The sequence below is a fragment of the Benincasa hispida genome, chromosome 5 (genome assembly GCF_009727055.1).
Source record: "Benincasa hispida cultivar B227 chromosome 5, ASM972705v1, whole genome shotgun sequence".
In the NCBI taxonomy this organism is placed as follows: domain Eukaryota; kingdom Viridiplantae; phylum Streptophyta; class Magnoliopsida; order Cucurbitales; family Cucurbitaceae; genus Benincasa; species Benincasa hispida.
In genome coordinates, this window is record NC_052353.1 from 53701891 (window position 1) to 53773979 (window position 72089).

The window sequence follows — 72089 nt, forward strand, 5'->3', positions numbered from 1 at the left end:
CCAAAAGCCATGTGTCACCCTTCATATTGTCCATGTGCCTTATAATTATTCATGCTTGGTTTCCACGTAAGTCCACATCCTACTTGTCACTTTGCCTATAAATAATGGCGTTTGGTGGATCTTAAAATCACTCATCCATTGGTAAGAAATCCACTTCAAATTCTACTAAATTTTCTATTATCCAATTTTATAATTTTAGTTATTTTTATCTTTTTTATTATATTATATTTATTATTATTATTATATTATATTTTCTCCATATCTATCTTCTCGTTTGCTTCTCAATTTCACAACCGTATGTTAATTATTTACTTTTTTTTTTAAGAAACAAATTTAATTTATTAACACAAATGATAACTTGTAAAAATACAAGTTATTATATCTCTTTCATTTAAAATAATAAGGAAAAGGCATTCAATTTAGATAATTTTGACCAATAAATCTATACAAAAAGCAAAGCACGTGATCATATACTTCTAACGCATAACATATTTAAATTCCAAACTAATTTCGCTACTTCTGTGCAGTATATCCTTCAACAATTTGATGATCACGTGATCGCATGCCCATTAATGCATTCAAAGCAAGAAGTGGCCTGAGAAGAAAATAAAAGACGATCGCATAAGCTGCAAGCGTTGAGGCATGACATGACATAGGCGATGGATGCCACATCACAAGTTACGTTGGTGGCCGATAGGAAAACTGTTTTTAAAGATTCAATGAATCACTGACTTGTTGCAGACAGCGTGACAGGATATGGAATTTAATGCACCCCATCAATGCAATCATGAACTTAAGAAAAGAAGTGCTTGCGAATGCCTATAAATACCTATGGAAATGCCATGCAGACAGGATATACGTCGTGATATATATTGGGGAATACATTGTGGGAGACTAGAAGAACACCCCGAGAAGTGATTCTTCTAGAAACCTCTATTAGTTTTTCATAGAAACTCCTTGGTGAGAGCTTAAGCCTCTAGGGAAAGAAGAAGATAATATTGTTCGATTATCTAAGGAAACAACTGTAAAACAAGTCGGACGAAGTAAGACATTTCCAACCACGACTTAACTCTCTGACCCTTTCACTTTGTTTGTATATTTGTATTGTATTCCTTGTATTGACAAATTTGGAATTACAGTATTGAATACATGTTTACTATACATCTTGTCTATCTTTTTCACCAATATCATGCATAGTTAAATCGCTTCATGGGTTGAGAAGATTGTAGCTAACACGACTAAATAACTAGAGGAATCATGCGATCAACTTGTTTTATGCATGCTTATATTTGTTGCTTGAATCAATTGAGAAATTGTTCTAAGTAAAGCTAATCTAAGTTTGAAAGAATTTAGATTAAAACCTCATAAAACGAGAGAAAATGCTCCTTAGAAATAAGTACATTCTCTGCATATTACACCTATCACATGCATCTTAGAGATAAGATAATGTGGTAAAGAACACTGAGAAGTGCTGGTCGTAACATTGAGTGTATAGCTTGATCGCATATTTCATCTAGTTGTTTAGAAAATGTTAGTAAAAATTCTTCTCAACCTTCATATCACATAACCGTTATCCAACTTGCACTGCTTCATTTTAAACACAATCCTCATTGCGTATTTAGGTTTAAGTTTTCTTATTCGATCACTTCTTTGAGCATTTTAAACTCACGCTAAGATCATATTTTTAGTTTCATCGTATACTGACAAGCAATCCCTATGTTTGACCATGGACTCATCAGGAACTTTGGTCAAATTTGCACTTGGGTTTGACTAAAGAAAACTTAGCATTAAATCTCATAAGCATTATTATTTCATCGTAGTTATAGAACGCATCAACAAACTGTAGGGAATAAACTCAAGGGACGCAAGAACCATGCATTTTAGATTTATGTATTTTTTTTAAAAAAAAAATTAATGATTTTTGTTTTCTCCATACATAAATCACATCATAATTATTTAAGTACAATAAGTTAATTTATTTTTAACAATATGTGAAATGAAGGAATCAAACATCTGACTTCGAATTTTGGTAGTATACATTTTAGGGTAATTGCTATTAGTAGTATTTTTTGGGATAATAACCAAGCATATAACTGTTGGGGTTGATACTCTAAATCTCATAGGTTCCTATAGTTTTGTAAACATTATTGAAAAAACTCATTTTGTATTTAATAAAATATATGATATTTTATTCATTGTCTATAAAATATATGATATTTTAGTTGCATTAACCACAAACCAATAAACTAGCATCCAATGTTATTTTTGTAATTTAAATTGTATGTAGAAACATATGGGTAGATCATGTTTAAGTGATAACCTAAATGGTCTGTAGTAGATGGATAAGACAGGGTACCTTATCCTAGTGATACTACGAGTATGACCCGCTTTGTAGGTGTTACAATTGTTGTAAAGTGCTACAAACGATCTGATCCTAATCATTCATGTATAGACATGCGAGCGGGGATATTCTGTACAAAGAGACATGCGAGCGGGGATATTCTGTACAAAGGAGTTTGTATAAGACCAGACCACGAAATTTTTCTCATTAAATAACGTCGTTCATAATAGAGACTTACATTTCACCAGGATGACCATAGGTAACATGATCTGAATCCTCAGTGAGTTGTGAACTCCTGCCTATAAGGGCGAACCTTTGATTTGTATGGGTGAGAGTGGCCAGATCAACGACTCAACAAGCCTACCATTTTGAGGATTCATCTGATTGGGGAGCTGAGAACACAGCTACACAAGATGGAATTCACTTCTTTCCCAAGGCAAGGGTAAGTAGATAAATTGCTCCCTTAAGTTTTGATTCCAAGTCTTTAACAGTGTGGCGCCACATCCTTGCCTGGCCCGAGAGGGGTTTAGTCATAGTTGGACTATGATCTACTGTTCATTAAAGGGATCAATGGTACTTACGGAGTTAGATGTAATTACAGGGGCAAAACGGTAATTTGGTCTTGCTATACTTACGAGCAATTTATGAAGGGTGATCATAATATTGATTGGTTATATCAAATGGACATAGAAATATATCTGTAGTACGAAGAGTGTAGTTGTTGGTCTTTAGTGGAGTGTCCGACAGTTAACGGATGATGAATAATGTAATTAAAGAGTTTAATTAATTATTCATGTACCGTTGGAACTTCAAGCTAGGTCCCCTTGGTAGCTCAATATGATTAGTTGATAATCAGTTTTTGGATTAATTTGAAGTTTTAAAATTAATAGAAGGATTTAATTATATATGGTATAATTGAGTTGTCTCAATTATATGTGATATAATTGTCATAATGTATTTAATACATTATAGCTTAATGGGAGGAAATAAATATTTGAATTAGATTCAAATATAGTTTCTATGAATTGGGTTCATAGTTGTTAAATTTAATATAAATATGATTTACATTAAATGTCATATAATAGAGAAAAGAAACGATAACTTATATTGTATGTGATACAATATTAAAACTATAGGTTATGTGTTATATTTGATATAATATATATATATATATATATATATATATATATAATATGATAAGTTAGTTATCTTATTTATATTATTATTATTTTATTAATAAGAAATGGAGTTATCGTTCATTTCCCCTTCTTTTCTTTCCACCCATGTAAGTGGGTGGTGATTATTTTTAGCATGTAGAAAAGAAAAAGTTTCTTCTTCTTCTTGTTAAGGCTTGTTGGACGAATTTGACAGTTAGAGAAAACAACAAAAGAGTTCTATGTTTTTGTGTTGTTTGAGAAAATTCTCAATCCTTTCTCTCCACAAAATTCCTTCATATCCAAAATAGCTAAAGCTCATCACTCCTGGGTTCTCACCCTGAGAATACCAAGGAAACATTCGTAGTAGTGTTCAATCTTGTTCGAGTTTAATCTTGAAGAAATTCTTCAAGTTGTTCGTGAACTGTTAAAAAAAAAACATAAAAAAAGGTCTTCAAAGGTGAGGTTTCTCGAAACCTTTTTCATTAGCATGCTATAAATTAAAGTTAAATGCATATCTTGTTTATTATTTACTGTAAAATTTATATTCAATGAAAATGGAATTTGGTCAATCCGCTTCCGCTCAAGATTCTCTTCTCGTTAGAGTTCCTTCAATTGGTATCAGAGTCAGGTTGTAGGTTTCTGATTCCAAATTCCATTCTTTTATTGAATCATTTTTATAGTAATGGTAGGTTTATCTGCTTTCTATTTCATGCGATGAATGGTTGTGGATGTAATTTATTGATGGATGTTTCAGGATAGAACGCTCTGTTTAAGGCTTTCTTTATTTACGTTTTTTGTTTGTAAAGGCCCTTGCATTTTTTAACATAAATCTTACAATTGAGTCTATAATTTATAAGTTTGAGTCGCTCGTGCATTTTTTAGCATAAACCTTACGATCGTGTGGATCTCGCTATACGATCTTGTAGCTTTTGCTACACGATCGTGTAGCATTTGCTTAATGATCGTGTAGCTAATGCTACAAGATCGTGTAGCATTTGTTACAAGATCGCACAGATGTTTGTTGCATGATCGTGTAGCATTTCCTACAAGATCGTTCAACTGCTTGCTACACGATCGGCTATAAGGTGGTTCACTGAAGGGCGGTTCAATTCGAGCAGTTCAAGGCCCGGTTCACCTGTATTGGACTGGTTGACTCAAGTTTATGTAATATATGGCCTTTTATTTTCTCTTTTTTGAGGTCCTATCCCGGTCCATCAACCGTTAGTGTAAATATACATGCGATGTATGTTTTATATTATATGTCATAATGTATGTCATATAGTTTTAAAACCCACTATAGATTATCCATTTATATTCATGCATCATTTTATATTATAAGTATTATAATATATGAATATGCATGGTTTAAATTACACAAAGCATGCTCATGCATCATATAGTATAAATGTTATAGTATATGTATGCACACATTCTAGCATATCCATGCATCATTTATATTATAATTGTTATAATATATGGTTGAATAAATGTGTGGAAAGTATGCTATAGCCTGATTCATTACTTAGTTATATAATTGTTATATATTAGTAATGAAGGAATATGGCATGAAGCATGACATTTGAAGGAGTAATCTAACATGTAACGGAATAAATAGAATCAATAAGCACTCTAACTACTCTTCATTTGAGTTTTAAACATGTTATTCAAAAGAAGTTCAAAGAGCGTTTGAAGCAAAACTTACCTTTGAAGACTTAATCCACGAATTCAGCAAAATCACTTCAAGATTGAGCTTGAACCTTCAACAGAACCACCACCAAAATCTTCTCTACAAAGCTCAAGAAGGAATATGTGGTGGAAACACAAAAATCAAGCTGAGTTTGGGATAATTTTTTATGGTTTGAGATGGTTTTCAATTTTGCACTAGTTCAGTATCAAAAATCTCAGAATCCCACTCACCTCTCTGCATGGCGGTTCAATTTAAACTCTGAAATCATGTAGCAAAGTAATGTTGCATGGAAGGTAGCTCCTACTTGGAGAATTGATGAAGAAGATGGTAGAATTAGGTGATAAACCACCATAGGTTTGGTTAGTGGATTTTTCCTCCTAAATTGGAAAAATCCACTAACTTGAAAAACAATTTTAAAATAAAATTGTTTTTAAATAAAACCATTTTATTTTAAAAAATAGCTCTAATAAAATTAATTCAAAACAATTAATTTAAATAAAACGTTTTAATTAAACCTTTTAATTAAAAGAAAATTAATTTAATATCTTAATATTAAATTAATAAAACACCAATTCCACCAATATGATTCAATTTCATATTTATGAGTCAGTAGAGGAACCTAATGGACCTACAGATCATGAACTCCAATGATATGTAATTAATTTGTTAAACTCTTTAATCTAATTACTTACTATTCGTTAACTATCAAGACACACCACTATAACTCGATAGTTGCATTCTCCTCACTATAGATATATTTTTGTCCATTTCGACCATAATCAGTAAGTCGATCCTTCACAGGTTATTAGTATTTATAGCTGGGTCAAAATTACCGTTTTAACTCTGTAAATACATCTTGCACCTTAAGCTCCCACTGACCCTCTACTGAACAACCGATTTATAATACCATTTATAAATCATATCCCTCCCTACTGGGAGAGAGCAGGGCTCTGTTGTTCAAGACTAGGCATCAACGCTTAAGAGTACAACCTATCTGTTAACTCTAAGTCTGGTAGGAGTGAATTCTATCTTGCATAACTATGTCCCCAACTATTTACCAGGTCTTATCCCCAAAATAGAAGGCTTCAGTGCTGTTGGACTACTCTCACCTATGCAGATCAAAGGATAATCCCAAAATAAACAGGAGTTCATAGTTAGATCAGGATTAAGATCGTGTTATCCTAGGTCATTCTAGTTTTGAAATAGTCAATTTTAACAGTAAATGGTGGTTATAAAGAAAAGTGACTACTTCAAAGTCCGGTCTTATGCAAACTCATTGCCTAGGATACCCTCATTCACATGAATGATTTATGGATATGTTTATTGGATTTTCATAATAGAATACAAAATCAACAACTTTATTGAAGAAGATACTCGATAATATTTTATTGATAAATGGAATGCTTAACACAAAATTTACGAACTACGAGTTCTAGAACATTCCCAACAACGTTACCTTAGGTTAATTTATAAATATTATAATTAATTAAAGTATGTTAAGTATGCAATGGTTGTTTTTAATTGTTTTATTTATTTATAATTGTTATAACAAAAAGAACCAATAATTAAGAGTTGCATGCTAACCTTAGGCTATAATAATTTTTTAAAATTGTTTAAAAATATGATTGAGATAGACCTAAGATCACATTTTTAATGAGATTAGAAATCTAAGTTTAATCTTTTAATCGGTTTAATAGAATTAAATTGATTCTTAATAAAAGATTAAATATGTAACAAATGTATCTATAAGGGACCTTTTGTCTAAGGCAGGTTCTAGCTAGGCTAGGGTACTTAAGTCGATGGAAACATCACACCCCTACCTAGGAACCTACTTGGAAAGATGAATTAGATAGATTTGTTACATGCATGCAAGTTTGATCAAAGTCTATTAAAGATTTTAATGAGATTTCAATCAAAATTGTTTAACCATCAAAGACAAGAGTTGTTTTTTAGCAAATTAACCTTAAGTAGAATCAGTAACCAGATTTTTTCTTAGGTTAATTAACCCTAAGTAGAACACTCAGTGGAAGGAAAATGGGGTATATGATACTTCATTTTATCCTCTACACATTTCTCCTTAAAAGTTCGCAACGTGAGATCTACTATCGACCTCAAGGCACCATGGGTGTCCCCCCTATGGGTGGCATTTGGGTAGGTTAATAACAAGGTGAATGGAGAGAGTGTTTATAGTAAGTGGGAGTGGGACGTGTGACAGCACATTCCTCGGTCTCTCTCATTAGGTTAAATAAAGTTTCATACATCGCCTCGTGGCATCGTGGGTGTCCCCCTAAAGGATGGTTGTATTGCATGACGCTTTATTTGATCTCCAGAAATGGATAGGGTTGCTTTAGTTTCATGTTCCAATCAGTTTTTTTCCTACGTTTTGCTCATTGGGGCGGAACTCTATAACCTAAAATGAGGGGTTACACTTATACATAATTGTTAAGGATAACATTCTAGACTGAACAATGGTGACTGTTAGTTATAGTGACAAGGTGTTGTTTCTGTCTAATGGTTGAGAATGTCACATTTCAGTGAAGGGGCACTTGATCACCCTATGGTGACTTTTGTCCTGCCTCACTGAAACATCATTACAAAATAAATGTCACTTAGGGTACACTATACTATTTTGCTAAAAATTGATTGGTTTTCTTAAGTGGTTTAATGAAAATAGACTAAAATAGTTTGTTCTTTTTCAGAAAATTCATATATTGGCTACCGCTACTTTAAGTTTACTAGCTGCCAATAAGTTAACGAGAGAAAACTATGCTAGTTGGAAAAATACAATCAATACTATTCTGATCATCTATGATCTTCAATTTGTCCTGATGGAGGAACGTCCTCCCATTCCACCTGCCAATTCTCCTCGAAATATTCGGGAAGCATATGAGGATTGGACACGGGAAAACGAAAAGGCCCAAGCGTACATCTTGGCAAGCCTTAATGAAGTCTTGACCAAGAAGCATGAGCCCATGCTCACAGCACGTGAGATCATGGAGTCCCTAAGGGGAATGCTTGGATAACCGTCTGCACGGCTCAGGCAGGACTCTCTTAAATACATCTTCAATGCCCGTATGCAAGAAGGGAAATCTGTTCAAGAACATGTTCTCAACATGATGATCCACTTCAACCTGGTGGAGATGAACGAGTCAAGCATTAATGAAGCTAGCCAAGTTAGCATAATACTGGAATCTTTACTAAAAGTTTCCTGTATTTTCGTAACAATGTTGTTTTGAACAAGATTGACTACAATCTGACCAACCTACTCAACGATCTATAGATCTTCCAATCCTTGTTAAAAAACAAGGGGAAGAAGGGTGAAGAAAATTTTGTTCCATCTTTCAAAAAGTTCCATAAAGGATCAACCTTTGGAACTAAGTCTGTACCTTCTTCCTCCGACACCAAAAAGTGGAAGAAGAAAAAGGGTGAAAAGGGGAAAGTTAACCCCGTAATTGTTGCAAATTGGTGCAGACAACCCATAAAGGCTGACAAAGGAAAATGTTTCCTCTGCAACCAGGATGGGCATTGGAAGAGAAATTGCCCCAAATATTTGGCAGAAAAGAAGAAGGCCAAACAAGGTAAATATGATTTGCTTGTATTGAAATCTTGTTTAGTGGAGAATGACAATTCTGCCTAGATTATTGACTCTAGGGCCACTAACCATGTTTGTTCTTCATTTCAAGGAATTAGTTCCTGGCGGCAACTAAATGCTGGTGAGATGATGATGTGAGTTGGAACCGAGCACGTCGTCTCGACTGTGGTAGTGGGAGGTCTCTGGTTGACTTTACAGAATAGATTTCTTATTTTAAAAGATGTATTTTTAGTTTCTGACTTAAAAAGAAACTTAGTTTCTGTAAAGTGTTTGTTAGACATTTTTATAATATCAACTTTCTTTTCAATAAAGTGTTTATTTCTAAGAATGGTGTTGATATTTGTTTTGCAAAACTAGAAAATAATCTTTATGTGTTAAAGCCGTTAGCAACTAATGCCTTCCATAACTCTGAGTTGTTTAAAACTGCTGTAACTCAACATAAAAGACTTAAAATTTCTCCTAAAGAAAATCCTAAATTTTGGCACCTAAGACTAGGACATATAAATCTCAATAGGATTGAGAAGTTGGTGAAGAATAGATTTATAAGCGAGTTAGAAGAATTTTTTTTACCTGTGTATGAGTCATGCCTTGAAGGCAAGATGACTTAGAGACCTTTTACTGGAAAAGATCACAGGGCCAAAGAACCTTTAGAGCTAATACATTCAGACCTTTGTGGTCCAATAAATGTAAAAGCTAGGGGAGGTTATGAATATTTCATCATTTTTACTGATAATTATTCAAGATATGGGTACATTTATTTAATGCAACATAAGTCTGAATCTTTTGAAAAGTTCAAAGAATTCAAGGCTGAAGTTGAAAATGCATTAACTAGAACGATTAAAATATTTTGATCTGATCAAGGTGGAGAGTTTATAGATTTAACATTCTAGAACTATATGATAGATCATGGAATTGTATCCCAACTCTCAGCACCTAGTACATCTCAGGAAAATGGTGTATCAAAAAAGAGAAATTGAACCCTGTTAGACATGGTTCAATCTATGATGAGTTACGCTTCCTTATCTGACTCGTTTTGGAGTTATGCAGTAGAGACTGCAACGTACATCCTAAACTACATCCCTTTCAAAAGTGTTGCCAGAATACCTTTGGAGTTATGGAATGGTCGTAAAGCTAGTTTACGTCATTTCATAATATGGGGTTTCCCAGCAGATGTGCTTGAGGCTAATTCTAAGAAATTGAAACCAAGTTCAAGGCTGTGCCTATTTGTAGGCTACCCCAAAGGAACGATAGGTGGTTACTTCTTTGATCCTAAAGAAAATAAAGTATTTGTATCGACAAATCTACTTTTCTTGAAGAAAACCAAGGGAGCACAGGCCCAGAAGTAAGATTGTGTTGAATGAGATTTTCAAAAAAACTACTGAATCTTTAACAAGAGTTGTTGAAGAACCTAGTACCTCAACAAGATTTGTAGAAGTAGGTTCATCTAGTAGGTCAAATCCACCTCAAGTGTTGAGGGAACCTCGACGTAGTGGGAGGGTTGCAAACCCATTTATTCATTATATGAGTTTAACTGAAATCCTGGTTGTGGTAGCTGATGATGAAGTTGAGGATTCATTGTCTTACAAGACGGCAATGAAGGATATTGACAAAGATGAATGGATCAAAGTGATGGATCTCGAAATAAAGTCTATATACTTCAATTCCGTATGGGATCTTGTAGATCAACCTGATGGGGTTAAACCTATAGGTTGTAAATGGATCTATAAGAGGAAATGAGGTGCTGATGGGAAGGTGCAAACCTTCAAGACTAGATTAGTGGCAAAGGATTATACTCAGGTTGAGGGAGTTGACTATGAGGAAACTTTCTCACTTGTTTCTATGCTTAAATCTATCTAGATCCTCCAATCCATTGCCTCATATTATGACTATGAGATTTGGCAAATGGATGTCAAGACTACTTTTCTAAATGACAATCTTGAGGAGACCATTTACATGGTGCAGCCCGAGGGAATCATAACCTAAGGTCAAGAGCAAAAGGTTTGCAAGCTTAATCGATCCATTTATGGACTGAAACAAGCTTCTCGATCTTGGAACATAAGGTTTTGTTGGGTCGTATGTCCAACTCGCAATTTGTAAAGTTAAACATATTTTATTATCAATAAAGATGTTATTTAACAGTTCTTTAATAAAATTGTTATTGAATCTATAAATTGCATTTGTAAAGTCTAAATCCAATAAACTAAGATCCATGACTATTATATGAATATTTGAACCTTATGTAGGGACATAAAGATGGATCAAGTTCGAGTTTACTATTTAAGACTAATTTTTTCGCTTTGATGACTTAGGTAACTCGATCTTAATCCTGAGCTAACTATGAACTCCTGTTTATTCGGGATTATGCTTAGATGCATAGGTGAGGGTTGGCTCAACAACGTTGGCTTAATAAACCTCCCATTTCAAGGCTAAGACCAGGTAGATAGTTGGGGATATAGGGTGCAATAAGGAATTCACGTTTACCCAGTTTAGGGATAGAAGAAAGGTTGTTCTCTTAAGTACTGAATCCAAGTCTTGAACAAGGGGCCCACCCTCTCATTGGCTCGAGAGGAATCTGGTTTAGTGATTGGATCACAAACCAATTGTTCATTAGAGGATCAATGGAACTTAAGGAGTAAGACGTAATATCAGAGGTAAAAAAACATATTGACCCAACCGTTATTACGAATAACTTGTGAATGGTCGACTTACTAATTATGGTTAAAATCAAGTGGACACAAATATATCTACAATGAGGAGAGTGCAACTATCGAGCTATAATGGTGTGACTTGATAATTAACGAATACTGATTAATTTGATCTAAAGAGTTTTAGCCAATTAATCTTAAATTGTTGGAGCTCATGATCTGTAGGTCCATAAGGTCTCTCTACTAGCTCGTAAAATATGAACACCTTGAATTAATAAATTGAGTAAATTTGAAATTATATCGATTTGAATTGTTCAAATTGAATTTCAATTTGAAAATGTTCAAATTGAAATTAGAGTTTGATTTTGAATAAGTTCAAATTCAAATTAGGGTTTGTATAATTATATTTGATATAATTAACGTTTAATTTATTGAAATTAAATAAAATTGGAGAATTTATAATATTTAAATATTGATTTAAATATTAATTATATGACTAGGATTCATGTTTTAAATTGGGTGTATGATTAATTTAATATTTGATATTAAATTATTTAATGAATTAAAAATCAAATTAATTTTCAATTTCAATTCAATTTGAGAAATTGAATTTTGGTGTTTTAAATTTAATTAATTATGAATTGATTAAATCAAATTTTAGTTAATTTTGGAATTGACTAAAATTTGAAATTGAAAAATAAAAACTTGGTTTGAGTGGATTTTTCCCACATTTTACACCAAGTAGGAGGTGTTCCTCCCAAATTTACACACAAATCCCACTTTTTCATCAAGTTGCTGCTGGCATTGAGCTGAGTTTGAGTACTTGCATGCACTTTGTGTATTAAAAGCTCTAAAATTGAAGATTGGAATGGTGAATTTCTGAGTTCTTTAGAAGATTGTTGCAAAAATTCGTCTTGACCAAAAACCCTCACAAATACCCTTCACAAATTCACTCTAATTAAAGTTCCACCACTCAAATTCAAGGCTAAGAATAGTATAGAAGACCTCTTGGTGGTTCACTGGAGAATTGAAGTTGAAATCACGTGAAAAGCAGCTTGGATTTGAGAAAATTGATCAAAGGTATGTTCATAAGAAACCCTCTTCTGATTTTCTGTCAAAGCATATTTTTAGAACTCAAATTAAATGTAATTAGAGTACTTATTGGTTTTGTTTTCTTCCGTTGCATGCTAGTATATCCTATCAGGTTTGATACTACGATCAAATCTTATGGCTTTGATCAAAACGTTAATGAGTCTTGTGTATACAAGAAGATCATCAACAATTCAGTAGTTTTTCTAATGTTATATGTAAATGATATCCTACTCATTGGGAATGATGTAGGTTTACTGACTATAATTAAGATCTGTCTAGTGACCCAAGTCCAAATGAAATATTTGGGAGATACTTAGTTTGTTCTAGGTATTCAGATCTTTAGAGATTGAAAGAACAAAATGCTAACTTTGTCTCAGGCGTCATATATTGACAAGATGCTTGTCAAATATTTGATGCAGAACTCTAAGAGTGGCTTATTGCCTTTCAGGCACGGAGTTACATTGTGTAAGGAACAATGTCCTAAGACACCTCAAGAGGTTGAGAAGATGAGATAGATCCCTTATGCATCTGCTATGGGCAGTTTGATGTATGCGATGTTATGTACTAGACCTGACATCTGCTATGCAGTGGGGATAGTCAGTAGATATAAATCTAATCCAGGATCAGATCACTGGACCTATGTTAAAAACATCCTTAAGTATCTATGGAGAATGAGGGATTACATGCTTGTGTATGGTTTTAAGGATTTGATCCTTACGGGATACATATACTCTGATTTTTAGACTGATAAGGATTTTAAGAAATCCACATCAGGATCGGTGTTCACTCTTAATGGAGAAGTAATAGTATGGCGAAGCACCATGCAAGGGTGCATCGCTGACTCCACCATGGAGGTTAAGTATGTAGCGGCTTGTGAAGCTGCTAAGGAAGTTATTTGACTCAAGAAATTCTTGACTGGAAGTCGTTTCAGACATGTCAAATCCCATCACACTTTATTGTGATAATAGCGGTACTGTGGCTAATTTCTGAGAGTCTAGAAGTCATAAGCACGGCAAGCATATAGAGCGAAAGTATCATTTCATCCGAGAGATTGTGCATCGAGGGGATGATTGTCACGCAGATAGCTTTAAAGCAAAACATTGCTAATCCGTTTAGAAAGGCCTTCACGGCTATGGTGTTTGAGGGTCACCTGCGGAGTATGGATATGGGACAGACCACGTATAGACTAGGGCAAGTGGGAGATTTGTACTGAGCGCGTTTTGTTTATATTTGTGTACTTTGTATTTTTATATATTGTACCACCCCACTAGCTTTAGGTCAAGTGGAAGATTGTTGGAGTTGATGCTCTAAATCACGTAGGCGTCTATAGTTTTTGTAAACATTACTGAACAAACTCATTTTGTATTTAATAAAATATATGATATTTTATTCATTATCTGTAAAATATCTGATATTTTAGTTGCATTACCACAAAAACCAATAACTAACATCCAAGGTTTATCTTTATAACTTAAACATGTATGTAGAGACATACGAGTGGATCATGTTTAACTGATAACCTAAAATTATCTGTAGTAGATGGATAAGGCTGGGTACTTTATCCTTGTGACACTACGAGTATGGCTCACTTTTGTAAGTGTTACAATTGTTGTAAAGTGCACAAATGATCTGATCCTGATTATTCATGGTATAGACATGCGAGCAGTTACAAAAGGAGTTTGTATAAGACCGGACCATGAAATGTTTAGTCTCATGATATTAACGTCGTTCATTAATATGAGGACTTACATTTCACTGGATGACCATTAGGTAACATGACCTAAATCCTGAGTGAGTTGTGAACTCCTATCTTATGAGGGTGGTCCTTTGATTTGTATGGGTGAGAGGCTAGATCACCGACTTAACAAGATTACCATTTTTGGGGATTCGTTTGATTGGGGAGATAGAAACATATGCTACACAAGATTGGAATTCACTTCTTTCCCCGAAAATAGGGTAAGTAGATAAATTTGCTTCCTTAAGGACTGATCTAGGTCTTGAACAGTGTGGCGCCACCACCCTTTCCTGGCCCGAAGGGGTTTAATCGTAGTTAGACTATGAATCTATTGTTCACTAGAGGGACCAGTGGTACTTACGGAGTTAGAGGTAACTACATGGGCAAAAATGGTAATTTGGCCTAGCTGTACTTACGAGCAATTTGTGAAGGGTCATCCGTACTGTTGATGGTTATACCCAATGGACACAAAAAATATATCTGTAGTGCGAAGAATGTAGTTGTCGGTCTTTAGTGAGTGCCGCACAGTTAACGGATGGTGAATAATGTAATTAAAGAGTTTTAATTTAATTATTCATGTACTGTTAGAGCTTCAAGCTACAGGTCCATGAAGTCCCCTTGGTAGCTCAAATAGGATTAGTTGATAATTCAGTTTTTTGGATTAATTTGAATTGTTTCAAACTTAATATAATGATGTAATTATAATATATGATATAATTAAGATTGTTTCAATTATATGTGATATAATTGTCATAATGTATTTGATAACATTATAGCTTTAATGCAGAGAAAATAAATATTTGAAATGAAGATTTCAAAAATAGTTTCTATGAATTGGGATTCATAGTCGTTAAATTTGATAAAATATGATTTATATTAAATGTTCATATAATAGAGAAAAAAAATATAGCTGTATATTGGTATGTTGAATACAATATTAAAAACTATACGTTATATTTATATTTGATATAATATATTAATTTATATATATATATAATATAATAAGTTAGTTATCATATTTATATATATTATTATTATTTTAATAATAAGGAAGGGAGTTACTTCTTTTCTCTCCACCTACGCAAGTGGGTGGTGATTATTTTTTGTAAATAGAAAAGAAAAAGTTCCTTTTTCTTGGATGAATTTGATATTAAGAGAAAACTTAACAGAAGAGTTCTCTGTTCTTGTGTTGTTTGAGAAAATTCTCAATCCTTCCTCCCCGCCAAATTCCCTCATATCCAAAATAGCCAGGGTCCACCACTTCTGGGTCCTCACCCTGAGAATACCAAGGAAACATTCGTAATAGTGTTCAATCTTGTTCGAGTTTAATCTTCAAGAAAGTTTTCAAGTTGTTCGTGAACTGTTTGAGGGAAAATGTGAAGATAGATCTTCAAATGTAAGGTTTCCTGAAACTTTTTTCATTAGCATGCTGTAATTTAGAATTAAATGCATATCTTATTTATTGTTTACTGTAAAATTTATATTCAATGAAAATGGAATTTGGTCGATCCGCTTCCGCTCAATGTTCTCTTCCCATTAGAATCCCTTCAATAATATCATTTAAAAAAAATTGCAAATATAGCAAAGTCTATCAACGATAGACTTCTATCGTTGATAGACTATTATCAACGATATGGTCTATCACTAATAGACTCTTACAACCAATATAGTCTATCACTGATAGACTATATAAATTTTGTCACATTTGTAATTTTTTTTTTTTACATTATGTTATATTTACTAATACTTTGCGCCTGATTGCTTTATTTGCAATTGTTCCTAAATTTTATGAGTCATTTTGATAAGTATAAAAGAGCTAATGACGAGAGTTATGATAAAATAATTTTATAATTAATAATGTGTTGTACACATGGATGAACTTGACTAAATTGGACAATATTTTGGATTTCTACTCAATATTCGAAGCTAGCAAAGCTCATTAATTTGAGATTCATTCAATGTCTCTCTCCCAAGAAAGCAATTCCTTAAAGAATAAGAGAGAAAAATAGAAGAAATTTGGTTACCACTCTTCAATAAAATCCAACTCAATAGTTCCATTAGTGAGTCGAAAATGTGGTGCAACCTAATCGATTCACTTGGTTTCAAATGAAAATTTAACATGTCAAGGTGATCTACCAAATAAATTAAATTCCACTCTTTTTTATCGAAAAGTTAGCTTCAATCTTTTTCAATGGACGTTAAATAAGCTAAGTTGATTTTTTTTAGTTTATCTCGGATTCAAATTTCTTACATCTTTATTAAAAATATATTATACATGGAACGATAAGGAATAACACATTGAAGTTTTCATTTTATAAAACTAGCACATTTTTTGAAAACTCGTTCAAATAATTTTTTTATTTGTTTTTTAAAATAAAGAATTAGTAGAAAACTATATATATACATATATATTTACAATATTCGTAAACACATGTGGTTCCAAATTAAAATTTTGAAATTTGAATTATAAAATGAAAATCTTTGTTTTGTTGTAAATTTGAAAATGAAAGAGAAGATTAACTTGTGTTTGATAAAATTCACTATTCTAGATAATTAAAAATAATAATTTAAATTAGTATTTTGTTATTATAATAAATTTTTATTGTTAATAAGGGAAAGAATAATAGAGGAGAGAGATTACATGATGGAGAAAAGTTTTTTTTAATTGTCGAATTACAAGTGATAAAATGTGTAGGAGAATAAAAAATTATTTATGAGAAAATAATACAAATAATTTTCATCAAGATAAAGTAAAAAAAAATCTTTTATCGAAAAGCAAGATCCTACAAATTTATATGATTAACATTGATGAGATGATGAACCATTCAAATTCGTGGTATATTCATATTGCTTCATATATTTAACAATAAAAAAACTTTTTACTAAAAATTGATAAGAGATACAATTTGTAAATATAAGCCGGCTTCTTGACTCTCAATAAAAAGTTTATAATATTCAATTTGTAATTTGTGTAGTCTGGCATAAATATTTTAAGTTTATTTTGTGTTCATAAATTTTTAAAACAAACAAAATGATAATTTATTGTTTTTGAAAATGGGTTATTTTAAGAGTTTTTTTAATCGTTTTTTAAAATAAGTGTACCAAAACATGTTTTTATTGTTTTCCTTGTTTTTTTTTTTTGTTTTTGTTTTTGAAACATAAAAACGAAAATGTATCACGAACCAAACAAGGCCCAACTTTTTCTAACTTATTATTGTTTTGGTCCTTTGCCACCATATCTTACTGGATTAAACACCGATATTCTATTAATTTTTTCAAATATGTAATCTACCAAAATCTTATACCAAATCTTATATATTTTCATATTTTTCCCAAATTCAATTATCTATACCAAATATTATATTCAATTCTTAAGTAATTTTTTAAAATTTTAGGTCAATTCTATTTCCACAATTATATGAATTTCTACATTTCCAAATGAATTTACCCATTAGATTTTTTCAGATGAATGATTGCATTTTGATTTTTAAATTTTGGAAAAGTTTAATTTTGCAAAAAAAAAAAAAAAAATGATAAGATAGGGAAAATATATAAAATCTCAGTATTAATCTTCCCGAGAATTCACTGATCTCTATGTTATCTGCGACATTAATATTGAGATTTTATATATTTTCCATATCTTACCTAATTCTTTTGAAAATTTTAATCTTTCCCAAAATTTAAAAATAAAAATTAATCACCTGAAATCTATTTAAAAAATTCATTTGGATAATTGATAAATTGATTTAGGAATTAGAAATTGGGCTAGAGATTTAAAAAAATTATGTAACATTTTGATATAATATCTGGTAAAGATAATCAAATTTGGTTAAATTTTGAAAATATATAAAATTTTGTATAAGATTTGGGTAGATTATGATAAAATTAGTAGAATCTTGGTGTTTATATGTAGATGTACTGAGACCAAAAGGGCCAAAACAATAGATAAGTTACAAAATTGTTTGAACCAATTTTCAACAAGGGTGCTAATTTGTGAGATGAAAACATCAACGTACTATTTCTGACAATTTTCCACTATAGGTCTTAACCAAATGAGTAATTTTATGAGATTATGATCATATTATTGTACGCTTATGGATTTTATGGTTATCGCTATGAATTAACACATAACTCGTGACACTTGATTGTATGTTGATTTCAGGAAGCAATAGATTAGGTTAGCTTGCAAATCGATTAGGATTAGTATTGATCTAATCAACCTAGAATTGAATCTAATGATAGTGTAATTATTATGCTATATTATCCAATTCTAATAATAATAATAATAATAACCCAACTCCTTGGCTTGGAGAGCTTGTTTAGGTTTTACGAGTTGCCAACCTGATAACTCGAGTTTTGGATTGGTCCAGAAAAAACTCATAACTCAACTCAATCAAATACAACTCATGTACCTTCCCATTTGTAAGACATAAAATTGGAAGTTTAACGACCTATTAGATACATCATCTTTAGAATAATCAGGTACATAACAGTCATTACATTATCATTGAGAAAAATAGCAAAAGGCGGAATGCTTTTGAATTATAGCAAAACGCATGAACATCATGTGAGTCCAACTTTTTGAAATCCTAAAATATCTTTATTGTCTCTTTTAATTGGAGTGTAATTAATTCGACATCTGTATTAATGAGACTGATTAATTACTCAACTATATATCCTAGCAAGCTTTCAACACCAACTTACATAATTACTTATTTTCCATAAATCTCGCGATTTAACTGTTTTGAATTTATGTATAAATTTAATAGTTAATTTGAATATTTGAATTTTCTACCACAACTAATTTTCAAATCTTGGTTTGAAGTTCAAAATATCATATTATCTTATTTTTAAATTGTTTATATGATTATCTTATTTTAGATTTTCAAATCTTATATTATATTAGTTTTCCTAATTGACTTTTTATTTATGGTAGATTTTCTCTTAATCATAATTAAATCATATGTTTTTTTAAAATTATTTTTATTATTATCTTTATTATAAATTTGTTTTAAACGTAGAGTATCAAAGAACATATCATTTTTATTAATGAGTCTTTTTTTAATCATATTATTTTTTATTTTAAAGATTCAGTCAGAAAGAATAGCAAAATAAAAATTTCATCAAATTTATAGCAAATACACTCTCACACGTATTCCCATTTTCTTTTAACCTTAAAATATTCTCATATGTAATTTTCAGTTACATTGTAACTATTTTTTCACTTTGTAGACTTTTTAGTTTGAATATTGATTTTCTACTCAATTATCTCCATATATGTAATCTTTTTTCAAAATCAAATGTATTTTTTTTTCAATTACTATATTTGATATCTTCAATTTCAAATTTTTTTTTATCTAATTTTTCAATTTTCATCTTTTTCTTACCGGTTTTATTTTTTTTTGTTCTCAATCGACGACAAATCTACTTTGGAGGCTTGAACTTAACTAATCAAATTCACTAGTAGAAAGACTCGACTTAATCCACCATGACCAATAGTTCAAGTCGAGTGTCTCTTCTTTCCAAAGTGATTTCTATTGGCCATTGTGAAAAAGTAGGCAAGCATGTTGTATTAACTTGTTTGTCTTGAGGTCTTATACTTATCTTGATTGATTCGATCAAGGAAGGATGTAACATCCATCAATATTGTTTGTTTCTTTTCTATTAATGAGATCTCCACGATTGATATTAACATCACATCATAATTGGTTAGTAGTTTTAATTGACGATTTTTAATTGGATTTTTATACTTCAATCTAAATCGGTTTCTTTCTTCATGAATGTAATTATTTAGATAAAGTTTTTATCAGCCCCCACTCTCTAAAATAATATTTTGGTCTATAACCATTAAAAGCAATGTAGATGATCTGGTTGAGAAATTTTTAATTGCAGTGTATTTGTTTTAGTTTGGAAACTAATTACACTATATTGGTAGGTGATACAAATATCTCATTGGAAGTATCGCAAAAAAATTTCAAAAGATCTTTGATGACTATAAAACTCTCCTTCCAATTGTGCAATTAATTTTTCTTTAACCTTAAAATGTTCTCATTTGGATTTTCAATTACGCTGGAACTAATTTTGTCATTTGCAGATTTTTTAACATGAATTCGAAGATACACTAGATATGCATACTTTCTAAAGTTGAGATCAAATAAACACAAGTGTAGAAATTTAGAAATTAAACATGTAATTTAACCTTTTTACTTCTTTAATTACAACCTATAGAAGTTACACATTCTTTAATTAAATAGATGAATATTAGAGGGATGAATATTGTTATGTTAATTGAAATAATAGGAACAACGAGTGGTTTCTTAAAAAAATTAGTGGAAACGAGGCATTTTTTTTTTTTTTTTATCTTTTATGGAATATGTACCTTAGGAAACACATTCACTAATATTTTTCCAATTATTATTATTAATTTATATTTCGGCCATTACGAAAGTTTACATGAGATATCAACCTGTCTTTTAAAGATTCATTATGTCACATCCAAACGACGGATATGAATGTTTCCTAATGAGACGCATTTCATAAAAGACAAAAAAAAAAAAAAAAAAGGCCTCATTTCGTTTAATATTATTTGAAACCACTTGTTTTTTTTAAAAAAATATAAAATTAAAATAACAATATTCATCAATTTAATCTCTTTTTTCTTGCCATCGCGAAGTAAAATTATCAAATCATTCTTGTTGCATATACATGTTGATATTCGACTTTTTTTATTTGCTACTCGCTCATTTTTTCAAGTATTATGTTTTTTTTTAATTCATTAATATAATTTTGTTCCTCTTTTTTCGCTAACTCAATACATTTAAGGGAACGAAAACTCGAAAAAATGTAAAGAAAATCGATGAGTAATGAAAACAAGTAACAAGAAAATTAAGAAGTGAATATATCACACTATATATATAACGAGGCAATTCTATAATTTTGCGTAAGTCAAATTTGTTCACTTCAATCTCATCAAATAGATCATCGATACAATTAAATCGAATCAATAATTCAATTCATTGATTAAAGGTTTTTTTTTTCCTTTTTAGATTTAGATCCCATCCTACCACTTTCATTATCCACTTGTCAAAGAAATAAAAAAAAAAAAAAAAAAAACCAACTCAGTTTTATATTGAGTTGATTTCCATGTTTCAACACTCCATCCAACTTTCTTTCCAAAATACATACATGTATATAGAATATATATTCCTTTACATCTCATCGTGGGACCAAAACGACGTAGTATTCAACGCAATAATCACAGGAACACGATAAACTCTTCTGTCTTCTCTACACTCGATCACAGCCTTCCGCGTAAATGAAATTACACACTCTCTACGTCTCTCCTTCCATCTTGACCGTTCATCAATCTCCGACCCCACATCCCAAAAACAGTCACGACCGTCCGATCGTTCAAACGACAATTGAGCCCAGCTGGAAAGAAGGCGTGTTTGGTTGTGAGTTTTCCAGCACATGGGAATTCCGTGTGTCGCGTCACAATTCACGGGGATTTCCACCGTTATCATCTACCATTTTGACGGCCCAACCAAACGCGCCTTTACAATTTATTTTCCCACTTTCTTTCCTCTTTTTTTTAATACCAAAAATACATCTTTTTGTCATATGTCATTTTTCTCTAATTTCCCTTTGTTTCTTAAATTTCTAATTATTAATTTCTTTTATTAATTTCTTACCTTTCTAAATATTAAATTTTTATTCTTAAATTTTAAGATTAATATTCATTTAATATTTTATAACGTTACTCTTCATTTTTACTTATGCTCACGTTCATCTTTGACATTGATTATTGGACGATGATTTTCTATAGGTTGCATCTAATTCCGTATTTCCCTTGTCTTTACAAAATAAAAATAAAATTTTAAAAAATTATTTTTAAAAAAATTGACATGTGGTAGCTTTTCATTAGGTAATATATGGACTACACCCTTCAGATTACATTCAAGTTTTTTCTTAACTTTTTAATTAATTAATTTAAAATAATTTATGAAGTGAAATGTTATACTTAGTTTTAATATTGGTGAAAAATTAGTGAAAACTATTTAATTGTAATGATTTCGATCATTTTAATTAATTAATATAAATTAATATTAAAATTCATAATTGTATTTAAAATAAAGTTGAGTTTATGAATCTATATCTTGAAACTGAAAGACTGAATTAAAAAAAAAAATCAAAGATTAAAATGTAACAATATGAAATCTAAGGATCAAAATAAAATTAAACTCAAAATTCATTAGTAAAAAATTTAACATTTTAAAACTTAGGGGTGGTTTGAGCCTTTAACTTTGGATACAATAATTATTATTTCAAGTCTCTTTTTTTACTGCTTGCATTTTTTTTTTTGTTTTTTATAGTGTTTTCTATTTTATATTTAAATTAAAATAGTCTGCACAAATTATTATAATCGAAATTAAAATAATTTGTATATCAAATACAGAGTATCGCAACCAATATATGACAATAATTACGAACTATAATAACTAATTCAATGTGTTAAACTTTCATTATAAATCAAATGAAAATGAATTTTTTTTCTCTTTTTTGAAAAAAGAAAAATAAAAAGGGAAAGGAAAAAAAAAAAGTAGCCTACCATTTGCACGGTCGTTTTATTTTGGGAATTAAATTCACATTCTCTTCTTCATCAATTAATGTTAATATGCTTACGTGGCGTATTCTTATTGGCTTTATATTTTCCTATTTGGCGCCTTAGACTGACCACCGTTTCGGCTTCCTCTTCCACTAATCACTCTTCATTTTGATTCTCATTTTAAATGATTTTTTTTTTTTGGCAAAAATACCATTTTGTTGCTGCTGTTTGTCAATAATATGCTTTTGTTAAATTTAAACATCCAAAATTAGTTAAACAATAATAATAATTATTATTATTTTTAGACAAGAAAATACAACATATAAATATATTTTAAAAAATAAAGTATAAATGTTAGACTATAAACTTCTTTTTCTTTCTTTCTTTTTTTTTTTTTTGAAAAAATCAATAATAAACAATTATATAGACACTAAATTTAAAATTTATTGAAGATATAGACTAAATTGAACATTTAATGCTATTGTAAGGAAAAATTCAAATTTGAATTCTAAGACCCCTTTAGTAACCATTTGATTTTTAATTTTTGTATTTGAAAATTAAATACATAGACACGACTTTCACCTTAACTTATTTTTTATCAATGGTTTAGAAAAAGCAAACCAATTTTTGAAAAAAAAAAACTTTTAAATATTTGTTTTTGTTTTTGAAATTTGGCTAAGAATTCAATCATTATGCCTAAAAAAGATGCAAATCATTGTAAAAAATGAGAAAAAAATATACTTGATTTTAAAAAATCATTAACAATCGGGGCTCAAGTTTATCACGTTGTATCAATTTTAATACTTAACTTTTTAGTTTCATCAAATTGTACCTTAAACTTATAGCAATCTTAACCAACTTTAAAATACATTACAAATTTTACCATGCGGTAAATTCTCATTCCAAATATTGTTGAGGAAAGTTCTTTCATATATTCAATAAATTATAAAACATACCTAAAATTTTAAATAACAAGTGATATTAAAGTTAACTTTGGTCAAATTATATGAATTTTAACAAAAGTTTTTCTAGTCTAACAAAGTTATTCATTGATCAATTCGTACATTGGTAAACTTATTTTCGTTGCACAATTTTATCTTATTAGAATGAATAAATTAATGAAGATTTATACAAAAATTAGTGGGTAAATTATTAAAAATTAAACCAAAAATAAAACTTGAACATTTATTTAAGTTTAGAATTCAATTTGATAAATAAAAGTTTTAAAGTTTAAATTGATATAACCTCGTAAATTTTGAATCAAATTTGTTCTTTTTCCACCGAAAAATCAATGAATAAACAAATTACATTAAAATTTTAGATAAAAATAATATTTTTATAATGCATGAGCACATGAAGTTAACTAATTATTAACAATAATACGATGTTACCTTGATGATTTAAATATCATTTAGTTGACCTTAAAATCTATTCAAAATGTTGATAGCAGATCTAATCTATAATTAAAAACAAGAAAAAAATCGGAACTATAATATAAAATTGTTAGCATGTGATAGTCAAAATCAAAATAAGATTAAATAAATTCCATGCACAGTATAGAATACGACTTATAAATTCGTTTAAAACTCAATTGTTTGAATTTAAAATTTCAGTAAGTTTTTTTATATTGTTATTTTCACAGGTATTAAGAAAATTATGCTTTTAAATCTGATTGTTGACTGATGATCAATTTTTTTAATTTTATTTTTTAACTTTGAATTTCTTTAATAAAATTTTGAAGTTCAATAATGATGCAACAAAATACATACCCAAATTTAAACTAAAAAGTCAAGTATAGTTCCCCAAAACTGGACGAACAAATGTATTAGTAATCTAAAGGTGTGGTTCAAATCATTCTATCTTAATTGTACTAGAAAATAACAAAGGAAAAATATCGTTTTAGTTCCTACGTTTTAAGTTTAGTTTCTATTTAGTTCATATGTTTTAAAATGTTACATATTTAGTTATTAAGTTTTGAGTTTGGCTTCAATTTAGTCTTTAAGTTTCAAAATACTACAATTTTACTTTTGACATTTGAGTTTTGCTTCAGTATGGTCCTTATGTTTTAAGATTTATATTTTTAACATCGATTTTCACTAAATATTCACTCTCCTTTTTTAGAGTTAGTTTATGTTAAAATTCCACTTCTTTAAAATTCTACTTCATAATCTTTTTTAATTAATTAATAGAAAGTGACATCAACGATTGAAAGTGGGTATTTAATGAAAAATTAGGTTAAAAATGTTAAATTTTGAAACCCAGATACTAAATTAAAACAAAACTCAACATTATAAAATGTATGGACTAAATTGAAACAGAACTTAAAATTTAAGAACTAAATGTATAATATGTTAAAATCTAAAGACTAAATAGAAATTAGAGTCAAAATCTAGGGACCAAAACAACATTATCCAAAATTTTTTTAGTGTATTTCAGTTATATATAAAATAAAAATTTAGTATAATTGAATTGGTTAAAGTATTATATACATGCGAACATGAATATAACTCAACTAATATGAATTATCGATCAAGAAGTTAGATCTTCGAATCTCCACCACACCGTTGTTTTAATTAAAAAAAATTGTTGCATATTTAATTTAACTATCAAATCTCACTCTAACATGGTTGAATTAAAACAAAATTAAATTTGAAAATTACTAATTACATAACCATTATATTTAATAATATATTTTTTTTTGTCAAAACGAGCATAGCTAGTTAATATATAAATATGTTAACGACTAAGATATCTGTAATTCGAATCTCCTTACCTTTATTTCAAGACTATGAAAATACTAAAAAAAAACTAATACTCAAAATTAAGGAAACAAACCTGTAGGCGCTCAAACTCAACAACAAAATGGTAATTTTTGGTTTAAAAAAACACAAATCTTGGGAAAAAAAAATAGATGTAAATTTAACTGATCGATGATTTTAATTGAACCACGGATTAAGTTTAAAAGATTATGACAAACTGGATCAAATATACAGGGAAAACTTCCCTAAATAATTGTAAGAAACACTATACACTACAATAAGAATTATTGAATTAATAAATATTAAATTTACAAGTCTAGTCTATAAATTGTCCTAAATTTTTACAATTATATCTAAAGAATAAAAATGTCAATGTCGATGTCGATATCGATATCCATATTTCGATTCTACGAATATATCGCCGGATATTTCTATAAATTATAGATTTTATAAAATTTATTTAGATTAATAATTAAATTGTTTCTATTCCTAAACTAAATTATGGATATTGTTATTAGTATTTTTGTTTACCTTGGACTAAATAGGTTGCATTTCTTATGTTTTACAAGCATTAATAAAATATACTCGAGATATCCATGGATATTTAATATCAATATCGAATCTTTTACAGATATATATATATCGACATATTAATAGATATTTTCATTCTTGATTTTATACCTAATAACTCTCAAAACTTTCAGTTTTGTGTTTAATAGATTCATCTTATTTATAAATAGTTTTTAAAATTCATTAATTTTCAAAACACATAATTAAAAATTAAGTTTTAATAGACACAAAATGGACTATATCAATATAAAAAACGTACTAAGATTTATTGAAATCTTTCAGTATAACAAGCGATTAAGATTGATAGTTGGAAAACTTACACACCCTTGGAGATATTCAACACAAAATTATTAACTTACGAATTGATTAAAAACTTTTAAAAGTTTATCTACTAAATTTATAGTTTAACTTTTTTTTTTCTTCTTTTTCTAAAAAAGTTAAATTGAAAATGACTTCCAAATTATACTCTTTTTTATTGCTAATTATAAAAAAATACATCTATACTTTTCATTTATTTAAAAATTTTTCTTTTATTCTCTCAAAAGTTGCAATATTAATTTCATTTTCAAAGCTACATTTGGAGCTTAAAAATATGTTAGAATGTTGGACAAGAATTGAGACAATGATTTGAAAGGAAAACATTGAGAATCCTATATGGGTTTTTTGTATGGATGACTCTTTTTGGGGGACCAAATGAAAAATGGATATCTTTTTGAAATTGAATGAAAAATGGCTTTTTGCTTATATCAACATCTTGTGAATTTACTCATTCGACCTTAAAACCCATCCGTGCGTTGTAATTTATAAGTTTTTTCGACTTAACATTTGATACTCGATACTTGATACTAGATATTCGATCCTCGATACTTGATACTTGATCCTTGATACTTGATGCTCTAGCTATATGCCTTTATGTTATATGATCTATGCTATATACTAGCTACATGCTACTCGATCCTCGATACTAGATACCCGATGCTTCATGCATTACACTCTATGTTCTATGTTATATGCTCTATGCCATATACTAGCTACATGCTGGATATTCGATCCTCGATACTTGATACTTGATCCTTGATACTTGATGCTCTAACTATGTTATATGATCTATGCTATATACTAGCTACATGCTACTCAATCCTCGATACTCAATACCCGATGCTTCATGCATTACACTCTATGTTCTATGTTATATGCTCTATGCCATATACTAGCTACATGCTACTCGATTCTCGATACTCTAGGCCCTATTTTATATGCTCTATGCTCAATTTAGAAGTTCACTTGATGCTTGATACTCTAATGTTATGTTTGATGCTTGATGCAAAAAAATGCAAAAAAAAAAAAAAAAAGAAAAAGAAAAAAGAAAAAAAAAAGAAGAAATGTAGAAAAAAAGGAAGAAGAAATGCATAAAGAAAAACACAAAAAAAAAAGCGCAAAAAAAAAAAAAAAGAAGAAGAAGGAAGAAGAAGAAACTCAGAAAAAACGAAAAAAAAAGAAAAAAGAACGCTACAAAACGAAGAAAATAGAAGAAGAATGCATTTAGGTCTAAAGTGGTAATTTTACACAGTGATGACATAAGCAGAAAACTAAATTTCATTGATTTTCAAAATGGTACTCATTTTTCATTTGTGTCTTTTATTTTGGGCCATCTATGCCATTTTTTTCATCATATACAATGCCACTCTATTTCAAAGAATACTAAACACTTTTAAACACATAATCGAAAGTTCAAAGTCCTAATAGTTAGAAATTTCATCTAGTCTAAATAAGATTGTAAATTTAAAGAAATGAAAAAAAAAAGAGTTTGAAACTTGTAAAAATTTTGCAAATTTAACCATCTATTACATATGTTGGTGCTTGGAACTCATTCGCCTTGGATTACTCAGGTGCTCAATAGCCTTGACCTTTGGCCCGTTTCCATCTGGTCTCGATATTGTTTGAGCTGACATGCATAAGAGATCCTCGCATTGGTGTGGTACAGAGAGCCAAATACACTTGATGCCTAGTTAGTACAAGAAATGAATAATTCAGCTAAACACTAAAAGAAGTAAAGTCAAGTCTCTCCTTTAGAAATTATTTATAAGCCCTCATCTGATACACTGTCGTAGTTACGTATGATGATAAGGGGTGTTGCAAACATTCCGATGCTTGAAATTGTAGGGTGCTAGTCCAGTCTTAGCTCGTTTATTTCCCAATGTGTATATATATACATACTCAATTGGTCGGCCCAAACCTAAGGCATTGAGACTTTTCCTTTCGGAATGCATACTTCCATATGCTCCTTTTATGGTACCCTTTGGACTTGAGCCTACCTGTAGACTTTGAACCTTGCTTTGGGCAACCCTCTACAATATACCATATTGAGTCAATGTGAGCAACAATAATTATAGCGGAAATTCAAATATTTACCTCTTACTTGTATTAAAAAAAGTAGTTACAAGATTTTCTAAATAAAAAAAAACAGTGAAAATTAAAAAGAAAAACTTACTAAACACTCATGTACTTTTAGATAAATAAATAAATAAATAAATAAATAAAGTTAGGAATCTATTTGACACTTAAAAGTAGAAAGAATAAATTTAAAACTCAGGAATCAAAACACAACTATTATTCAAAACTGGAAGTCTTAGAAGGTAATTTTTTTTTTAATAAACAATTAACAAAAAGGATAGAAAATGACTTATAAATCAAATATAAGTCTTCTTATGCTATCTGGCGATGGTGTGGAAAACAGTTGAATCTTTGCTGTAATGTAATAACCGCGGCTACTCCACGCCACAATACTAATCTTCCTCTCTCTTTCTCATTTCCATTTTTATATATTTTCAAAAACCAAACCCCATTTATTTAATTTAATTTTATCAATACCAATTAAAATATGCATATAAATTATTCCTCTTCTTCTTCTTCTTCTTCCTTTAAATACACCACTTCGTTTCTTCAGCAGTTACTCACTTTTTTCAAAACCTGAAATTCATTAAAACCCAACTCCCCCATCTCTCTTTTTACCTCAATAAAACCCCCCCATTCTTTTATTTTTTTTATTTTATTTTCTCATAACCCCCCAAAATAGTGCTGAAAAATGGCACAAAGATCACCAAACTTATGGGGTCTTTTCAATGTCGCTTTGGTTTTGGGTTTATTCGTCAACCTTGCATTTGCTGATAGCCCTTATAGATTCTTCGATTGGAATGTGACCTACGGCGATATCTATCCTCTCGGCATTCGCCAACGGGTTCGTGATTCATTTTTTGTTCGGTTCTTTTTAATATAAGGGAAGCTTTTGAGTCGAGTGGTCGAGTGGTGATTTTATTGAACGGGATTTGTTTTGCAGGGGATTTTGATAAATGGGCAATTTCCAGGTCCGGATATTTACGCTGTTACGAATGATAATCTTTACATCAATGTTCATAATAGTCTTCCGGAGCCATTTCTTCTGTCATGGTTTGTTGTTCTTTCTTTGTTTCTTTATTTCAGTCTCTCTTTCTTAAAGGTTGGAATGGAATAGTTTTGTGATGAAGAAAGGAATGTTCACATCATTGTAATGATTAAAGAGTTCTTGTTGGTTCACTCCTTTTTGATGAATTTTGAGCTGGTGTTAGGTTGGTTTTTTGACTTTTAATGAGTTAACCAATTTAAATTTTTTATTTATGTGAACTATTTAGATATAAATCTAAAATTTATGGAAATTATAGACTTTTAATTTTGTGCTATTAGGTCATATTTGAAATTAATTTTGTAACTTTAAATGTTTAGGAATCAAATTTTGAAAGCTTAAGACTCTTTTTTCCTCACTTAATCTAAATTTATTATTTTTATTTTGGAGAATTAATTGGTTTTGTAAAGTATTTTATTTTTTGAAATGTGGGGGAAGAATTTAAAAGTATTCTTTTTGAAGTGTGTAAAGGAAAACAAATCTTAAAACAAGAGGGAATTAGGCTTTTTATTTTCTAATTTATTTATTTTAGAGTAGGATAGAAATATGAAAATTTAAATCATAAATCTCTTGATCACAAAAATAAAATTGATATAGACCATAATAATAATTTCTAAAGAAAATAAAGAAATATTAATTTTTTTTATTTCTGATTATTCTTTTAATACCGTGGTGGTTTTTAAGTTTTAAAAACAAATTTTTAATCAAATTCCAAATTTCCAAAACAAGATTTGATTTTTTTTTTTTTAGTTTTCAAAAATTTAAAAAATACTATTAGAAAAATAGATTACAAGTTAAAGAAGTGAATAGTGTTTATTAATCTTAAAAATAAGAAATAAAAAAATTATCAAACTAATCTTCAGTTATTTAATTTATATTCTTTATATTTAATTATTTAATTTACATTCGTATTATATTAAATTAATCATCCACAAAATTAGATATTTATTTATTTATTTATTATTATTTTTTGCAATAGATTGCAATTTCGATGTCCCAAACAACACGTGATAAGAGAATAATAAGATGCAATTTTATCTTTAAAACTCCAAAGTCGCTTTAAAAGCTGTATTAATTTTGCTTATGGAAAACGTAACCAAATGGATGTCGTGACGTTATCAAATCAATACTAAAAAGATAAAAACAAAAAGAAATAAGGAAAAGAAAAACAATTGGACTCAGGCCCATTGATTTTGGGCCTACAGATTTGGCCCATAAAATAATTAACCGCTCTTTTTTGAATCCAACGCAGGAATGGAGTCCAACAGAGGAAAAATTCGTACCAAGACGGAGTGTACGGAACAACATGCCCCATTCCGCCGGGCCAGAATTTCACCTACAGGATTCAGGTGAAGGATCAGATCGGAAGTTTCTTCTATTTTCCCTCTCTTGCATTCCACAAAGCCGCCGGTGGATTTGGAAGTATAAGAGTCCTCAGCCGTCCCCTCATTCCGGTCCCTTTCCCGGAGCCGGCCGCCGATTACACCCTCCTCATCGGCGACTGGTACACCGCCAATCACACGGTAACTAACGATTCGAATTTCCACTGTATTCATTTTTCACTAGTCTGAATGATTTTATGATATTTGTTGGTTGTGTTGTTTGTTTTGATCAGACCTTGAAGACCATCTTGGATCGTGGTCACAGACTCCCTCTCCCTAATGGAATTGTTATCAATGGCCGTGGTCCGAATGCTACCACGTTCACTGTTGAAAAGGGTAATTTGAGATTTTGGATTTTGAACTGGTTTTCTTTGTATTTTCCGGATTGGAATGGGGTAATTTGAAGTGAAATTTATGGGGTTTTCGTTGTTGTTGTAGGTAAGACTTACAGGTTTAGAATAACGAACGTGGGGCTTCAGCATTCGCTCAATTTCAGAGTTCAAGATCATGAGATGAAGCTTGTTGAAGTTGAAGGAACTCATACAATGCAAAATACTTATTCATCCCTTGATGTTCATGTGGGTCAATCTTATTCTGTTCTCATCACTGCGGATCAGCCATCTCGTGATTTCTATATTGCTGTTACGACACGGTTTGCTCCCCGGGTCCTCACCTCCACTGCCGTTCTTCATTACAGCGACTCCACGACTTCTGTGGCTGGTCCAATTCCTGGTGGACCAACTGAAATCGAGTGGTCTATTAACCAGGCTCGTTCTATCAGGTATTGTCCATCACTGTTTGACACTTTTACTTGTTGCAATTATATCATCAGTTCGGAATTAATATGCTGACTGCTGTGGTAGATCGATCCTCAGTATAATGTTGCTTATATGTTTGCTTTGTTTTTCTTTAGGACTAATCTCACTGCGAGTGGACCGAGACCGAATCCACAGGGCTCGTATCATTATGGTCTAATTAATGTTTCCAGGACTATCAAGCTGGAGAGTTCAGCAGCTCTTGTCGATCGCAAGCAGAGATATGCTGTTAACAGTGTGTCTTTCATTCCTGCTGACACACCTCTTAAGCTTGCAGATTATTTCAATATTGATGGAGTTTTCCGCATTGGAAGTATCCCAGATTTTCCTTCTGGCAAGAAAATGTACCTTGATACCTCAGTCATGGGTGCTGATTATAGAGCTTTTATCGAGATTGTTTTCCAGAACCACGAGAACATCGTACAGAGTTGGCATATTGATGGATACTCCTTTTGGGTTGTTGGGTAAGAACCATTTAATTATTAAATTAAGCAATATAAGTCACAAGAATAGTCAAGTTTTTATTTATTGTTGCTAATTCATGATAATATCTTGTTGTATTGTCTGAGTAAACTTCACTATTAGCATTTTAAGCTAAATATTTCATAAACGAATCGATCACTCAACATTAATTTATTGTTGCAGAATGGATGGAGGAGTTTGGACTCCTGCTAGCAGAGAACAATACAATCTCCGAGATGCAGTTTCGCGGTGTACCACTCAGGTATAATCTCCTCTTTCTTGGTGAGAAATTTCTGAAATTACTGGAATCACATTCATTGAGTTCAGTATAAAATCTGATTCGAACTGTAAAGTAATGAATCTTTTACTGGTCATTTGTAGGTATACCCAAAGTCATGGACTGCCATTTATATGTCACTTGACAATGTTGGAATGTGGAACATAAGGTCAGAGTTCTGGGCAAGACAATACCTTGGGCAACAATTTTATCTTAGAGTTTACACACCAGTTAAGTCCTTTAGGGACGAGTACAATGTTCCAGATAATGCTCTTCTTTGTGGGAAGGCTGCTGGCAGAAGCACAGCTTCTCCATAAACAATTTCTGTTATGATGTACAATACATTCTTTCAATTGAGCTCTGGGTTTGCAAAAATCCCATTTGCACCCATCTCCAGTATTTTTCTTAGCACGTTTATCGGCATTTCCTTCATCTTCTTGTATTTTGCTTTCTTCCTCTGGTTTAATGTTGCTCCAAAGTAACAATTAATTATGCAGTAGAAAGAGAAAGGAGAGGAACATTCTGCTGTGATGCTAACCTGTTTACAAATTGTAATGGTCTGTAAAATTTCAGCCATGTTTTTCTCTCTTTCTTCTTTGTTGCTGCATACTTTCATTGTAATTTGAACAAAATGTGAGAGAAAGAAAGAGGAAAAAGAAAATGTATTACTGAGGAAGATTGCAATTATAGTAGTCCTTTTCCTTAAGGAAGTTGCTCGTAAATTAGTGTGAATTATTGTACCCGAATAAAAACAGTGTTCGATATTCTTTAATCATTATTTATTTTTGAAGATCAGCCAGGTTCCACTTTGTTCTTCTCTCTCTCTCTCTACAATTTATTGTTTGCTTGTGTTATGTTGTCAAATTCTACTCTAATATTCATTCACATGTGCTCATTCTAATCTAGGTAGAGAGTAGAAGTAAAAACGCCATGGCAGTCAAACTAGGCAAGCAGTTAATTTGCATGAGTTTTGTAGATTACAACTTTTGTTGAATATTCTTATTCGATACATTTACAAAGCCAAGTGATGAGAAAAGAATTATATCTTACTGAATGTAATCTCTAACAGTGGATTAATGTTTACCATTCATATGTTAGTATTTATAATTTGCTTATGTGACATTTAAGTTATCAGAAAATCCATAGTTCTGGTCTGTTCTGGTTGTATCTTGCAGGACTGATTCTTCATTTTTCCGTAATCCCTTCTCAGCTTTGGGAGTTAGCACACTAAGAAGATTCTCTCTTCCCCTCTGCATTTTCTTCAAGTACTCTGGTTCTTCAAATAGCTTCACTATCTGCAATGTGTTCTATCACAAGGTTAGCTCTGACAGATTGAAATTTTAGTGCAGGGAAAGAAATTATTTACAGTTTCCATTGTTGGTCGTCTTGATGACGAGTGCAAGAGGCAGAGGCGGGTGACAATCATCATCATTTCCATCATTTCATGGTTGTAGTCTTCCTTCAAATATGGATCAATTAAGTGATCTGCTAAGTTACAGCCCAGTAGGGACCTTGCCTGTGGATCGGTACGATAAAATATCATAAATATCGAGCAGATATGGAAACACTGGATTAAAAGGTACCCTAATGTTCGGTTTGTTTTCTTACCCAGAAAACTAAGCTTCTACGGTTTGTCGGCTCTGTCTGAACTGCATGTTTCCCAGTGATGAGTTCCAAAAGCATGACACCATAGGAATAAACATCGACTTTCTCGTCAACTTTTCCAAACATCAAGTACTCTGGAGCTAAGTAACCGAACCTCCGAATGTCAACTTGTGTCGAGTCCTCTTGAACTGCTGGAAGTACCGTTGCTTCCCCAAAGTCTGATAACTGAAAATGTGAGAAGTTACAGTACATGTCTCAGAGGGCAAATATACAAACTAAGGCGAAATGGGAACTGACTTGTGGTTGGCATTGATCAGAGAGTAGAATATTGGACGAGTTTATGTTTCGATGAATGATTGGAGGGCTGCAAGAATGATGAAGATACCTCAATGCCTTCGCAACCCCAATTGCAACTTTCACTCTATCAGTCCATTTGAGTTTCTTCAAATGCTGCATCAAATTTCCTTTCAACCAATGATTGTACACTACTGCGCGGATCTCCTCACGGTTACAACACCCTACGATCTTAACAATGTTTTCATGTTTCAAGCCACCCAACATTTCGATCTCTCGAAGTAGATCTTCTGACGAAAACTGTTTGGTTTGGACCTTCACAGCCACGAACTGCCCATCTTCGAGTTTTGCACTATACATTTTAAAGCACACCCCCTCTCCGATCAACATCACAGGACTGAAGTTCTTGGTTGCAGAAGCAATCTCTTGGGGTGTGAAAAGCCTGATGGAATGCTTCAAATCAACACGGCACAGCTTCTCCGACACGAATGTGGGAACTTGAACTGCCTTGCTGACATGGGCTGGTCTATGAGATTCTTCTGGTTGTAGTAATGGTAATGAGGAAGAAGATGAAGATGATTCAGTCAATGGCTCTGGTGAAGGATGGGTTGAAGAAGATGATGATTCATTGATGTTGTTGGGAGTGTTTGTTGATGATGATGGTGGAGGAGCTTTGAAGATTGGCCTTGTGGAGCCTTCCTGAGAAGTGCCCTTCTTTTGGATTTGGATCTTTCCTTTGTTGTCCATTACTAGAAGGGTACAAGTTGGGGGCAGCCCTTTCAAGCATGTTTTAACAACTGTATCTTTGGGACTGCATAACTAATTACAACTCCTGTGAGGGACTAAAATGCTAATACATATATATTTTTTTTTCTTATAACTTTTAAATTTTATGACATGTTCATGAAAACATTAAAACATAGTAGTATGAAGTTGGAGAATTAACAAAATAATAGCATAAGAAAAAATCACTATTTGAAATTTATTTGAACTTTCTTTGTTTAAGACAACGAATGTGGAGTATGAAGATTTGAACTTTCGATCTCAAAGTAAAGATTATATGTCAATTATTGTTGAGCTATGTTCATGTTGGTAAAATTTTGAACTATTATGGTTAAATAAGATTTAAATCTGTAATTAATTTACTATTATAAATCATGCAATAATCTCTATAAAACAAATGAAGTAAGATATAATAAAATAAAGTACTAATGATTTATCAATCTATAATAATATCTAAGATCCTTTTATTAATTTTAAGTTTGTAAAAATTCAAGGCAATTAGCTTAGCTAGATGTAAAAATCTTGTCCATCATCATCGACAAGCCAAGATCGTTGCTTTTAGTTAGGGTTGGCAATGGGGGTGGGGTGGGGGAGGGTTCCCCATTTTCCACATGGGGACTTTTTTTTTTTTAAAAAAAAATTCTATTTGGTTTGGGTTTGGACATTTTAGTTGAACGATTGGACTAAATTAAAAACTAGCTAAATGTAAAACTTAAATACCTGTCTCTTATACACATCTAGATGTGTATAAGAGACAGGGGGTCCCCGATTTGACCTCATCCTTGTCAAACTGGGGATTCCTTGTCCCAATCGACAAGTCTCCGTAGAGAATTCTGACAACCCTACTTTTAGTGAAGAATATCATTGACAAGTGACAAATGATCTTAATACCTCTATTTTTGTAGATGTGGTAAATGAGTATAAGTTCATGTCTGATATTACAATTTCAAATATAAGGGTGGTGGCTTAAAGTTACTTTATTCAACTATTATCTTAACTAGTTTAGTTACTCTTGTAACTAATATTTTGACTAGTTGAACTTAGGTCATGAACATATGAATTAAAATATTAGGTTGAATTATATATATTAAAAAAAACTAAAAATTTTGTTTAAGAAACACTTGTACATTTCAAAAGTTGTAATATTATCTTTGATCTCAAAATTATCAGAGTAGAAATCATTTAGAATTTCATATAAAATTTGAGCTTTAAAATGATATAGTGATGACCTAGAAATAGAAGGGTTTGATGATTCAACACTTTTGTTCTAAGTCACCGTCATATCATTTCAAGTCCAAATTTTCGTTCGGAATTAATTTCAAAGGTAGTTTTAAAACGCTTAACGAAAAATAAATAGTAATATTGCAACTTTTGAAACAAAAGACAAAGTTGCAGAGTATTTCTTTTATAATTTAATGTTGGAATTAATATAGCATGAAAAGAAAGTTAAAATATTTCATACCCGGAAGTGGTGGTTCCAAGAACAAGAACCGTCGCAAAATTGAGTCGAACTTGATGAGTCAATTCAGAAAGGTAGGATTCCCCTTCACAAATCCTCACTTGAAAATCCACCTGCAAAATCAACATCAAAATCATCATTCAATCAAAAAAACAAAACAAACCCACTTCAATTTCCACTAAACAAAATCAAATTTGCCATTTTTGACCAGTTTGGATTTGCAAAGATCCTCATGAATATGAAAAGTATTTGGATCAAAATTCTCATTTGGCTCTGAAACATGAACCGCCACCACATTATCCCCGGTTTTGGCCACCACTACTAGCATTCTCAGCAGAATCTCTCTGCCGGAGTTTGCAGCATTCAGGCCGACGATGATCGTTCTTTTTTTGGTCGCCACTGATTTTGTTCTGACGAGTGACAGCATTTCTTGTTTTTTGAGGTCAGCCGCGCCGGAGATCAGAGTATAAAAACCATCACTCTGTTTTTGAGGAGTTGCTATGGACTTAATAATTAATAATGGTTGATTAGTTGAAGTAATGTGATGGTGGTGGCTAAAACAGTTTTGAGGGTTAAACAAACAGTGAAGTGGATTGTTGAAGTAGCTGGAATGTCAATCAGACTTTGGTTGACCCTTCTTCAATAGGGTAGCCCTCCATTTATGATGTGTATACCTTGGTTACTTGCTCTAACATTTTTCTCTTTAGTTCAACAATTACGACGGATTAAATATTCTGATGGTAAAATTATGGAGTCTTTTTGGTATATATGACTTATTCACATGCACTTTTATGATTAATGACCCACTCCCATAAATATATGAAATATAACCTTTTGCTTACGTGACTACCACAGTTTATAATCTAACACGTCATCTTTATTGTGATTTTCATTTTTCTGTTGTGTTCCCCTCATTTTTCTCACAATTTGTTATGTTTTTGGGTGTCACGATAGAGATGGCTATTGTGTTAGGACTACACATGACTATCTTTAACGTTATAAAATGGATACATCCATTTTTCTCACAGTTGTGTTTTACCATGAATATTGAATGATTTTTTTTTTTTTGTAATAAAGATAGTCATCATGTTGGGACTATGATAGCATCCAAATGTGATAGTGCATTATGACGTAAGCAGAAGGTTAGATTTCATATATTTATTGGGAGCGAGTCATTAACCACAAAGGAGGTTATGAAAAGGTCATTCGTACACAGATCTCAAAACTATGCAAGTTGAAATTCGAGATTAAGTTGAACTATACTTTATTTTCTTTGAAAAAATTGCACAAATCACCCCTAAACTATGGGATTTGTTACAATTCCACTAAGTTTTAATTTGAAATAAGCCTCTTTTGTTAGTTGAGGTTGAATTAGAAAATGACAAACGTATCAATTCACATCTCTAAAAGAAAAAAGAATATGAACATTATGGTCGTCGGAGACCTAGGACCAGAGATTGCATTTAATTTGAAATGGTTTTCATTTGTTATTGTATGCTCGGTGGTGATGCCTATGGCAGTAAGTTTAGCTTGGCAAACCAGCGCCGCCGACTGGAGAATTTCCATTTGTACCACCAGCTCTCTCACCAGTCCTCCATTCATTGCGTCGAAGTGTAGAGCTCCAACATTTCCTTCTCTCCATTCTTGACCATCCTATCGTCTATATGGTTTTGGTGAAACTGGATTCTAGAGCTCTGAAATGAAGCTTTTGCTATTATTATTTGCCCTTTTCCTCTGCTGCTGATGCTGTCGTCACGCTCGAAAGGTCCAAGATTGCCGTTGGTTTACGCCCTTGACGGGTGATTTGTGCAATTTTTTTTTTACTTTTAAAAAAGATTGAACTATGCTTATGTTGATTTATGAGTAGTGGGTTTGTTTGATAGACATGGATATTGAATATTTAGAAGATCCAAAATTTAGGTTTAAGATTCTTGATTTGGTTTAAGTGAGGCTATCAATCTGATTTGGGGAAAGGTGATTAAAGAGGAAAAGAGGGAAGCAAAGGACACAATTACTCCCCTTTTATGAATTTTAAGACTCACCAAGTTCAACAAATGTGTATTTGGTTGTTAATCTAAATTTTGTTTTCAAATTTCAGGATCAAAACAATACAAATATTGAAAATGACAATCATATATTGACAACCAGATTTTGAATTCTAAATTTTTAAATACAAAATTATATTACAAAAAAGATAAAAATATCTAAAAACTATCGAAAATATTTAAAAGATATAACAAAATTTTAAAACTATCAATGATAGATGCTAATAGAAATCTATCAGTATCTATTATACAACGTTACAAAATAATAATTATAATTCTTCTTAACAAATATGTGAAAAGAGAAGCAAATTTATAACTTTAAAGCCAATAGTAAAAACTTTATACTAATTAAGCTATGTTTACAAATAATTTAGTAGTTTATAATTTATCTGGTACAACCAAATATTCATATAATCAGAACATTAATTACTTGAGAAAAGAATTTGAGAATCCTTAAAACTGATGTGATTACTCGTTCTCAACCTAACTAATCTCCACTGTACTATATAGGTCATTTGGTTTGATATGTCATACTCAATCACACTCACTTTTCTATAACTAGAAATGCTAAACATATAATATCTCTGTTATACAATGAAATTAGTTATAAAGTTATTTGTTAAATTAAATCAAAGTTCCACAATTATATAGGAGCCTTTGGGGCTTTAGTCCTTCACATATGTCAACTTTTACTATTTTATGATGTAGACTTTATATTTTACAAAAATATTGAGACTCTAATCAATTTAATGATTTATTTATACATGAAATCTCATGAAATCATATCATTAATTTCTATAATAGGGACTAAATTATTACAAATATTAAAGTACATAGATTAAAGACTAAATTATTATAGAATAAAGTTTATGGATTAAATTGTTACAAAATTTAAAGTATAGAGATTAAATTGTTATAAACCAAAGTTTAGGAACCAAGTCATTACTTCTAGGAAAGCTTAGGGACTAAACATGATTTTTATTTTTTTTTTCCTTTAACCTGTTACCTTTTTTTCAAACCCCCCTAAAAAATGAATTAAGTCCAAAAAATTAGATGAATCAACAGCCTTTCATTTTTCTATTTCAACTTGGAATCAAAACTATTCTATACAATTCCACCACCTACCATTTATTTCTCACCAACGACATTTCTTTCCAATAATTCTAATCTAACAAGTAAACGATAAATTTGTGATGTCTTTCTCCAGCTAGAAAATCAAAGAAAAGGTTAAAAAAAAAGGGGATGAAAATATAAGTTCTATAAAAAAGCGAAAGATTAGTAACTACCATGATTTGACCTAATGATCCTTGAGACGAATAAAAATAACTATACTTAGGAATTAGAAGCAACTAGAAGCAAGAGGTTCAAATGCCATAGTGCTTATTTAGCTACATATGATATTAAAATCTGATGACCGTACTTGACAACCAAACGTTGAAAAGTGAGATAGCTGTTTTATGAGATTAGTCGTTATGCACACAACTCGTTATCGAGCAAGTACCTGAAGTTGCTCCCACCCAAAGAGAAAGTAGTGAAGGACATGCATATCCTTGGATCAATCAACTTTCAGTACTTACACGTCCTTCACTTGTGAGCCAGATTCACGTCGTCCCTGAGCCAACAAGAAGACAAACAGAAAACAAAAAAGGAGAAGTACACAATCACAATGAACACCTTCATGAAACAGCATATACAGAAGGCATTAAAGCTCTATCACATTTGTACAACCTATAGAACAAACCTGTTTAAGTAACATCATAATTAAAGCTCTATCTCTTTCTTCTTCTTCTTCTTCTTTTTTCATTCACAAGACAATACATGAAAGAGGAAATGAATGGTAAAAGGCCCCACCTTAACATGGCCAGGTAAAGTGCACTTAAATAAATACTTCCCAACAAGAAGCACTTGCGTCTGCCCTTGCCACTTGATAGGTGGAGAAAAATCAACATTTCTATAACCTAAGAGCATTAAACACTTCTTCTAGCAACAGAGGGAAAACATAAGTGCACAGTACGTACACCTTGGAAGAGAAAAACTACATGTAAAAATCACATCTAAATTGTGACAATGGCAGCACAATGCTAATTTCGATAGAGCAACGAGCTCTTTTTCCTCCTTCATGACTACCAAAATGCAGCCTCTATACCAATGTGCTACATTATTGAATCCCCAATGGTTGTTCAAACTAAGTAAATCGAAATATTTCTTAAGACCTTGAGGATCCATCATCCTTGAACTCCATTCACTTTAAATGCATATGCACCGAATGAGAGTACATGGCCTAAATGAAAATAACAGAAACCAAGGTCATAATATTGATTCTTATTGTACAACACTGGACCCGAAACTATTTATATGCATTTACGAGAGTCCCGTGCCATAATATGCAACAGACAGACGACCATTAGTAGCAAACAAAATATTCCAGGTTACAACTTAACTGAAGAAGCATTGGTCAGATTACAAACTTTGACCAAACTTTAGTAAACAGGCTTAGAAACCTAGGGAAACCCCGCCTGACCCATGTTGAAGGAATGGATCCACTCACTCGGCTGCAACCTGTCACAACAAAATAAAGAAACAGGCACGGTCTAAAGAAAGAGGGAAAAACCAGAATAACGTTTTTTTTAAAAATGTTTCTACATTAAGCTACCTGATTAAGAGGGTTGTCAGGAGACTTCTTCCATAGCTTCCATATCATGTCCTTATACTGATTGTGGGTAAGACCAGGTTTCTCTTCCTTCAGCCTGGGGAGCTCAGCTTCTTCAAAAGCCTAATCATCAGAGCGAGAGAAGGAAAAAAGAAACTTTCAGCATGGAAAATTCTTTTTTATAGGACATTAACAAAATCAAAGAAAGCACATTAACCAAATATGAAAGGTTTACAAAAGACACCCCTAATTAGTGTTTAATAAGAAAAGGAGGACTGGTTACAAAAATATGTGCACGTAGAGCACTCCATCAGGCTGTGTACTCATTGTCTCGGTACAGCAACCGAATGTAGATATACTTTCTTGCCTAATCTGCCTCTCCTTTCACTCATCTTTCTCTTTCATTTTTATCTCCTCACATGACTTCACCTTTATTGAAGTCACTTGACTCACTACTTCCTTCAATATATCATACAATTCCAACAAAACCGTTCTATCTTCCAAGTCCATTTCCAAGATCCAAAAACTCCAACACCAATTTCATAAGGACCAAAAAATTGAAATAGGAATCGTAACGGAAACTTGAAGAACAAAGAAATACATCCCAGGTAAACTCAGGAACTTAAAAACCACCTCCTCTTGAGCAAGTTCAAGCTTTAAATAACTAAATAACTCCTTTTCTTCATCCCCTCCCAACTGTCTCACCCCAATTATATTATTATAACCATCTCCCGCTAACAAATTCCTTAGCTGGTGCCTAATATGCTCCTATATCTTAATAATATTCCTAACACTTACTCTACTGAATCATCTTGATCCTTTACAATTATTATTAAGGGGGGTTTCCACTGGCAGCATTGAGTTGGTAGGCAGCAGATCTAGAGGAAAAAAAATCCTGAGTTTCAGGTTTCCAGAGTTTGCATTCTCAATTTTGAGAACTAACTACCTCCTCAATTTTCTGACTTAAGTCAACTCATTAGTCGTTCCTCGACCTCTATACAAAAATAGTTCATCTGATCAATGGACTTCTCAGGAGTGAGGAGAGACAAGGCTTTCTTCCCATAAAAAAAACAAAGATCAACAACGACGTTCAATAGATGATATGAACATAAAGGGGGCATGTTTCTAAAACAAGAACAAATAACTTAACACAATTCTTTTAAGGAAAAAAAATAATAAATAGGAAAAAAAAACATGATTGGGCCTTCAATACAAGGAGAGTGGAAATGAATGAAAACTGTATTGAAACGTTCAATAACTTTCATAAAATTTGAAAAGCATTAGAAAGGTTGTTTATCCAAAAACATAGGTGTAGGAAAGGCTATTCTGTACTTGCCACATGATAAGAGATTAATTAGCACCAGGAAGACTGTCTATCCAAAATATTGAAATCATGAAATCAGTTTTTATTCATAGGTTGTTGGTTGGAGGCAATAACCAATACTTATAAAATAATTCAACAGCAGCATCTCCAAAAGAGCTACAAGTAACTATGTTAAAAATTGAGATGCTAAACCAGACATGTGAACAACAGGTACCATTATAGTAAACATTCTGAAGATGGACAAAATTATATAAGAAATGAAATGCAAGAAAAAGAGCGGGATTTGGAAGTGAAGGTTAGACACTAATCCAATACCCAGCTATTTACACAAGAGAAAAGAGCAAAGGCCAATTCCCTTCACAGAATCAATCCAACTCCTCACATCACCCACCACAGAGGCACACATCCTAAGAGAAGCAACAACATGTACCAAGTTGCCTAAACTTGTGATTACTTACATAATAGTAAGTGATAGAGATAACTGATACAATGCCTAGTCCCAAAGAAGCTATATTTCAAAATTTACTGGCAGTTCTGTTAGGTTTCCATTGTCCAATTCATCACTACGATATAACTCGTTAAAAATTAGCAACATATCTACAACTATTAACAAAAATGAGAACAAGAAAACATATGCATTGCATTCATATGACCAGGAATGTAAACACATACTAGTTAAAAAGGCTAATAAAGCTTCAATTTATGTATACGATCACAAGTTGATCCTAGAATGAGCATCAATGACCCAGTCTTCCGTTCAACATATTATTTCCAGATATCCATTTTCATGCATCCAAAACTAACAACGAGAATCAGTCGCACCTTAAAAGAGGCCTTAAGCCGTCGCTCTGGATGCCTATCCACGGGCAAATTATCCGCAACAGATATCTGAGCAATAGCGTCTTCCACCGTCCTGGCTTCAATAACAGAATCATCCCGATTAGTATTGGTAACCAGCACCATCCTCTCATACTCCTCCTCGGCCGCCGTCCGGCTCTGCTTTTTCTTAGCCTCCTCGGCCTTCCTCTGTAGCTCAGCTTGCTCCTCCTCTCTGCGCTTCCTCAATTCAAGTTCGGTTACCTTGGGGACTGGAATCGAAACCCTATTCGCCTTTTTGTCAGGCTTCTTCATGGCTTTTTCCAATTCCTTCTCCTCCTGTTCGGCCAAACGACGTGCCTCCGCCTTGCGAGCGGCGGCCTCAGCACGCTTCTCAGATTCATCCTCCCGCTTCTTGGCGGCGCGGGACTTGGGACCCTCAGCTTCTCGCCAGAACTGATCCACCTTCGCCTGATTCTCTCGCTCCTTGCGCTCGGTCTCAACGGCGCTCTTGCGCGCTCTCGCCGCCTCGGCTTTACTGTTTACGCCCATTTTCTTCGGCATGGTTGCCTTTTTTGGATCAGAGATCGTCTCCGGCGAGGGGGACGATGAAGATCGATCGAATTGCACGAAATGGAGGATTATACCAAGTTCTAAGAATAACGGAAATGGAAACAGCCAGCCAAAAGAAACCCTACAAAATTCAATTTTTACCCTTGTACAAAAATAAAATAAAATAAAATAAAATAAAATATAAAATAAAATAAAATAAAATAAAAAATAAAAAAAATAAAAAGTATGGAAAATTTTTAATTTACACCTTGAAGTTTGTGGTGTATCAATTATTAATTGCATCCATTTAAATACTGGGTTAATTGCATTTGGATCTCCAAAATTTTTAAATTTTATACTTTGACCTTAAAGTTAAAATAATTCTTTTTGGTTCAAATTGTCAAAACTTTTGATCATTTTCATTGACCTTAAATTATTTACCACTACTAGAGATACTAAAAATAACATACTATAAAATAAAAGGTGTATATTCGAAAAATTAAAAAATAATTATTCTATCATGTATAAAATTTAACTCTCTGGCTAATAGATTATGTACATTTGAGCTTAAATCTTTTCTTGTCCTACTAAATGACGTTTATGTTAACACAAGTGTATAGACATATACAAGTAAAATGCCCTCTTGTCTCCATGTGGATCTTGTAGGATCAGTATGACAATCCTAGATAGGTGAATAGAGTTAATTTCAACTAATGAAAACTTTTTTAAGTAGGCCTAACAAAACAAATTAACAATTTTTTTTTTTTGGTAACAAGTAATTTAACCAATAAAATCATGCAAACAAATTCAACCCAAAATAGCTAAGTAATTAAAAATAACACTTTTGAACATCTAATTTAATTTTAATAAAAAGATTGATATGAGATATGTAAAGATAAATTCAACCAACCTAAATAAATATTAAGCAATTAACTTAAGGAACAAATATTGTAATTAATTTCATGCAATGAAATATAACAATAAATCAATTACAAAATTAAAGTAGGAGAGGGATAGAGAAATTAATACCATAAATTTTATAGTGGTTCGACACAACCGACCTACATCCAGTTCCCAAGATCCTCTTAGGTACTTCATTAAAACTTGACTCTTTCCACAGCTTAGAGTCAAACCGCTACAATGTTCATTTTTCAGGCACCCCAATCCTTTCCACAGTTGAGGATCAAACCGTTACAACAACTCTTTTTTCGGGATCAAGAGCAACCCTTATAAAAGTATGGAAATGAAGAACAAGATGAGAAAAATTCTCTCAAAGAGTAAGTTTACAAATTGTGGCACTCAACAAGTCAATCCTCACGATACATTATCTCTCAAGAAGAAGATGAAAAGAAGAAAACTGAAGTTTGGAGAGAGCAATAATGGAGGCTTGGTATTTATGGAGAGGATTGAAAATTACAAAAGTTTTTACCAAGATTTTGGAGACGAGGAAGAGTTTAAAAAGGATGGCCTCATTTGGGAGTCCCAAATGAAAAATTGTCACTATAGAGAAAGAAATGGAAAGTGGCCTTCTCCTTACGTTATAAGTATGTGATTTTACCGATTCGCCCCTGAGATGTACCCCTCGTGCTTGCCAATATGAATTTACTCGATCCTTGATGGCTCGTCACTACCCGATGGCTCGTCACATGTTCCTTGATGTACGGTCATTCGATACCTAGCTTCATGGTCACTCAATACGGCTGCAATCGACACGTGTATACTCGATTATATCCACGTCATACTCGATGCTCGATTACTTTATACTCGATTATTTTGAATTGTCCGTGTCATTAGAACCTGCTCTATAATTAATGCTCATGTATGAACATACACAAATTGGAGAATTTTCTAACAATATACATGATTCTTTCAAATCAATTTCTTGAAATATGAAATATATTTTTTTTATTAACTATGAACAAACAGAACTAAACACAAAAGAGAAAATCAAGATCACTTTTCCTTCAAAAAACTCACTTCACAAAACCTATTTTTCTTGACGGGGATCAAGTTATAAATACATTGAGATCATGTCACTATATTGTCTCGCACCTCAAGTAAGTAAATGTGCTTTTTCCTGCTCATTTTTTTTTTTTAATTTTCCAACGATGTGCGAGACATAAAAACGTAGCAAAGAGAACGAGTGAGTGTGAGTTTGTGAGTGTGCACTGATACATGCAAGTAGAGACATACAAACCTAGCAAAGAGAACGAATAAGTGTGAGTTTGTGAGTGTGCACTAATACATGCAAGTAGCTCCCAGTGGAGCAAGGATGAGGGGAGAGAGCTATGAAACAATAAGCATCAAGTTGAGAATGCCGAGTATCGAGTGACGAGAATCGAGTAGTGAGTAGCAAGTATAACGAGTATTTAATAGTTACCTATTTTCCTAACTACTCACTTTCTATATTGTTTTTCTTGAAGGATGAATAAGTATATATTTTTATGTTATGGTGGTATATGGGACAACAAAAAAGAATGCTATACTGGAGGCCGTTTGAAGGGTTTGCTAGTTCCAAGCGCATTGACGTACAATGAGCTGGTAAATCTTGTATATGATATCATACAAGTTAGTTCAACAGAGTTCAAGATTATAATGAGGCTGAAATATAAGATGGATATTGATTCTTATCTAGTATGCTTAATGAACGATGATGATGTTAAATTTCTCCTCTCAGAGTATAACCGTATTAGACTGCAGGTATTTGTAAGTCTTGAGAAAATAGAAGAAATTTATCACGGGGCAACATTTGATTACCCAGAGAGATCAGACCAATCCATGTGTGGAGGTGATGTAAATGAGCATAATGTTTGTCCATCGGGTGTCTCACTAGAAAATGACAACATTGATGTTAATATAGTGAGTGTATTGCATCTGAATGTGATAATAGAAGATGTTGGGACATGTGTAAATGAGAATGCGACGATAGAAAAGGAAAAGGTTAGGAATGAAGAATAGACGACCTTGGTTGTTTTAGGGAGTAATCATTCTGTTGTGAATGAAGAATAACCAACCCAGGTTTTTTTAGAGGATGGACATTCTATCGTGAATGAAGAAAACCAACTTCGATTCTGTCAAATGATTTTGGCCATTTTGTTGGGAGTGTGCCTGGCCAAAATCCGACCAATGTACCATCTAATATTTACGCCAGAATGGGGGACTTCATTATATAACCATAGTCGTCTATAGGATTGGTGGATACAGTTGAAGAAGGTCAAATTTTATTCAGAAAGAGTGATGTGAATATGAGGTTAGCAATGTTGGCCATTAAGAACAAATTTGAGCCGCGGGTTAAAAAATCGAACAAAAGATTGTATAGTGTTCGTGTTTACACCAGGCTTGTAAGTGGGTCGTTCAAACAATTAAAATGGACGGATGTGATATTTTCAAGATCACAAAATGCACATCCAATCACATATTGCTCGATTGAAGTATTGAATCATAACCACAGGCAAGCCAATGCATTCGTTATTGGTCACCTAATCAAGGACAAGTTCGACGTTGGTCGGGGGGACAAAACGCACCATATTATTGAGGACATGCGACATCAACAAAATGTCAATATTAGTTATGACAAGGCATGACGTCCGTGAGAAACTGCTTTTGCTCTTGCAAGGGGGATGCCAGAGGAATCATATGCCATCTTGCAAGCATATGGTGAGGCTTTGAAGATAGAAAATCATGGAACTGTATTTGAGATTGAGCTTGGAGAATAAAAATATTTCAAATACGTGTTCATGGCATTAGGTGCGAGTCTAAGAGGTTTTAAGAGTTATCGACCCGTGATCATTGTAGATGACACTCATCTAAAGGGTAAGTATAAGGGAATAATGATAGTTGATGTTGCAATGGACGGTAATAACTAATTGTACCCACCAGCATATGCAATTGTTGATAATGAGAATGATTGAGCCTTGAAGTGGTTCATGATGAACCTTAAAATAGCAATTGGAGAATGCCACAACCTCGAATTCGTCTCAGACTGTGGAAAAAGTATAGCTAATGCCGTTGATATTATATTCCCCAATTCTTACCACATAATTTGTACCTTCCATTTGAAAAGGAACGTGGAGAAATACTTCAAAGACGAGGGCATTAGAAAATTATTTCTTGATGTTTGTAGAGCGTATCGAGAATCAGAGTTCAAGCGTCATTGGGTCTAAATAGTGAACTAAAAGAATGGTTCCCTAGCTAGATATTTAGAGGATGCTGGTATTCAGCGGTGGGCACGGTGTTACCAATCCTAGAATCGATATGATAACATGACCAGTAATAGTGCTGAATGGTTCAATGCTATTACCAAAGAAACAAGAGTATTACCAATAACTTTGTTGCTAGAATACATAAGAGGTCTACTTCAAGGTTGGTTTCATGAGTGGCGAATAATGTGGTCTAATAGTACATCGACACACTCAATGTATACAGAGGAAATAATGGGTTTAGAGTGTGACAAAGCTAGGCGATGCCGAATAAATCCAATCGATTGTTATAGATTTCATGTCAAGGACAATGGATTAGATGGTTAGTCAGCCTTAACACTCGAGAATGTAGTTGTAAGCAATTTTAGTGTGTAGAGATTCCGTGTTCACATGCTATTGTTGCAGCTAGAGAGTGCAATATCAATCCGTTTACTCTATGCAACAGATTGTATAGTGTTGATTCCCTATTACGAGCATATGCGGAATCAATAAACCCGTTTTGTCATGTATTTGAATGGAAAAAAGCCACTAGGGTATATCGAGGTAAAAATACTCCCACAGAAAAGAGTGGTACAGGTTAGTAGATGAAGGGTAAACAGGATGCTGTCTGTTGGAGAACATGTCACATTAAAGAAATGTGGACGATTTGGCCAACCAGGACATAACAGACAAAAGTGCAACGAACTATTTGACATGTCCAAACTCAACAAACAGAGAAGGACAACATAAGGGATCCAATAAATGTCCAATATAGATTGTTCATTCTTCATTCTTCATTCTATATTATATAGATTGTTCATAGGGGACCCTCCAAACTCTGCGATTTTTCATTTTGTAATGTAAAGGCATTCTGATAAATACTCGATACACAATACTCGTTACTTGATACTCGTTACACAATACTCAACAATACTCGATAGACATTAACTATATAGATGGTTGATTTATATGTACTATATACTTGGTGCATGTTACACGATACTCGACAATACTCGATAAACATTAACTATATGGATGGTTGATTTACATGTACTATATACTTGGTGCATGTTATACGATACTCGACAATACTCGATAAATATTAACTATATAGATGGTTGATTTACATGTACTATATACTCGGTGCATGTTACACGATACTCGACAATACTCGATAAACATTAACTATATAGATGNGATACTCGACAATACTCGATAAACATTAACTATATAGATGGTTGATTTACATGTACTATATACTCGGTGCATGTTACACGATACTCGACAATACTAATATTGTCTCAAATTTATAAATAATGTCAACATTTACATAGATGAAATAGATTTACAAATAGTGTCAAAATTTACATGGAAAGCCTTAATAAAAAAAAATGATTTGCCCACAACTTGACATCATACTATATACAGTTTGAATTCTGTTTGATTCACAAGTAATGTCAAAATATTGTGTTAGATTTACAAATAATGTCAAAATTCACATAGATGGTATAGATTTACAAATAATGTCAAAATTTACATAGAAAAATTAAGCTGCCTATAACTCGGCACCATACTGCAACCTAAAATCATGCATCTTATCCTGTCGTAAGCTCTCCATACTCAACCCGATCACCAAGTACTCAAAGTACTTGAGACTGAATATTCCACAGTCCAGTGTATTCCCTTGTAGTGCACTTGTATTGATACAACTCAACTTTTAAGGATTGGGTGCAAGGTCGGGCTTTGCATCATATAGGCCGCAGAATTGTGCCAGTAAATGGAGAGTAAAGCATAGGGGCACTAGGAATTTTAGCAGATCCTTCGGTGTGATGTACTTGTGCAGTGAGTCATACAAAAGGATGTGTCCGATGTTCATGTCCATGACTAGCATAAACCAATGCTGCTTGTAGTTGACTAGGCTATAGATGTAATCGACATTTGCCCATCCAGGCTGATGTTCAAGTGCTAGTCCGAGCACGTAATCGACATACGTGTGCTCTTTCTCTTATACTTTAGCAGCTTCTTCCATCGTTCTCCCACGTATGGCCTGAAACAAGCTATCTAGACCTTGGAGGTTCAAGTGACTCTGCAAAATAGATAACAATAGGTTCAAGTGTATATCAATAATGCAAACTTGTACATTAAAATTTAAACCCTCTATAATACATATCAATATGTGGCCATGTCATGAACTGATGAGCACATATCTTCGGTTGGCTAATAAACTTCTATCGAAGAAACATGAATAAAGAATCGAGAACCTGTAATTTGCAAGTTAAGTCAAAGAATGGGAATAGTAATTAACAAGCTTATAAATGTAATAAGGGATGTTAACTTACATCGTTCTCAACCCAATTACTGTCACGTGTTAGCTCCCGAAACAACTCTTTCATTATGCAATTCATCCTAAATAGAACTTTATTCTCTAGCCAGTGAGGACCCATATCCACACTATTCAACTAGACTATGAACTCATTTGTTAAGTCCTCTGGAATAGCGTATGTCGGGCCATAGGGGACAATGTCAATCAGACTTTCATTGAGTTGAATGTATTTCTACTTTTTTTTCTTGTCACCCTTACCCTGTCAACTAGAGAGGTGTACGGTTGTGTTGGCTCCCTCTTCCTACTTGTCTGTCTCTGTTCCTTTTTATAGTTCATAGGCTCTATTAAAGGTGAAGGAATGGGGTCATATGACTCAGTGGAATGTAGAGGAATAGGGTCAAATGACTCAGTGGAAGGTGGAGAAATGGGGTTACTGGTTCGGTGGTGGGTGAAGGAATGGGGTCTTGGAACTCGGTGGAAGGTGAAGGAATGGGGTCCTGGAACTTGGTGGCTGATGAAGGGGTTGGGTCACGGGACTCGGTGGAATGTGAAGGAATGAGGTCAATAGTCTCGGTGGACTCCACGCGTAACCCTATATAATTTACGAAGTATGTTAGGTCAAACACGACATGATATAGATTTACATTAGAATAAGTTTAAGATGATATTATGTACCCGATACAATGATCGCAATAGGTTGGTGATTGTTTAAATGTCGGCCTGAAGGACGCTCAAGTCAAACTTCACATCTTTCAAGTCTAACTGTACATCATCCAGTTTATGTTCCATCATAGCCACTCTTTGACCTATGTGACGAACACACCCCTCATGGGCTCAGAATGGGCTATATTCAACCGTGGCAACCCTCACTTTTCAGTTGGGGGCACATGCTCGTCAGTAGGGAGCTTGTGAGACTTGTTATGAAGAGGGTGATCTCGCGCTTGTCGATAGGGAGCTCATGAGATTGATGCTCATCAAGTTTTGACTCGTGGGCCCGATGCTCGTGACTCTCGTAGTCACTTCATCCTCATTATGGTGTAATCTATGTGTCTCTGAAGAGGTCGTATTGACATCAATGCGCTCGTATACGGGTTGTTCATCGACCCTAGTGTCCCTATACCGCCTCTCCTTATCAGACATGATCAATGGTGTGGGTGTGATGAAGGAATACACAAGCATGCAACAGAAGCAAACAAAATCAATAAGCACTATAATTACATTTAATTTGAGTTCTAAAATATGCATATTCAAGTGGGTTTCAAGTTACATACCTTTTGTGATAAAATCTTCAAATCCAAGTTGCTCTTCACTCTAATTCAGCTCCAAATCAATTCGTGAACCACCAAGAGGTCTTCTATACTATTCTCAGTCTTAAATTTGAGTGGTGGAACTCAGATTTTGAGTGAATTTGATGAGTGCTTTGTGGGTTTGAAGAAAGAAGAAGATGAAGTACAAAAACTGACTTTCAGCATCCAAAATCTCAGTCAATTCATTATTGTCTCAGTAAAATTGGAAGTGTTTTATCACTCTTCAGCATGCAGACTCCTTCAGCAAAAGCTTTGGCCAATAGTTACTTCAAGCTATTAGTGGAATTAGGTGGGATTAAGCATAAGGAACACCTCATGCTAGGAGAAAAGTGGGAAAACCCCACTTACTCCAATTTTTCCAATTTTCTCTATTTTTCTGATTTTTAATTAGTTCATAATTAATTCTAAAATCAAAAAGTTAATTTCAACTTCTAAAATTGAAAAAACTAAATTTGATTTTTAATTAATTAAATAGATTTAATATCAAATATTAAATTAATCAAATACCTATTTTTCAATATGAATCTTATTCATGTAATTAATATTTAAATCAACATTTAAATATTATACACTTTCCAATTTAATTCGTTTAATTTCAACAAATCAAACGTTAATTATAATTATGCAAACCCTAATTTGAATTTGAACTAATTCAAACTCAAAACCCTAATTTCAATTTGAATATTTTCAAATTGAAATATAATTTGAACAATTCAAATTGATATCATTCCAAATTCACTCAATTTAATAATTCAAGGTGTTCATTTTTTACGAGCTAGTAGAGGGATCTTATGGACCCCAATTGGCTTAACTCTTTAGATCGAATTAATCAATATTCATTAAGTATCGAGTCACACCACTATAGCTCGATAGTTGCACTCTCTTTACTGTAGATATATTTGTGTCCACATGATATAACCATAACTAGTAAGTCGACCCTTCACAGGCTGTTTGTAATATCGACTGGGTCAATGTGTTGTTTTACCCTCGATATTATGTCTTGTTCATTAAGTTCCAACAGATCCTCTAATGAACAATTGGTTTATGATCCAATCATTAACCGGATCCCTTGGGCCCCTTATTCAAGACCTAGATTCAGTACTTAAGAGAATAACCTTTCTCCTATCTCTAAATCAGATAGGTGTGAATTTCGTCTTGCACCCTATGTCCCCAGCTATCTACCCTGTCTTACCCCTGAAATGGGAGGCTTATTGAGCCGGCGCTTTTGAGCCAACCTTCACCTATGCAAATCTAAGGATAATCTCGAATAAACAGGAGTTCATAGTTAGCTTAGGAGTAAGATCGAGTTACCTAGATCATATAAGTGAAATAGTCAGTCTTAAATAGTTAACAACGTTATAAAGTAAGAGTGACTTATTTCTTGGTCCGATCTTATACAAATTCATTACATAGGACGCCTCTACTCCCCATGTCAATACATAAACAAATATGGATCACTTCGTTTGTAGTATCTTTACAACAACTTGTAACAGCTATAGAATAGGCCGCATCCAATAGTATTACCAGAATAAGGTACCCAACCTTAATCATGTACTATAAACCGTTTTGGCTATTTACTCGAACTTGATCCATTTTTATGTCTCTACATAAAGTTCAAGTATTCATGTAATAGTCATGGATATTAGTTTATTGGATTTAGTATCTATGAATGCATTTAATAGATTCAATATATTTATTGAAAAATTGTTGAATAACATTTTTTTATTGATAATAGAATATGTTTAATTTTTACAAACTGCGAGTTTTAGGACATAAAACCAACATGTGATCCTTGTCTATAAAAAACAACAAACAATTTATTAGTTATATGTGACATTCACCTTAAATCCAAGTAAATTATGATGTAATACACTAACCTTGATGGACTCAAACACGCCTCGCACTATTATTTTGGTTGACAGTAAGTACGTACACTCTCACCTCAAAAATTGAGGTACAACATGTCCATTTAGTCGGGTTGTAACTTTTCCGACAACCGTTGTAGTGATTTGGTATGCCCACACTTCCCATAATTCATAAATGATTATAAGACAAGCATAAGTAGTAAGTGACATTGACACTACAATTAATAGATCTTCTATGGCCAATGAATGGATATTACCTGAAAAGCATGAGAAAACCTAGGTAGGTTGTACTTGACAATGTAGTTCTTATCGATCTTGGACCTTTTTTCATAGTTCTTGGACTTGTCACTCAATCCTCTTTGTAGTCCAAGTAACGTCCTCTCCCATAACACATTTTCCCAATCCATGGAGTTTAAGTAATCTAAATCCTTCACATCAATTAATAAGATCTTGTCGACATTGGCCCTTGCCTTCTCCCTTCCCATCATAGCCAATTTCGTGTAATAGACCAATGTCATCTTTAGAACATCCATATCATTCTCAAACTCCATCTCCTTGTACACTGTCTCTAAGGTACCAATATGAATGTCCCTGAAAAATCATTCATTAAGTACCTATTACATTGTGATCCAGTTCCTTCAGCCCTCCTCACAACTACTGGATTAGGTGACTGACATAATCCCGTTCCCCAATAGGAAGTCTTCTTTGGTGAATGTTACAACTGTACCATTCAAATCGAATGTCATTGCATCCTTCCTATGGTTTTCAACCTCCCTCAATAGAATGTAATGGACCAATGGACTATTGAAGATAATGTCCATGTCTATAAATCGCCCAAATATCGTCTTCTTGAAGAGGGCAAGCATAGTGGGAGTAAGCTTCTCTTTCACTATCTTGTTAGTCGTCCCAATGTGAGAGGATAGGCTAGTCGTTTGGCCTGGGAAACGATCATGGGGAGGAATCTTGAATTGTCTTGCCTGTACAAAATAACAAAAAATAGGGATAAATAAGAATTCTGTTCAATACTCGATACACGATGCATGTTTCTCGATGCAAAATACGAGGTACTTGATTTCTCGATTCCCGATACATGCTATATGGTGTCCCTTACTCACTACATTATAAGTGACTAGATAGTCGATTGTCGAGCATTCGATTTGATTTTCCACCTTCATGCATTATCCAACTCAACCCTAAACTCTAGATGGTCCCAAATAACAAAAATATGAAATTGAAATGAAACAAACTCAAAGTCCAACCAAACATGCAAGATATGAAAACAGAAATGAAAACCATGTCGGTCGGGTATCAAGTAACATAGAAGCGCATATCGAGGAACATGATGTAGAGATAGTTGAGTTTTGAGTGCATGATGCCAAAATACAAAAAAGGAGAAGAATATTACCTGATGATTGTTGAGTTTTGAGTGAATGATGCCAAACTATAAATAAGGAGAAGAATGTTACCTAATGCAGAGATAATGGAGTTTTGAGTGTAAAAGTGTAGTCGTTGAAGGATATACAATCGGATGAACAGAGAGAATAGTTTGAGCTCGTGGGAAGTGGTGAAATAATGGACTTCAAATGCTTTCAAACGGGTTATGAATTCAAAATAATCGAGTATAAAGTAATCGAGCATTGAGTATGACGTGGGTGTGATCGAGTATATGATGACATGCAGAAATGCATGTTATCTTAGGCCTTTTACTTAGAATTATGAAGGTTGTTAGGTAGAATATGCGACAATCATGATAGGAATTCATGAGAAAATGAGCTTGCGTCGATCAGCATGTTGAATCTCAGCTAACCTATTATTTTGCGCTATTATGCATTCAATGTTCTATTTTTATAGCTAATACAGGAAATGAACGTAAACGCGAAAACCGGACCACCGCATAGACGATCACATGCGAAGAAACACTCCATTGCAAAGGCAAATGCATCGATCAACGCATGGATGTTGTGGTAATCAGTCGTATGTGTCCATCGCATGGGAGTTGCGCTCGTCAAACGATTGCAGTCATCATGTAGAGTTGCGGTATTAAACGAATGTGATCATTGAATGATTGCGGCTACGCGACAATGCATACTAATGGGATCAATGCAAGGTTGGTGGAATGGACGCATCAACGCATCTACCTTAAGAAAAACCAAAAGATGATGCTGACATTTCACCTACCACGCCGTTAGTAGCAGAGGTTCAGAAAGGACTAATGCGCTGAAAGTCAGACTCAGAGCAGTGCTGTCGGTGACTCAAGCTCTATAAATAGAAGTCGATGAGCAGAAATTCAGGCATCCAAGGTTTTCGCTTGAGGTTCGCCTAGGGCGGATCCTTGCGATCCAGAAAAACGCGTGAGAAGAAGTCTAAGAGTTCTTCACCTCCTTCATCCATTCCGAGTGATGAACGGAGCCTTCGATCGGAGCTAGATCTCGAGAGAGTCAGTTCCTCTGCCCATCTATGGCATCACCAGCAGCCTTGACGCACATCCGCTGGAAGCAAATCTTTGCTTCCAGCCGGTCATTTCATTTTCCTTTCCTTTCTTATATTGTGTTGGATGACATTTTGGAATTAAGGAATTAATACATTTTGTGTGCAATACATTTCTACATTTCCTTTGACTCCATCTCCATCTTCTTTACTTAACGTCCTTATTTTCATTGCAACACTTAGTGGGATTGCTTGGGTATTGCATACTTAGTCATGTGGATTAGGGATATGAAGCATGTAGCAACCCACCGAGAGGTGTGCATTGCGTGAGTGTGTGAGTAATCTTATTTACTTAGTATGAAGCTGCTACAACGCTTGTCTATAGGCTAACACATTGTTTGTCTATGAGTAAAGTCAGCAACAACCAACTTCCTGGGAGGGTAAGTGGTTGGTCGCATTAAGCAATGTAAGTTATTGTTCACTAGGGATAGGAACAATCTTGCGTCAACCAAGTTCATGCGATTGTCTTGTATTATGTATGCTTCATTCATCCATTAGGGATACTCGGGAGGGTAGTCTAAGGATAGGATCTAGGCTTGGGAAGGTCAGGTTAGAATCTAGGCTCGGGAGAGTCAAATTAGAACACATAATACAAGAGATAGGAGCTTAGGAATAAGCACTGTTTGCTATTAACCCCATCGCATGCATCCTAGAGATAGGATACGATTGTGTGTGGTCACCGCAACGTTGCGTGCATTTTGCATCATTGCATAGGAAAAGAGTAGAGACTTAGGAATAAGCTCTATGGACACTTTTACATTCAACACATGCGTCCTAGACTTAGGAGCACCACATTTGTATTGGAAAATGATTTACCGTGCATGAGTGTAGCATGATCGCATAGCTTGCGTTGACTAAGGTTATCCTTGCGGTCACTCTTTAGGGTTGCAATGAAATCATCTCCGCATTTTATCTATTTTTCCATACATTTATTTCATGTCAAGGTTTGTCGTATCTCTACCTTTTACACATATTCTCATTGCATTGTCTGTTAGATAGGAGTAGGAGTAGGGTTAACTTAGTAACCTCCCTTCCATTCTTTTATTTAATTCGCCGCATGCACACCACCATATACATATAGCTACAAGTCCCTGTGTTCGACCTCGGATATATCGAGAAACTTGCGTTCGCGTTATACTTGACATGAGCATAAGAAAACTTGTGGCAGGATGCATGGTCATCGCATACATTCATTAACGCATTATCATTCCAACGCATGACCATCGATGTATGACTATCAACGCATATCTTAGGAATATGCATCGCATACTGCGTCCACGGGATTTTAGTTGTCGAGTAAAATTGACTTCTAATTTTCTGTCACCAGTATACATGTGCCGATTGTAGCCGTATCAAGTGATCATGCTGGGTATTAAGTGACCTTCAAACGGGTTATGAATTCAAAATAATCGAGTATAACGTGAATATGATCGAGTATACATGTATCGATTGCAGCCGTATTGAGTGACCATGAAGCTGGGTATCGAGTGATCGTGCATCGAGGAGCATGTGACGAGCCATCAGGTATCGAGTGACAAGCCATCACGGATCGAAGTAATTCGTATTGGCAGGCATGAAGGGTGCATCTTAGGGCGAATTGGTAAAATCACATGCTTATGATGTAAGTAGAAGACCACTTTTCATTACTTTCTCTACAGGTGACCATTTTTCATTTAGGCCTCTCAAATGAGGCCATCCGTACAAAAAACCCAATGGAAATAGCCAGCCAAAATAAACCCTACAAAATTCAATTTTTACCCTTGAACAAAAATAAAAAAAATGGAAAATTTTAATTTACACCTCGAAGTTTGTGGTGTATCAACTAATTACATCCATTTAAATATTGGGTTAGTTGCATTTTGATCTCCAAAATTTTTAAATTTCATACTTCAACCTTAAAGTTAAAATAATTATTTTTGGTTCAAATGGTCAAAACTTTTGATCATTTTCATTGACCTTAAATTATTTACGATATTAAAAATAACATACTATAAAAGAAAAGGTGTATATTCGAAAACATTAGAAATTAATTATTCTATCATATATAAAATTTAACTCTCTGACCGATAGGTCATGCACATTTGAGCTTAAATCTTTTCTTGTCTCACTAAAAGACGTTTATGTTAATACAAATGTATAAACATATATAAGTAAAATGCCCTCTTGCCTCCACGTGGATCTTGTAGGATTAGTATGACAATCTTAAAGAGGTGAATAAAGTTAATTTCAACTAATGAAAACTTTTTACTAATGTAGGTCTAACAAAACAAATTAACAAATTTTTTTGGTAAACAAGTAATTTAAAGAATAAAACCACGTAAATAAATTCAACCCAAAATGACTAAGTAATTAAAACTAATACTTTTGAACATCCAATTTAATTTTAATAAAAAGATTGATATGAGATAGATAAAGATAAATTCAACCAACCTAAACTACACATAAAATAAAGATAATTTTTTATGCATAAATCTGACAAGGTACGTAAGTTCACATGACTAGCAATACAAGTTTTAATGATAAATTTGTCAATTTATAGAAGATATGACCTGCAAAATAAAGTAAACTATATAGTTGTGTGCCATACCCTTGAATGTTTAAGTTAACTATGGGGTTTTAAAGATGTGTTGCACGATTTTCAATGTATGTCACAAGTATATCAAGGCTAATAACATATGGAATTGAGTGCAAAGCATCATCTATAGGCTTAGTTTTCTAATTCACCTAATTTTATGCTGAGATAAAGAAATCAACGTGATGGTAAAAACTAAAAACAAAGTAAAATAGTTAGAAAATTTAGGAGAATAAATTAATTATATAGGGATTTGACTTCACTTATTGAACTAGTTGATCATGCATAGAAACTTTCAAAGGAGTCCGAAGATAAAGATAATACTCCCTTTTTCAAGAACAAATAAATTTTCATGCCAACTTATAAAATCAACATTCTTGTGTCTAGTTTTTAAAAACAAGCATCACATTAAGAATTTTTTCTGTAAACAACCTCCAAAGGAGTCTTAATCATGGCAATACTACCATGGCCATGCATTAAGGTTCTAATCCAATTTATTTATTTTTTCATTCAGTAAAATTGGATAAACAAATCAAACAATTTCTGGCCAAGGACTGGCTAGAAGATTAAGCTTTAGGCAAATAAAAGTATGCAATGGTCATAGGGCATAATCAATTAAAAAAAACATTTAATTAAAGCTGAACATAAAGTATAGTGGCTACATCAATCTCCAAAAAGAATTTAGCACTCATGTTCAATATTACAAATACTAAATTCAACAAATTCACAATGACAATACAAAATAAAATAGAAAAAAGAAGATATAAAAGTATCATCACCTATTGATCTTCATTTCCATTGCAATCTTCTCTCTTACAAACTTTTGGAATCTCTTCGATCAACTCCCAAAAGTCTCCTTTCATTGATAAAATTGTATTAGAATAGAGTTTTGTTACATAATCGGCAATTAAAGAATACAAAAAAGTAAAAAGTATCAACACACAGATATACGTGGTTCATTAACGGTGTGTCCACGGGGTAGAGGAAGAACAGTATTGTTAGAGAGAATGTTTTCTAAATATACCAAAACGAGGCCTCTAAGGATTAAAGAGTTTATATAGCACACTACTCTAAACCCTAGAGTCATAATCGTACATAACTACAAATAAATAAATATGTTAAATACGAATTTTCCGTACTTAGTTGTTCGAAGCGCCAATAAACAAATTCAAGACATTTCAACAAATCTCCACCTTGACTTGAATTCTCTCCCAGATAATAGATGTACCAGATGAAACATAAATCAACATTGCCAGACATACCCAGACTTCTCCCTCATGCCTCAAAGTGTCCCATAAAGGGGACCACTAATAATTCAAAACATTTAGAAAGTCCAAACAATGTTGAAACTTGCCTTGTGGAACCGCTTTGGTGAACATATCAGCAGTACCAATTTTCATCATTTTAACTCTCTACTCACATCTTAAGAAGTGATATCTTACATCGATGTGCTTAGTTCTCTCATGATGAACTTGATCCTTGGCTAGGCATATTGCACTCAAACTATCACAATATACAATAGCTTGGTCATGATGCAAACCAAGATCACCAACTAACCCCCTCATCTATATTCTCTCTTTAGCAGCTTCTGTCAAGGCTATGTACCCTACTTCAGTAGTAGACAAAGTAACTGTCTGTAAGGTTGCCTTCCAATTAACAACAGAACCACCTAGAGTGAACACATGGCCAATCATAGACCTTCTACTATCAACATCTCCAGCACAGTCAGAATCAGAATAACTGGTCACCAAACACTTTGTGTCATTCCCATAAACGAGACCGCACCAGACGTACATCTAAGGTAACGAAAAATCATTTTAACAACTTGCCAATGCTTATTCTTAGGTTGACCCATGAAACTGCTGATAACACTAACAACATGGGCAAGATCAGGCCTAGTACATGCCATAACATACATCAAACTTCCCACTGCACTAGCATAAGGAACTCGAGACATGTACTCCTTCTCAACTTCAGAATGTGGTAAAAGCATAAATGACAAATGGGCATTTGCAGCATTGGGAGTATCTATAGGCTTAGCTGATGACATACCAAACCTGGACAATATTTTCTAAATATAGCCTTTCTGTGACAAAAAGAGCTTATTCTTATCTCTGTCCCTATAAATCTCCATACCCAAAATTTTCTGAGCAACAACCAAATTCTTCATATCAAACTCATCACTAAGAAGATTCTTCAATTTCAGAACGTCAGACTTGGACTTTGCAGCTATGAGCATATCATCTACATATAAAAGTAGATAAATCATCGAACCAACAACAACTTTGTTTTCATATACACTACAATCATATGAACTCCTGTTATAGCCAGGTCTAACCATATAGCAGTCAAATCGTTGTGCCATTGCCTTGGATACTGCTTTAAACCATACAAAGATTTCTTCAATTTGAAAACATAATCTTCTTTACTGGACACTGGAACCCATCTGGCTGGGTCATATAAATCTCTTCATCCAACTCTCCAAGTAAGAAAGTTGTCTTCACATCTAGTTGCTCAAGTTCCAAATTATGATGTGCTACTATAGCTAGTAACATCCTAATAGAAATATGTCTGACTATTAGTGAGAAGATCTCATTATAATTAACTCTTTCCCTCTGTGTGAACCCTCTAACAACAACTTGAACTTAATATTTAATGCCCTCTGAAGTTGATATTCCCTCATTTTTCTTGAAGACCCATTTACGAGTGACAATTTTTCTCTTCTTAGGTTGTCTAGCCAATTTTCAAGTCTGATTTTTGTCAAGAGATTCCATCTCATCCCCCATAGCAGCAAGCCATTGAGCAGACTCATTACATAACACAACTTCTCTATAGGTGGAGGGCTCATGAAGGTCCACCTCTTCAACAACCTGCAATGCAAAAGTAACCATATCTTCAAAACCATACCTCACAAGAGATCAACACCAACTCTTCTAGCTCTGTCACGAGCTATACTCAATTGATTTACTTGTGAGCTAGAATTCTTAAGCAAATTAACTTATGATGTTTCAGGCACATTAGTTTTTTATTGCACATCAGTTTCTGTAGTAACATGTTGATCTTCTACACCTTGGTGTTGTAATTCATTCACAACTGAAGTGAATTGCATTTTCACCTGTTTATCAACACTACTACTTTCTCTCACATCAGTAGATGTCACAAAAGGCTTCATATTTGAGTTAATCGTAGAATTTTTATCAAATATCACATTCTTACTAAGTAAAACTCTATTCTTAGTAGGTGACCAAACTCTATATCCCTTAACACCATCCCCAAAACCCATAGATATACCCTTTTTAGCTCTCGATTCTAATTTACCCTCATTAGCATGATAGTAGATAGTACAACCAACAACTCTTAATAAAGAATAATCTGCAAGCTTACTAGACCACACCTCATAAGGTGTTTTACAATCAATAGCTGTGTGAAGTCCACGATTGATCAGATAACATGATGTATTTACTGCTTCTGCCCAAAACCTTCTGGCCAACCCTGCATTAGAGAGCATGCATCTTGCTCTCTCCAACAACATCTAATTCATATGTTTTGTAACCCCATTTTGCTGTGGAGTATCCCTAATAGTATGATGGCGAAAAATTCCCTCAACTTTATATTGGGAATGATGTCCTAAATCTCATTGTAATGTCGTAGTTTATAAACTATGTATAAACATATTGTTGTTCATAAAATAAGTGTTATTTTATAAGCATTTACTCAATCTAATAAACTAAGATCCAAAGTTATTTCATGTAATTTAAACAAGTATGTAGAGACATATAAGTGGATCTTGTTTAAATAATAAACTAAATGGTCTGTAGTAGATGGATAAGGATGGGTACCTTATCCTGGTGACACTACAAATACTGCCCGTTTTGTAGGTGTTACAAGTGTTGTAAAGTGTTACAAATGATCTGATCCTGATCATTCATGTAAAGACATGCGAGCGGAGGTATCCTATACAAAGAGTTTGTATAAGACCGGACCACAAAATGATTAGTCTCTTTATATAACATCGTTAATAATAGAGACTTACATTTCACTAGGATGACCATAGGTGACATGACCTGAATCATGAGTGAGTTGTGAACTTCTGCTCATGAAGGTAGTCATTTGATTTGTATGGGTGAGTTGGTCAGATTGCCAACTCAACAAGCCTACCATTTTAGGGATTCGTTTGATTGAGGAGCTAGGAACTTAGCTACACAAGACGAAATTCACTCATTCCTCGATATAGGGGCAATTAGATAAATTGCTCCCTTAAGGGCTGATTCCGGGTCTTGAACATAGTGACCACACTCTCTTCTGGCCTGTGATGACTTGGTCATAGTGGGACTATGAATTATTGTTCATTAGAGGAATCAATGGTACTTAAGGAGTTAGATGTAACTACAAGGGCAAAGTGGTATTTTGGCCCAACTGTACTTACGAGTAATTTGTGAAGGGTCATTACACTGTTGATTGGTTATATCTAATGGACACAGAAATATATCTATTGTGGATGTAAGAGCATGTCTAACTTTTATAAATTGTTATAAAATTGAGTTCGACATTAAAATCCATAACGAAGATAAGCTGCATGCTCACCTAGGTTAAACACTAGTTTTAATAAGTTAAAATAGGTCACTATCTTATGAATCACAGTTACAAACTCAATCGTTATATAATCCTGTCTAAGAATGGGGGTACTTAAGTTGATGATCTATGAAACACCTCCTACCTAGGAACTATGGCCAAATAATTGAATGTTGTTGACCAGTTTTATAAGCATATGCGAGCGGTGTGAGGTAATAAAATGGTTCATCACCTAGACATTGTAGCCTCAAAACCAATTATAAGTGTTATACTTGGATAAACCACTTAGACTTAGGGTTGTTTTAATTAGTCGAAAAGAACCTAAATATATTTTTATCCATATTAATAGAACACTTTAGTGGGAGTTTAATAACTTATATATGATAAAGTTATTAGAACACTTCAGTGGGAGATTAGTAACATATACGATACGTTATTCTTAGCTCTTACGTCCCTCAGAGTTTACAATCGAGATTTAAGTGGTACTTCCTGTCGATTATACCTCGACTACTCCATTCAGAAAATATTTGCATAAATCTAGATTTCGATGAATAAGGAGAAGCCGTTCAAATAAAAGAATCAAGTATTTGATACATTTTGATTTCAACTTTCACGTCTCCACAAAATTCACACCGTGAGATCCATACAATGCTTTTGTTGATTATACCTTGACTATTCCATTCGGAAAGTGTTTGTATGGGTCAATAACAAGGTGAACAAGGGAAGTTCATAGTAAGTGGGCGAAAGATATGTGTCAACATATCCTGCGGTCTCTTCCATTAGTTTGGACCGTGAGATTCCTATGTTGCGCCTATTGGTTTGCTTTAGGTGGCTCTTGCTAGTCATTTAACGACTGCTATCCCCTTGAAAGGTTGTAACATAGGATTCGAAACAAATCAAACTCCAGTAATGGATAAGATTTATTAGGTCCATTCCCAACCTTGACTCTCCATTTTGGTAGTATAGTTGGAGCCGACCTCTGACATATGAAAACGAAGGGTTACACTTACAGAATTACTAAAGTGTTAGTAATTTCTGACAAAAAACGGCAACTAAATGACTATAGGAATAATAGTTATTCTAGAGATAGTATTTGGTCAAAATTGTTTGCTTTAGTGATGGAGTATGTGACTGCCGCTCGATAGCACGTATTCTAACTCACTATAGTATCGTTGCAAATAAATCATGGTTATGGGTACATTATTACATGCTCTTGCTTCAATTCACCAAGCATGAGCTGCATCTCATGCAACCTTCTTCTTTGCATGAATATCCTATAATAAATAAAGAAGATGGAATTGGAAATCGTGCATGCAAACTATTAGAACTTGTTGAAGTTTTGTTGAAAACTTGTAAAGTTGAAGAAGAGTTCTTCAAGTTGCATCAGTGGTGTTCTTCTCCAAATTCCCTTTATTCAAATTTATTTCAGTCCCACAATTCAATCTAAAACTCCAAGAGAATAGTAGGGAAGATCTTGAGGTGGTTCACAAGAAGAATTGGAAAAGACTTGCAGCTGAATTCGAGATTCAAGAGGTTCTACAAAGGTATGACTTGAAACCCTCTTATTATTGTATGAGCACGCTTTATTCATAACCAAAATTAATGAATTAGAATGCTTATTGTTCCTTGTTGCTTCCACTGCATGCTAATATACTCCTTCACGAAGGGCAAAAAGGTACAATAGATGTCATAATGGCACTTGCTATTGTCACATCTCCTCATAGGTTGGAAGGGTAATATTGGAGGGGGTATGAAAAGTTGGTATTAGAGCATAAGGTTTTGGGGTTAGATTCATGCATTAACTTAAGGAATATGTGAAGATATATGTCTCTAATAGATGCATATTATTATAGGAAGGAAGGATGTCTAAAAGAAGTGGCAGACTGAGTAAGCAGATGATAGATGGGGATCATTATCCTAGCGAAGATCCCATAGTTTGAGGGATCGAGACTCTACTAGGAATTCTATTGGAAACCTTAAGAGGGGTAAGGATTGTGATACTAATACAGTAATATAGAAGACTACATCCGAAGGTGAATTGAGTACCCCTCAAGAGAGAGCCGATCCTCAGATGGAGGACAGAGTATTTGATAGGATTGCCCATAGATTAGCAGTAAGTGTAGGATCCATATAAACGGACCAGAGAAGAAATACGGTATAGAAAGACTAAAAGCACTAGGTTCCACAACGTTTGAGGGATCAATGAATCTGATGAATATCGAGTTTTGGCTTGAGTTGATTGAGAAATGTTTTGCGTGATGAAATGCCTTGAAGACTAAAAGGTTGGACTAGCAGTGTTTTTGCTCCAAAAAGGGGCAGAGAAGTGGTGAAAGATCTTAGATTCTAGGAGAAATAGATCGGAAACATTAACCTGGGGCAAGTTTAGGAATGCATTCGAGGATAATTACTACCTTAGCTCATTTAAGGAAACAAAAAGGAATGAGTTCCTGAAGCTAGTATAAGGCTCAATGACAGTAGTCGAGTATAAGAAAAAAATTATTGAGTTATCTCAGTATGCATTCACAATTATTGAGGAAGAGAAAGATAGGTATAGAAGATTTGAGGATAGATTGAGGTAAGAAATTCAGATCCTAGTGACCTAAATCGCAACTGGAGACTTTCTTTAGTTAGTTGAGGTAGCTATGAGGGTTGAACGGAGTTTAGCGAGAGAAGAAGAGGTACAAAAGGACCAAGAAGAGCAATGAAAATTCACCTCTAGAGTATCAGGGAGTAGAAGTTTCAAACCTCGTTTTGGTGGGCAAGTATTATCTAGAGGAGGTAGAGGAGGAAACCAACAGATGCAGAACTGGAGAAGGTTTAACCAGCCAGTTGGTTCATCTTGGTCAGAACGTGCCAATGAGTCTATCGCCAATTCTGCTAGGAAACCCCCGTGTTTGAACTGTGGTAAGAACCATTTAGGACCTGATTATGGTGGAAAAAATGTTTGTTATCAATGTGGTCAGGCTGGTCATTTCAAAAGGGAATGCCCTTAGTTAATTCAAGAGACGCTGATTGTACAAAGAATGACCTCTCAAAATCAGCCTAGATTAGTTGAGACTGGTGGAGAAGGCACTAGTGAAGTTAAGTAGAAAGAGGTAGTCGGTAGACCTCGATAACAAGGTAGGGTGTATGCGGTGACCCATAAGGAGGTTGAAGAGGCACCCAACATTATAACCGGTATGGTAACTCTTGGTGAAATCTTAAGGACTTGGTGAAATCTCCTCCTCTCCCTTACTTCTCCATGCATCTTATTACGCATTAATAGTTGCGCATCTCAATCGATTCTTATAGTCAAACTTTAATTGTTCAGTCTGTTTAGCTAGGAGTAGGAGTAGTGCATAGTTAATCAGCTTCTTTCATTTTATTTTTATTCTCCACCTCAAACACATTACTTTACAATCATCTTTTAGTTGCAAGTCCCCGTGTTCGACCTCGGATCACCCCGAGAAACTTGTGATCACTTTATACTTGGCGAGAGAGCAAAAAAACTTGTGATAGGAACGCATGATCATCGCATACATGATTAACACCATCAATGCATATCAATTAATGCAAACCAAATTAGTTCTTCAACAAGTTTTTGACGCCATTTCTGGGGACTTGGCATCTAATAGTTTGTGTTTTTGCAGGCACCCTTTTTGGTCTTAGGCGTATTGTAGCTTGTGTGACTAATTTGCAGACGATATTTGAGTGAAGGTGCTGCACCTGACTTCAATATTGACCCTGAGATCGAAAAGCTATTTGTCACATAAGTTGGAAGTAGTCTTAGAAGCATTATAACCGTTATGTGGCCAATGATTGCTGGAAGCTCTGGTGGTCGGGACAATGAGTCCCTTGACCTAAGCAGGCAAGTTTGATCCCCTACATTGAAGAGTCCTTGCGGTAGCTTCACTCCAATTTCTCCAGGGACGTCTTCTACTCTATCTTTATTTTGCTTTCCTAGTTAACTTCTTAGTTGATTTATTTGATTATTGTCGTTTTGGATTTGCGGCTGCTTTTCTTGGATGTGGTGTGTTGCACTTTCTCCTTTTTGGTGCAATATTTCCTTTTGGTGCGGTTTTTCGAAAGAAGAATTCTCTCCCTTATTTACCTCATGATGACTTCTTCCGCATGAATTCTAAGTATTGGTGCAATCAACATTCTACCCGCATCTTTCTTTTCTTTTTATATTTCATGTGTTATCCTTTTAAAATTCTCTTTTTCCTACCTGCCTTCTTTTGCATTGATAAATTAACATCCATGATGATACTTATGTAAATTCACAAAATCCACTCACTAAGAGTAGCATGGCTCACCTCGCTTTAATAGCTTCTTCAAAGTTTGACAGTCTAAATTTCATTGTGTGTAAACCTTTACTCAAACCTTTTTTACTGCATCTCTGAATAATTTTGTCTTTAGCTTTTTGGCAAGGACCCTGCCACTCTCTAAATTTGGAGGTGAGATCGGTTTGAGCAAATGCGTTCAATATAAACATTGTGATAACATTTTAAAAAAAATGATCATAATAAAAACTCTGTTGTCAGCGCAAAAGGGAAAAACCCAAGCTAATAAGAGTTTAGTTATGTAAAGTACCTACCTGTAATTGGATACTTCGTATGATACCCATGTAGGTAAGCCAAAACGAAATTAAGTAACCAGAATCAATGAATTATAACAACTCCTCTGTCTGGCGCAAATTCAATTTAGCTAAGATAAGAGTTGAGTTGAATATGGCACGCAACCGAAGTTGGATGCCCACACAACACTCGTGGGGGCAAGACAAAATGAAGAGTGTAGCTAGGTTCAACACCTTAATCTAATAATAAGTCGCAAAGCTTTGAATCATTCTGAATGATTGCATTGTAAAAAGCTAAAAGCAAATTTGTCTGTGATGAGTGAAAAGTTTTGAGCGGAGGCTTGGCGAAATTAAACTTAGAAAATATTTCTTAGAAGAAGTGGCTAAATCAGAGGAGAATGTTGCTGCCTAGACTAGAATTGCAAGTGAATTATATTCTGAGAAGCTAGTCAACGTAGAAGAAAAGGCAGAGGGAAGGTTTTTAGTTTCCTTAGTATAAGATATGCATGAGGACAAGCATGATTCTAAATTTGGGGGTGTGATAGCTTGTAGAAATACAAGCTATTGCTGCCTTTTACTTAGAATTATGAGGGTTGATGAGCAGAACATGCGTTGATAGTGAAAGATCTCTTATCAAAGAGAACCTCTAAGTGGAAGCAAGATCGTTCCAAATTCATTGTGATAGAAAAACAAGCATTCACAAACATACATACAATTTATGCATTTCTAAATAAAATATGGCATGCTTTCAATAAATTAAATACAAAGAAATGAGAGACTCACCTTTGAAGAACTCTTCCTTTGTTTATCTCTCGCTCTCGTCAAGATTAGCACCTCTCGCTATCATTGCGATCGTCTACCTAAATCTCTCGCTGTCGCTCAACAGACGAACCGTCTTTTCCACGAACAAGCAGCAAGGAGGACACCATCACTCAGTGACTTTGGTATTCTCAGAGTGAGAATCTAGGAGGCGTGGCCTCTGTTGGATTTGGTAGAGGGAAGGAGGAAAGAACGTTCATCTTCAACGACCAAACATGTGGGATAGTTTAGAGTCTATCGTATAGACTGGTGCTTGATCATTTAGTTAATTAGATGTGATCGTTTAGCTAATCTCGCTCAGGCGCGCGATCGCTTAGTAAAAGCTACACAATCGTTTAGGAAACTGCACGTGTACATGATCGTTTAGGAAACACTTGAGGCTGTCGTGTAGGCTCTCGTTGGCTAAACGATAGGCAGTGTATAACTTATCAGGCGATACTACGTTCTTTTTGACAAAATGAAAACTATTTTCATTTTATCCTTTAGTTATGAAAAATTGAATGCAACCTCCCACTTCATGCACGGTTATGGAGAAAACCACCAACAATTATCTCATAATTGTTTTAATTATAAATAAATATAATAACTAACTTATCATATTATATTTATAACCTATAGTTTGAAACCATAGTCCTTTTCTCCTTTACTTGATATAAATCATATTTATATCCATTTTCTCCAATTAATGTATCTCATACATCATGGCAACTATATCATATATAATTGAACCAGTTTAATCATATCATATATAATCAAACTCCGTCTTATCAATTTGAACACTTTAAACTGACCCAAAAATGTGTTCTCAACTTGAATCCATCGAGCTACTAAGGAGACCTTATGGACCTGTACCTTGAAGCTCCAACGGTACGTGAATAACTGACTAAACTCTTTAGCCACGAGATCCACCATCTAGACCGACAACTGCACTCTTTCCACCACAGATATATTTCTGTGTCCATCAAATATAACCAGTCAACAGTACGATAACCTTTAATAGATGCGCATAAGTACAGCTGGGCCAATTTATCGTTTTGCCCTTGTAGTGACATCTAACTTCTTAAGTACCATTGATCCCTTTAATGAACAATATCTCATAGTCTTGCTATGAGTGGACACCTCTCGGGCCATAGAAGGTGTGTGGCGCCACATCATTTAAGCCCCAGAATCAGCCCTTAAGGGAGCAATCTATCTACTTACCTCTACTTCGAGGAAGGACTGAATTCCATCTTGTGCAGCTGAGTTCCCAGCTCTTAAATCAGACGAATCCCCAAAGTGGTAGGTTTGAGTCGGCAATCTGGCCACTCGCACCCATACAATTCAAAAGAAGGAGTTCCCAACTCACTTAGGATTAAGGTCATGTTACCTATGGTCATACTAGTGAAGTGAAGTCTTTGTCATGAACGATGTTATATAACGAGACTATACACTTCGTGGTTCGGTCTTATACAAACTCCTTTGTATAAGAAACCCCCCCTCGCTTGTTTTTACATGAATGATCAGGATCAAACCATCTATAGTACGTCACAACACTTATAACTATCTACAAAGTGGGCCCCATCCGTAGTGTCACAAGGATAAGGTTTTCCTCCTATATCCATATACTACAAACCATTTTGGTTATCACTTAAGGTATGATCCACTTGTATGTCTCCACATACATGCTTAAGTTACAACGACAATCGGGGATCTTAGTTTATTGATTTATGGTAAAGAAACTAAAACATCTCATGTTTCATAGACAATAGTGAAGAAAATATCTCATATTATTACATCACAAGCATTTGTTCAATACAGGTGTTTACAAACTACAGGACCCAACGAGAGTTTAGGGCATCAACCCCAACAATCTCCCACTTATCCTAAAGCGAGTAGGGAGTACAATACAACAAGTACAAAACAACAAGCTAGGGTATTAAGGCTGAATACAAAAATCTCCCACATGCCCTAGTTCAGCCGCGGGTGGTTCCTTAGACCGATGCTCTGAAGGTGACCTTAAAAAGCTGTATCCATGAGAGCCTTCATAAACGGTTCAACAATGTTGTGCTCTGAAGCAATCTTCGTGACTATCACGTCCCCTCGATGCACTATCTCGCGGATGAGATGATACTTCCGCTCTATATGTTAGCCGCACTTATGACTCCTTGGCTCCCTGGAATTCACCACAACACCACTATTATCACAATAGAGAGTGATGAGCCTAGATATGTCTAAAACAACTTCCAGATCAGTTAGGAACTTCCTAAGCCAAACGGTCTCCTTAGCAGCTTCACAAGCCTCTACGTACTCGGCCTCTATTGTGGAGTCGGCGATGCATCCTTGTTTAGTACTTCGCCACACTATAGCTACTCCGTTAAGAGTGAAAACTGATCTTGAAGTAGATTTCCGAGAATCCTTATCAGTCTGAAAGTCATAATCCGTGTAGTCAGTAAAGGATCATCCTTAGATCCATAAACAACGAGCATGTAGTCCCTCGTTCTCTGAAGATACTTGAGGATGTTCTTGACTGCGGTCCAGTGACCCTGTCCTTGATTAGACTGATATTTATTGACAATCCCTACAACGTAGTAGATGTCTGGTCTAGTACAGAGCATCACATACATAATATTGCCAACACCAGATGCATAGAGGACCCGTCTCATCTCTTTAACCTCTTGAGGTGTCTTAGGACACATTTCTTTAGACAATGTAACTCTATGCCTGAAAGCTAGTAGGCCCCTTTTGGAGTTCTACATCGAGTACTTGAGCAACATCTTGTCAATGTACGATGCCTGAGACAACACTAGCACTTTGTCCTTCTAATCTCGAAAGATCTAAATACCAAGAAAAAATCGAGCCTCTCCCAAATATTTCATTTGGAATTGGGTCGCTAGCCAGTTCTTAATTGATGTCAGTAGACCTACATCATTCCCAATGAGTAGGATATCGTTTACATACAACACTAGGAAAACTACTGAACTGTCAATGATTTTCTTGTAGACACAAGGCTCATCAACGTTTTGGTTAAAGCCGTATGATTTGATCGTAGTATCAAACCGAATGTTCCAAGATCGAGACGCCTGTTTCAACCCATAAATGGACCGATTCAGTTTGCAAACCTTTTGCTGTTGACCTTGGGCTATGAATCCCTCGGGTTGCACCATATAAATGGTCTCCTCAAGATTACCCTTTAGAAAGGCAGTATTGACTTCCATTTGCCATATCTTATAGTCATAATATGAGGCATTGGACAGGAGGATACGGATAGACTTTAACATGGTAACAGGCGAGAAAGTCTTCTCATAGTCGATTCTCTCCATCTGGGTATAACCCTTTGCCCCAAGTC

General features: G+C 33.7%; 4 protein-coding genes across 4 annotated transcripts; 1 reads left to right on the forward strand and 3 right to left on the reverse strand.

The window, feature by feature from the left end:
• The first annotated feature begins 28930 nt into the window (after positions 1-28930).
• Positions 28931-33348, forward strand: LOC120078430 (L-ascorbate oxidase homolog). Its single transcript, XM_039032706.1, has 8 exons — positions 28931-29421; positions 29521-29630; positions 30875-31145; positions 31238-31340; positions 31443-31785; positions 31918-32283; positions 32465-32543; positions 32663-33348. The coding sequence occupies exons 1-8, from the start codon at positions 29269-29271 to the stop codon at positions 32873-32875; spliced, it is 1638 nt and encodes a 545-aa protein (XP_038888634.1). The 5' UTR covers positions 28931-29268; the 3' UTR covers positions 32876-33348.
• Positions 33349-33500: 152 nt separating this feature from the next.
• On the reverse strand, positions 33501-37295 carry LOC120078431 (probable serine/threonine-protein kinase PBL21). Its single transcript, XM_039032707.1, has 6 exons — positions 36908-37295; positions 36703-36812; positions 34461-35268; positions 34167-34388; positions 33925-34074; positions 33501-33853 (listed from the first exon to the last, which is right to left on the reverse strand). The coding sequence occupies exons 1-6, from the start codon at positions 37124-37126 to the stop codon at positions 33671-33673; spliced, it is 1692 nt and encodes a 563-aa protein (XP_038888635.1). The 5' UTR covers positions 37127-37295; the 3' UTR covers positions 33501-33670.
• Positions 37296-40968: 3673 nt separating this feature from the next.
• Positions 40969-44221, reverse strand: LOC120078753 (coiled-coil domain-containing protein 124). The gene is made up of 3 exons (XM_039033061.1): positions 43541-44221; positions 41398-41517; positions 40969-41303 (listed from the first exon to the last, which is right to left on the reverse strand). The coding sequence occupies exons 1-3, from the start codon at positions 44096-44098 to the stop codon at positions 41289-41291; spliced, it is 693 nt and encodes a 230-aa protein (XP_038888989.1). The 5' UTR covers positions 44099-44221; the 3' UTR covers positions 40969-41288.
• A 9642-nt stretch (positions 44222-53863) lies between these two features.
• LOC120077396 lies at positions 53864-54851 on the reverse strand. Its single transcript, XM_039031279.1, has 4 exons — positions 54828-54851; positions 54435-54736; positions 54017-54350; positions 53864-53917 (listed from the first exon to the last, which is right to left on the reverse strand). The coding sequence occupies exons 1-4, from the start codon at positions 54849-54851 to the stop codon at positions 53864-53866; spliced, it is 714 nt and encodes a 237-aa protein (XP_038887207.1).
• Positions 54852-72089: the final 17238 nt, after the last annotated feature.

Excerpts from the sequence above, each read along its gene's own strand:
- LOC120078430 (XM_039032706.1), top strand. The coding sequence starts at position 29,269 with ATGGCACAAAGATCACCAAACTTATGGGGTCTTTTCAATGTCGCTTTG. Across the intron at positions 29,631-30,874 it reads GAGCCATTTCTTCTGTCATG|GAATGGAGTCCAACAGAGGA; the intron begins GTTTGTTGTTCT and ends AATCCAACGCAG. Across the intron at positions 31,786-31,917 it reads AACCAGGCTCGTTCTATCAG|GACTAATCTCACTGCGAGTG; the intron begins GTATTGTCCATC and ends GTTTTTCTTTAG.
- LOC120078431 (XM_039032707.1), bottom strand. The coding sequence starts at position 37,126 with ATGCTGTCACTCGTCAGAACAAAATCAGTGGCGACCAAAAAAAGAACG. Across the intron at positions 35,269-36,702 it reads CTTGGAACCACCACTTCCGG|TCCCAAAGATACAGTTGTTA; the intron begins GTATGAAATATT and ends TTAGTTATGCAG. Across the intron at positions 34,075-34,166 it reads GTAGAAGCTTAGTTTTCTGG|GCAAGGTCCCTACTGGGCTG; the intron begins GTAAGAAAACAA and ends ACCGATCCACAG.
- LOC120078753 (XM_039033061.1), bottom strand. The coding sequence starts at position 44,098 with ATGCCGAAGAAAATGGGCGTAAACAGTAAAGCCGAGGCGGCGAGAGCG. Across the intron at positions 41,518-43,540 it reads GGCTTAAGGCCTCTTTTAAG|GCTTTTGAAGAAGCTGAGCT; the intron begins GTGCGACTGATT and ends TCTGATGATTAG.
- LOC120077396 (XM_039031279.1), bottom strand. The coding sequence starts at position 54,851 with ATGTATCGGGAATCGAGAAATCAA. Across the intron at positions 54,737-54,827 it reads ATCGGGAATCGAGAAATCAA|GCAAGACAATTCAAGATTCC; the intron begins GTACCTCGTATT and ends TATTTTGTACAG. Across the intron at positions 53,918-54,016 it reads GGTTTTCTCATGCTTTTCAG|TGTGGGCATACCAAATCACT; the intron begins GTAATATCCATT and ends AATTATGGGAAG.